Source organism: Schistocerca piceifrons, chromosome 6, assembly GCF_021461385.2.
Source record: "Schistocerca piceifrons isolate TAMUIC-IGC-003096 chromosome 6, iqSchPice1.1, whole genome shotgun sequence".
Classification (NCBI taxonomy): domain Eukaryota; kingdom Metazoa; phylum Arthropoda; class Insecta; order Orthoptera; family Acrididae; genus Schistocerca; species Schistocerca piceifrons.
In genome coordinates this window covers 5,279,279-5,351,367 of record NC_060143.1, presented here as the reverse complement: position 1 = coordinate 5,351,367, position 72,089 = coordinate 5,279,279, and positions in this window count along the sequence as shown.

The window sequence follows — 72,089 nt, the reverse complement described above, 5'->3', positions numbered from 1 at the left end:
ACCACATTTCATCAAGAGTAGTGACTGGAGTATTGTGACGAGCCAGTTGCTCGGCCACCATTGACCAGACGTTTTCAGTTGGTGAGGGAATTGGAGAATGTGCTGACCATGGCAGCACTCGAACATTTTCTGTATCCAGAAAGGCCCGTACAGGACTTGCAACATGCGGTCGTGCATTATCCTGCTGAAATGTAGAGTTTCGCAGGGATCGAATGAAGGGTAGAGCCACGGGTCGTACAACATCTGAACTGTAACGTCCACTGTTCAAAATGCCGTCAATGCGAACAAGAGGTGGCCGAGACGTGTAACCGATGGCACCCCATACCATCACGTCGGGTGATACGACAGTATGGCGATGACGAATACACGTTTCCAATGTGCGTTCATCGCGATGTCGCCAAACACGGATGCGACCATCATGATGCTGTAAACAGAACCTGGATTCATCCGAAAAAGTGACGTTTTGCCATTCGTGCACCCAGGTTCGTCGTTGAGTACACCATCGCAGGCCGGAGTCGCTGAGCGGTTCTAGGCACTTCAGTCAGGAACCACGCGACAGCTACGGTCGCAGGTTCGAATCCTGCTTCGGGCATGGATGTGTGTGACGTCCGTAGGTTAGTTAGGTTTAAGTAGTTCTACGTTCTAGGGGACTGGGACTGATGACCTTAGTGCTCATAGTGCTCAGAGCCATTTGAAGCATTTTTTGTGGTGCAGCGTCAAGGGTAACCGCAGCCATGGTCTGCGAGATGATAGTCCATGCTGCTGCAAACGTCGTCGAACTGTTCGTGCAGATGGTTTTTGTCTTGCAAACGTCCCCATCTGTTGACTGAGGGACCGAGACGTGGGTGCACGATCCGTTACGGCCATGCAGATAAGATGCCTGTCATCTCAACTGCTAGCGATACGAGGCCGTTGGGATGCAGCACGGCGTTCCGTATTACCCTCCCTTAACCCACCGATTCCATATTTTGCTAACAGTTATTGGATCTCGACCAATGCGAGCAGCAATGTCGCGATTCCATAAACCCCAATCGCTATAGGCTACAATCCGACCTTTATCAAAGTCGGAAACGTGATGGTACGCATTTCTCCTCCTTACACGAGGCATCACAACAACGTTTGACCAGGCAACGCCGGTCAACTGCTGTTTTTGTATGAGAAATGGTTTGGAAACTTTCCTCATGTCAGCACGTTGTAGGTGTAGCCACCGGCGGCAACCTTGTGTGAATGCTCTGAAAAGTTTATCCTTTGCATATCACAGCATCTTTTTCCTGTCGGTTGAATTTCACGTCTGTAGCACGTCATCTTCGTGGTGTTGCAATTTTAACGGCCAGTAGTGTATTTCGAATCTTCATAGTGGCGCTATTAGTGCCACGCATTTACGTTGGCGCGAAATTTGAATAAATATCGTCTTTCAGATGTAGAAACACGCTTGCCATCGTACAGCTCCTTGTCGGTGCTGTAATATTTTTCCCATCAGTGTATGTTGTGCCCAGCATAATGAATTTCTTGCTCGCTTGCCACAGCTAAACCAAGTGACTACTCTGATTGCTGAATGGCATATTTTGTGGAATATCGCTACATGCAGTTCCAGTGACGCTAAGACTATTAAAACCCTGTGGCCATTGTTAGACTCAACGTGATGAGATTATGTTGTAATCTCATTGGTTTGGCGCCGTGCCGACGGCGCTACGCCCGGGGTGGATTTTCTGCCACGAGAAGGATTTCCGTCCTCCCCAAACGTCACGAGCTTCTCTACTTGCCTGCCTGGCTCATCTCGAGCCGATGTGCGATAATAGCTCTGTACCTACTGACCCACCTCAAGGCGCTGCTCGCTCAATGTTAACATGTTAACGATGAGGGCATACACTAGTGTCATAACTCTGTAGAATCTTTCAGAATGTGTAAGCATTCAAGGTATTGAGTACGTAGTTTAATAGGTTGCAGGACCTGTAAGACGTCGACAGGAGTATTGATACTCAATAATAAAATAAGTAGCACAGGTGTGTCTTGTATACTGCACACACATGTAGTAACACTACTCGTAAGTGACAAAAGCCGTGGCTTAGCGATATGCACAATGCCGATTACGGCAGTATCGCATACACGACATATAAGACGGCAGTGCATTGGCGGAGCTGTCATCTACACTAAAGTGATTCGTGTGAAAAGGTTTCAGAAGTGATTATGGCCGCCCGACGGAAATTAGCTGACTGAACGCGGAATGATGATTGGAGTTAGACGCATGGGACATTCTACTTCGGAAACCGTCAGATAAATCAGTATTCCGAGATATACAGTGTACCGAGAATACCAAATTTCAGGCATTACCTTTCACCACGGCCAACACAGTGTCCGAAGGACTTCACTTAACGACCCAGAGCTGCAGCGTTTGGGTAGAGTTGTCAGTGCTAACAGACACTGCTTGAAATAACCGCAAAAACCAATGTTGGACGTAGACCGACGGGTCCGTTAGGATGGTGCGGCGAAATCTGACGTTAAAAGGCTATGGCAGCAGACTACCGACGCGAGTGCTTTGATAACTGAACACATCTCCTTTAGCGCACCTCCTGGGCCCGTGATAACATCAGTTGGACGCTAGACGACTCAAAAACGGTGACCTGGGCAAATGAGCCTCATTTCAGGTGGTAAGAACTGATGGTAGGAGTCGAGTGGGACGGAGATGACGCGTCAAAAAGGCACATTGTAAGCTGGTAGTGGCCCCATATTGGTGTGGGCTGTGTTTACATGAGAGGGACTGGGTCCTTTGATCCAACTGAACCAATCGTTGACTGTTGTAGACCATTTGCAGCCATTCACTGACTTTATGTTCCCGGACAACGACGCAGCTTTCCATGGATGGCAATGCACCATCTCACAGGGCAATAATTCTTCGCGATTTGGTTGAGGAACAGTCTGAACAATTCGAGTCAATGATTTGGTCAACCAGATCGCCTGAAATGAATCGCACCCAACATTTATGGAACACTGTGAAGAGGTCGGCTCGTGCACAAAATCCTACAGCAGCAACTCTTTCACAACGACGGACGGCCACATAGCCGGGCTAAGTGAGGTCCAACACGATATTAGGAGGTACTCCATGACTCTTGTCACCTCACCACAGCTCGTGGTCTAATGTCTAGCGTTGCTGCCTCTGGATCACGGCGTCACGGTTTCGATTTACGGCCTGGTCGGGGATTTTCTATTCCCGGGGACTGGGTGTTTGTGTTGACCTCATCATTTCATCATCGTCATTCGTGGCACTGACTGGATTGGATTGTGCAAGAATTGGGACTTTGTACGGGCGCTGATGACCGCGCGATTGAGTGCTCCACAAACCAAACATCATCATCATCTCTTTTGTCGCGTCAGTGTATTTGTATATACTAAAGAATCTGCGATTCTAACCACTTGCTTGCAGAAACCAACAAAATACAAAAGCAAAAGTAAATGAATTATTGATCATTATTGTAGTGTCACCGCTAGACACCACACTTGCTAGGTGGTAGCCTTTAAATCGGCCGTGGTCCGGTAGTGTACGTCGGACCCGCGTGTCGCCACTGTCAGTGATTGCAGACCGAGCGCCGCCACACGGCAGGTCTAGAGAGACGTCCTAGCACTCGCCCCAGTTGTACAGCCGACTTTGCTAGCGATGGTTCACTGACAAATTACGCTCTCATTTGCCGAGACGATAGTTAGCATAGCCTTCAGCTACGTCATTTGCTACGACCTAGCAAGGCGCCATTATCAATTGCTCTTTATCTTGTGATGCATGTACCGTCAGACCGATGTTCACCAATTATGGATTAAAGTTAAGTATTCCAGAAGCTACGTACTATTTTTGTTACTATAAAGACCTTGTCCTGTTCCAGACCTCACGCCATCCTGAGTGAGCTTAAACGCGTGCCCTTCGGCCTCCCGTCCTAGTGGATTGGCTGTCTTGCCAGTCCACAAAAATTATAGCTTAGGCACTCTTGTATAGATTGAGATTTCAGTATGTGCCAATTTAGAAGCCCATTTCTGGCGCCGAGGCAGTTGTTGCTACAGATATCAGACTATACATGTTGCTTGGAAAATTAAACTTCGAGTCCCGACCTTTCCTGTCAAATATAGATTCTTCTGTGGTTCTCTCTAACTCTTTAAGAATGGATACTGGGACAGTATGTCTGGAAAAGAGACGGCTTATTTCCTTATCCCTTATGACATTGCGCCCCATCGCTAATGAACGTTTCGTAGACGCGTCGTTAAGACGTCGGCACTCGGTATCTGCATCGAATGCAGATGTTGAGCGTGGCGAGTTTCTGACGTCATACATTGGGAAAAAGCACGTTGGGGAGGATTTCCGAGTATGGAGAGAAATATCTACCATGTTAGATATTCTGAATGTGCGTTTGAACGTAGACAAATGAGATGGGAGAACACCACCTACGTCACATTACGCCATCTCTCTTCAGTACACAATCGCGGGACGCCACATTGGCTTCCAGTGCAAGCTGTTTCTGAGCATCAGCGAACTGAGAATCTTTCGAAAATCTGTCGTTAATTGGACCATTTGTTGTAATAAAATGATGGTAAATGTCATATTGGTGATTAACGGATTATTATTACTGCGAATTATGATAGTATGCCGCGAGTTAAACTGTTTCTGCCACCCAGGATCCTTGTCAAGTATAGTCTTACACCACCCGTTAGTTGTCTAGGGTACTCAGTCAATAACTTGTTTAGCATAATTTATGTCAGTTTAGGGAAAATAAATGTTGTAGGTGCACAAAATTTGGCCTACATTCTCTATCACTAAATAGTCCCACCAGAGTTACCTTTCAGTGGTACTTTCCTTTTGCCCTTATAACACATTCGTAGGTATTGAAGCATTTATTTATGTATACTACAGGCAGAATAACATGACTATCATATGGACGAGGTAGAAAGTGTGCGTTTTAACCCTACAGCACTAAAATGAGGAAAATGCTACACTGCCGCTAAACGTAGGTAAATATTACTGCATCAAACCAGTCTCAGGACTGAAGACCACAACAACAACAATTTTATTGAAAGGAAGACATAATTTGTAGGATACGCATGAGCTAATTACAATTATTAGATCTCTAATTGTATGTTAAATACCAAGTTAAGTACAAAATATCCTGTTTTATGCCCAATTGCAATCGTATAAATTAAGAGGTTTTACTAATTAATAGAGGTACCGAAGGAATTTTACACCTGTACTTTTCGTAAACACCGATTTTCAAGCCAGGCACAGCCGCCAACTGCTGCTGGAGCGCGCTGTAGTGGTATGAACAAGTCGCATCGTTCCTGAGGATTCAGCAGCACGTTAAACTTGCCATGCTCAATGTTGACGCTCGAAAGTGCGGTCCGCGTGTTGGGGGCTTGAAGCCCTACGCAGCCCACCATTTTACGTGATCAAAGAAACTTGCGATGGTGTGTGTGCTGCCTACGCAGCGAAACAGAAACAACCGAAGATATGTAAACGCATGTAACCCTGGCACATTCGCTTGTAGCCTCCCTTGGAGTTTCAGACGTCCGCACCGGTAACGAAAGACAAATAGTCATCTGACTTGCAGTACATTTGCTCCACTGTCAATATACACTGACGGAAACACTACAACACAAAAAAATTAATGTTGGGTACTTAAATTGCTAGAATACATCTACCTATATAATACAGTTGAGTGATTAAAATTGCAAGTTTACAGGTTAACAGCAGAGCGAGATAAGCCATGGCAAATACGACCTGCCGATGCGTTAATAAGTGGTGCAACTGCCAGAGTGTTGGATATAGCAGGCGAACGTGCGTGAATTGTGTTTTACAGGTATCGGATGTCAGTTTGTGGGACGGAGTGCTATGCCTGATGCACTCGGTCGGGCAATACAAGGACCACTAACTCTCTCTGGCGGTTGACGCTTGAGCTGTTGTCTCCTGATGCCCCATATCTGCTCAGCTGGAGACATAATTGGTGATCGAGCAGGTCAAGGCAACATGCTTACACCTGTAGAGCTTGGTGGACTACAACAGTGGTATTTGGGCGAGCGCTATCCTGTAGGAAAACAGTCCCTGATATGCTGCTTATGAATGGTAGCACAGCCGATGATCGAGTCACCAGAGTGACGTACAAATTTGCAGTCGGGGTGCGTGGGATGACCATGGGAGTGCTCCGGCTGTCACACCAAATCTCATCACAGGGCATAACTCCAGAAGTAGGTTCATTGTGTCTAGCATGCAGACAGCTAGGTCGCAGATCCTCAACTGGCCTCCTTCTGGCCAACACGGCCATCACTGGCACCGAGGCAGAACCAGCTTTGATCACATAAGACAACATGTTTCCGCACTGCACTCCAACGTGCTCTCTCTTGACAACACAAACGATGGTGGTTTAGAGTCAGTGGAATTCACGCTACTGGGTGTCTAGCTCGGAGCTCTCTTTGAAATAACCGTTTTGTAATAGTTGGTTGTGTCGTAGTGGTGACTACTGCTGTCAAACTGCTGCTGCAGATGCAGTTACGATTCGCCAGACCAATATGCAAAAGATGATGGCCTTCCTTTTCGGTAATACCAATGGCCATCCGATGCCCGGTCTTCTTTCAACCTTACATCTTCGTGGCCACCGCTGCCAGCAATCATCTACAGTGGTTACATTCTTGCCAAGTATTTCAGCAATACCGCGGAAGAAACATCCAGTTTCTTATGAAACTTCCCCTTCGTATGTAAAGAATGACATTGCTTGAAAACTCTTGCGTTATTTTATTTTCAAACAGCCAAGAGTGTCGTCGTAACTGCCGTCTGCTTCACGTCTGCTGTGCAGCGAGTTACCTTAATTTAAGTATTAATTGTATTTTTCTTACTTGTCACTTCTTCTTCCGTGTGTATTTGCTTTTAGGAAGCTTTAATTGTCGGGTGCTATTAATAGTGTTCCATAGATTTCGTGTTTGTTTTGAATACAGTCAGAGAGAGTCCCTTTAGTCAGCCATAGTGCCAGTAGTGCTAGTGTTTCTTTGCAATACAGTCCAGAGACAGGTAGTGCTATTTTCATTGTTTTCTACAACAAGTGCCTAGCAACCACAGTATAGTGAATAAACAGCCGCCTGTAGTGAATTAGCAGTCTAGTTAAAGGTTGATTAACTCTCTTCAGTAAATTGATTCCTTAGGATGGATAGGATGTGTGACTGCTGTGTACGGACGCCGGAGGAGCTGGCCACTGTTCGCGAACAGCTGAGCGTGTTGATGGCCGCGGTCAGCCGTCTTCAGGCTGCTGCCTCAGAGTGTAGCGGCAGTGGGGAGTCTGGTGCGTCGAAGGTACACCCCAGGTGTTACATGCTTCACCCACTGTCCCTGCTGTCGAGACATCTTCGCGTGTACTGGGCGCGGTTGGGCCACCCTCTCCCCAAAGGAAATGGCGGGTTCAGCGGCGTTCGCGGCGCACGAGGTGGAGGGTCAATGTGGAGGCTGGCCGTGTGGCATCGCCCGCTCTGCCTGTGAGTGGACGTGTGGCTGCTCCTTCAGCAAGGTCCGAGCAGGCACACGGGGGGAGGGGTTTATTAGTTATTGGGAGCTCCAACGTTAGGCGGGTGATGGAGCCCCTTAGGGAAATAGCGGGAAGGTCGGGGAAGAAGGCCAGTGTTCACTCTGTCTGCTTGCCGGGGGGTCTCATCCGAGATGTGGAGGAGGCCCTACCGGCGGCGATAGAGAGCACTGGATGCACCCGACTGCAAATTGTTGCTCATGTCGGCACCAATGACTCCTGCCGTCTGGGTTCAGAGGTCATCCTCAGTTCGTACAGGCGGTTGGAATTGGTGGAGGCGGAGAGCCTCGCTCGCGGGGTGGAATGTGAGCTAACTATTTGTAGTATCGTTCCCAGAACCGATCGCGGTCCTCTGGTTTGGAGCCGAGTGGAAGGCTTAAAACAGAGGCTCAGACGATTCTGCGGATATCTGGGGTGCACATTTCTCGACCTCCGCTATCGGGTGGAGAAATGTAGGGTCCCCCTGAATAGGTCAGGCGTGCACTACACGCCGGAAGCGGCTACAAGGGTAGCGGAGTACGTGTGGAGTGCACATGGGGGTTTCGCATGGTCCAAATGGCTCTGAGCACTATGGGACTCAACTGCTGAGGTCATTAGTCCCCTAGAACTTAGAACTAGTTAAACCTAACTAACCTAAGGACATCACAAACATCCATGCCCGAGGCAGGATTCGAACCTGCGACCGTAGCGGTCTTGCGGTTCCAGACTGCAGCGCCTTTAACCGCACGGCCACTTCGGCCGGCACATGGGGGTTTTTTAGGTTAGAGAATCCCCTCCCTAGGCCCGACAAGACGCCTCCTGAGACGCAGCAAGGTAGGAGTAGGCAAAATGCAACAGGGAATAACAATATTAATGTGCTAATAGTAAACTGCAGGAGCGTCTGCAGAAAGGTCCCAGAACTGCTCTCATTAATAAACGGTCACAACGCCCATATAGTACTAGGGACAGAAAGTTGGCTGAAACCAGATGCAAATAGTAATGAAATCCTAAACTGAGATTGGAATGTATACCGCAGAGACATGCTGGACAGTGAAGGGGGGGGGGGGGGCGTGTTTATAGCGATAAGAAGTGCAATAGTATCGAAGGAAATTGATGGAAATCCGAAATGTGAAATGATTTGGGTGAAGGTCACGGTTAAAGCAGGCTCAGACATGGTAATTGGATGTCTCTATAGGCCTCCTGGCTCAGCAGCTGTTGTGGCTGAGCACCTGAAGGATAATTTGGAAAATATTTCGAGTAGATTTCCCCACCATGTTATAGTTCTGGGTGGAGATTTTAATTTGCTGGATATAGACTGGGAGACTCAGACGTTGATAACGGGTGGCAGGGACAAAGAATCCAGTGAAATTTTTTTAAGTGCTTTATCTGAAAATACCTTGAGCAGTTAAACAGAGAACCGACTCGTGGCGATAACATATTAGACCTTCTGGTGACAAACCGACCCGAACTATTTGAAAAAGTTTACGCAGAACAGGGAATCAACGATCATAAAGCGGCTACGGCATCGATGATTTCAGCCGTAAATAGGAATATTAAAAAGGGTAGGAAAATTTTTCTGTTTAGAAAAAGTGACAAAAAGCAGATTTCAGAGTACCTGTTGGCTCAACACAAAAGTTTTGTCTCAAGTACAGATAGTGTTGAGGATCAGTGGACAAAGTTCAAAAACGTCGTACATAATGCGTTAGATGAGTATGTGCAAGATCGTAAGAGATGGAAAAGAGCCACCGTGGTACAAAAACCGAGTTAGAAAACTGCTGCGGAAGCAAAGGGAACTTCACAGCAAACATAAACATAGCCAAAGCCTTGCAGACAAACAAAAATTACGCGAAGCGAAATGTACTGTGAGGAGGGCTATGCGAGAGGCGTTCAATGAATTCGAAAGTAAAGTTCTATGTACTGACTTGGCAGAAAATCCTAAGAAATTTTGGTCTTATGTCAAAGCGGTAGGTGAATCAAAACAAAATGTCCAGACACTCTGTGACCAAAATGGTACTGAAACAGAGGATGACAGACTAAAGGCCGAAATACTAAATGTCTTTTTCCAAAGTTGTTTCACAGAGGAAGATTGCACTGTAGTTCCTTCTCTAGATTGTCGCACAGATGACAAAATGGTAGATATCGAAATAGACGACAGAGGGATAGAGAAACAAATAAAATCGCTCAAAAGAGGAAAAGCCTCTGGACCTGATGGGATACCAGTTCAATTTTACACAGAGTACGCGAAGGAACTTGTTTCACTTCTTGCAGCGGTGTACCGTAGGTCTCTAGAAGAGCGTAGCGTTCCAAAGGATTGGAAAAGGGCACAGGTCATCCCCGTTTTCAAGAAGGGACGTCGAGCAGATGTACAGAACTATAGACCTATATCTCTAACGTCGATCAGTTGTAGAATTTTGGAACACATATTGTGTTCGAGTATAATGACTTTTCTGGAGACTAGAAATCTACTCTGTAGGAATCAGCATGGGTTTCGAAAAAGACGGTCATGTGAAACCCAGCTCGCGCTATTCGTCCACGAGACTCAGAGGGCCATAGACACGGGTTCACAGGTAGATGCCGTGTTTCTTGACTTCCGCAAGGCGTTCGATACAGTTCCTTACAGTCGTTTAATGAACAAAGTAAGATCATATGGACTATCAGACCAAATGTGTAATTGGATTGAAGAGTTCCTAGATAACAGGACGCAGCATGTCATTCTCAATGGAGAGAAGTCTTCCGAAGTAAGAGTGATTTCAGGTGTGCCGCAGCGGAGTGTCATAGGACCGTTGCTATTCACAATATACATAAATGACCTTGTGAATGACATCGGAAGTTCACTGAGGCTTTTTGCAGATGATGCTGTGATGTATCGAGAGGTTGTAACAATGGAAAATTGTACTGAAATGCAGGAGGATCTGCAGCGAATTGACGCATGGTGCAGGGAATGGCAATTGAATCTCAATGTAGACAAGTGTAATGTGCTGCGAATACACAGAAAGATAGATCCTTTATCATTTAGCTACAAAATAGCAGGTCAGCAACTGGAAGCAGTTAATACCATAAATTATCTGGGAGTACGCATTATGTGTGATTTAAAATGGAATGATCATATAATGTTGATCGTCGGTAAAGCAGATGCCAGACTGAGATTCATTGGAAGAATCCTAAGGAAATGCAATCCGAAAACAAAGGAAGTAGGTTACAGTACGCTTGTTCACCCACTGCTTGAATACTGCTCATCAGTGTGGGATCCGTACCAGATAGGGTTGATAGAAGATATGGAGAAGATCCAACGGAGAGCAGCGCGCTTCGTTACAGGATCATTTAGTAATCGCGAAAGCGTTACGGCGATGATAGATAAACTCCAGTGGAAGACTCTGCAGGAGAGACGCTCAGTAGCTCGGTACGGGCTTTTGTCAAAGTTTAGAGAACATACCTTCACCGAAGAGTCAAGCAGTATATTGCTCCCTCCTACGTATACCTCGCGAAGAGACCATGAGGATAAAATCAGAGAGATTAGAGCCCACACAGAGGCATACCGACAATCCTTCTTTCCACGAACAATACGAGACTGGAATAGAAGGGAGAACCGATAGAGGTACTCAAGGTACCCTCCGCCACACACCGTAAGGTGGCTTGCGGAGTATGGATGTAGATGTAGATGTAGAAACTAAGCGTATTCAGACAGTTCTCTCTTTACTTATTCTGATCATCGCTAAACTGACACACAATATTTTTAGAGCAACGAAATCTTACTTTTAATAATCCCCACAAAAGAATGGCCCTGACTAACAGTAACTTATACCTTTCAAGAATCACTTACCTCACAAAAATCTTCCTTACTCGAACTACTGCAATACAGCGAGCGCCAATACTGCCAGCTAAATAAAAGATTCTAACTACTGAAGGCACTAACTACTGATAGGCATAATTAGCAAATGAAAGATTTTGATAGAGAACAAACAACACAAACGATATATTTATCTTAATAGTGTTCAAAAGTCATTATATCACTTCATGACATCCAGTCTTAGAAATTTCCTTCTTTTGACCGACACACGTCCAGATCGTCCGCTCATACTAACCTCTCAAAACTCTGGCATCTCTCTCCCCACATCCACCACTGCAGGCGGCTCACCTCCAACTGCACAACGCTACACGCTGTTCACATCCAACTGCCCAACAGTACACAAGCGAATATTCCAACAATGAGTCCAACCAGCCACAGACTGCACACAGCGCAGTCAGCGATTTTCATACAGTGCACCACGTGGCGTTACCAACATAAAAGCCGGCCGCTGGTGGCAGATCGGTTCTGGCGCTACAGTCTGGAACCGCGCGACCGCTACGTCGCTGGTTCGAATCCTGCCTCGGGCATGGATGTGTGTGTTTCCTTAGGTTAGTTAGGTTTAAGTAGTTCTACGTACTAGGGGACTTATGACCTCAGCAGTTGAGTCCCATAGTGCTCAGAGCCATTTGAACCATCTTTGAACCAACATAAAAACCTAAACATCCTACTTACACTTGTTGCGCTATTACTCGACAGCGTTCAAACTTACTGATCATAACTTGTCGTCTTAAAGGCAGTCCACTAACATCAATTAATCATTTTCAATCCAAAAACGGTACTAATGTTCACCACCGTTACAATGTGTGCTTAAAACGTGGAGTGAAGATGTTATATATGAAAAATGGTATTCTCTTTGAATATATTGATATGTTAAAGCACTGCACTGAGTCGGTTATTGAATGTTGTGCAGAGGCAGCTGAATTTAGAGAAACTAAACTTTTAATTATACTAATCAACAGCTCTGTTTGATTTAAGGACGTTTCTGTTCATGCTAGAGAGAGTTATGACTTCAGTTTATAGAAAAATAAAAAATTAGTTCTATGTGATGACTTTCCCATTAGTCTTATAAGTCATTGTACAAGGAAAATAATTTTTGAATTTCGCCAAAATTCTGATCATCGGATGCACACTATATCCTTCCCAACATAAGTACAGGGGAACAGTAGCACAGTTGTAGAAAACATTCTACGCGCTAGTCCTGAACCTCGAAGAAAGCTTAAATGTTTGTAGTTCATTACATATGTCAATTATCGCGACTTCCTGAAAGTGGAAAATCATTTATATCAGAGCTATCTTTCTTCGAAAAAATGATATGTTTCTGACGTGATCATAGCTATAGAATTTGCCCCACACAAAATAAAATATTTCGAGCAGCGTCTGTTGCTTGCGTTGCTTTCAACACTCTATTAACCATAACGCACACAATACGTCGGATATGTAAGGCCTTTTCCCACTTACGATTGTTTTCTGACGCTTAAACAACATTCAAAAGATTCAACAATGCGAAGTAATATACAGTATGCAGCTGCATAATAATTACTAGAACTTACCAAAGCAAATTTGCAGTTGACAAATGTCCTAGTGCCAGACTGTTGTTATGTACAGCGCTCCATTCAGTCCGTTTATAGAAGTTATTTCACGGGGAAAAGGTGACTGTAGCAGCAATCAGTTTTGTGCTAGCCAGTGACGGAGTATAAACGCACCCAATGTGCGCCTCGCCACCATCACCTGGTTGGACGGCGGATGGTGGCTGGCAACATACGGCCAGTGGCGCGCGCAATGTGGCCGGTGTTCACAAACTTCTCTTCTTCTTCAGTAGCGCTACAGCCCTTGGTGAGCCTTGGCTTCTTCAACAATCTTCCTCCACACTTCTCGCTTATTTGCTGCTCTTTTCCACCCCCGGATTCTCGTACTTGTGTTATCCGTTATTACCTCGTCGATCCATCTTCTTCTAGGCCTCCCTTTTCGCCTAACTGAATGGATCATACCTTTCATCATTTTCTTTGGAAGTCTATCCTCTGCCATTCTCTCCAAGTGTCCTAGCCATCGTATTCGCTGTGATTTCACAAATTTTACTATGTCCCTGCCTTGTATTAACTCTTGTAATTCGGCATTGTAGCGTATTGTCCAGCCTTCTTCGTCCCTTATTGGCCCATAGATTTTGCATAGTATTTTCCGCTCAATGGTCCTTAGCGCATTTTTATCATGTTCTGTCAACGTCCATACCTCTGAGCCGTATGTCATTACTGGGCGAACTAGGCAATTATATATTAGCAGCGTAGTTTTTCTTGTAACAAGGCTATTTTTGAAAAGTTGTGTATTTGCAAAGTAAGCTCTGTTTCCTGCTTGTATTCTTTTCCTTATAGCCATTCCAATACTGTTATCATTTGTTATTAGGGCTCCCATTGAAGCATTTTACACTGTTGTTTAGGTTTTTAGGGGTTATTCTGGCCTCAGATTATGACATTACCATATATTTTCTTTTGTTTTCATTTACTATGAGGCCAATTTTTAAGGCTTCTGTTTCCATTGCCCGGTATGTTTCTAGGAGTGTATTGGTATTTCTTCCTACTATAGCAATGTCATCAGCGTATGCACATATCTGGCCAGTTTTCATAAATATGGTGCATCTTTTGTTGATTTTATTTACTACACTATGCAGGGCTATATTGAATAGGACAGTGGAGACACTATCCCCTTGCTTCACACCTTTATTAAAGTCAAAGCTTTCAATTGTTCTGCTAAGGACCTTTACTTTTGCTCTTGTCGCTCTCATTGTCATTCTGATTAGTCTTATTAATTTAGAAGATATACCAACTTCTATCAGTACTCCGTATAGTTCTTGCCGATTAATGCTGTCCAAGGCTTGTTTGAAGTCAATGTGTTGTGGACTGGCAAGACAGCCAATCCACAGTGACGGGTAGCCGAAAGGCACGCGTTTAAGCTCACGCAGGTTGGCGTGAGGTCTGCAACAGGTAAGGGAATTTACAGTAGCAAAGAACGTAAGTAACTACTGGAATACTTAACTTTAATTCATAATTGGTGAACATCGGTCTGAGGGTACATGCATCACAAGATAAATAACAAATGATAACAGCGCCTTGCTAGGTCGTAGCAAATGACGTAGCTGAAGGCTATGGTAACTATCGTCTCGGCAAATGAGAGCGTATTTTCTCAGTGAACCATCGCTAGCAAAGTCGGCTGTACAACTGGGACGAGTGCTAGGAACTCTCTAGACCTGCCGTGTGGCGGCGCTCGGTCTGCAATCACTGACAGTGGCGACACGCGGGTCCGACGTATACTACCGGACCGCGGCCGATTTAAAGGCTACCACCTAGCAAGTGTGGTGTCTGGCGGTGACACCACACAATGAATAGGAAATGCAGATCTATACCATATTCATAGAACTTTTCCATCATTTGTCTTATCACAAATATTTGATCAGTTGCTCCTCTGTGTGGTCGAAAGCAACATTGATATTCCCCTCGATGACAAACTGTTCGCGTTTAGTTTGAAGAACATTCTGAACGATTTGAGTGAACGATGTGGCCACCCAAATCGCTCGACGTGAATCCCATCGAACGTTTATACGACATAATCGGAAGTCAGTTCGTGCATGATATCCTGAACCGGCAACACTTTCGCAATCATGCTGCCTATAAAGACAGCATGGCTCGGTATTTCTGAAGGGGACTTCCTCCGAATTGTTGAGTCTATGTCATTTCGAGTTACTGCAATACACCGGACAAAAGCGGGTCTGATACGGTGTTAGGCCTCCCATGAGTTGTCACCTCAGTGTACACAATCTGGAAATTATTTTAATCAGCGCTAGGCATTCCAAATATGAGTTAAATAACTCTGCATCAGTTCTTGTCTCGTGCCAAACTTTTAAGAGCCGAAAAGCCACGTAATTTTAGGACTACTTTCAGTTGTTCGCTCTTACCTCAAAAACGACACCCGCTACAACAAAATGTTCAAAGGATATAATTGACAGAAGAAAGCTTTTGCGTAGAATGACCTACTTAAAAGTTGAAATTGGTTCAGCCGTGTAGCAACATTCGATCGTCAAAAATAGCCAAAATTTTCCAACTTGGCGGAAAAGTGAATCATGCTCATGCTCCAATGCCTGTAAGTGAAACACAGCTAAACCAAATGAAAATGTCGTTTATAAATGTTATGGAGCATCAAATTAGGTCTAAAAAGAATTCATAAATTTTAGAATTCACTCACTATTTTGTAAAGATGCAAATAAAAAATTCCTGTTACAACAGTTTTTCTGAAGTGAAATTACTTTTGAACGCTATACCATCCACATTCGTCCAGATATTGTAATTTAATGCCCATTGAGTTTGGTATTTACTTGTGTATTTTGATCTACGTATTAATGTTAATTAATTACCATACTGTTCCATAAAATTTCTGGTGTACGTGCAGTGAAATTTACGCTGCTGAGACGTCCAAAATTTTATGGAACAGTGATTGCGCCGCGAAAATATGAAGATGAACGTCACGATATTAGTCTAAGATGATAATAGAAGGGTTAAATGACGACACATAATTATGCTTTCCGCGGAAGATGGTTCCGGAGAAGAAACACTGTCATCCAATTCTTCGTGTTCTTCTGGCATGTGATTGATCTTCGAAAATGTAAACCTCATCGTCGATTTGCGTCCAATCAAAGATGATGTCCTCTTCTGTGATGGAGTTAACGCATGAAGGCCGTTTGAAATCGCTGCATGTAGCCAAGCACTTTACGGACCCTTTCCTGCAGAAACAAGCTGTTTGGCACCCCTTCTTGCTCCTTCGGTGTACTGTGTTGAGAAGCTTCTTGTTTTTTGGACCCATCTGCTTGTTGCTCCAGATCTGAACCTGTAAGTAGACGCTGAGGGGGTGCTGGTTAGCGGCAGCCTTGGTGGGAGGCAGGAATCCAAATCTGAAGTTATTATTGTTCGATGAAGCTTCCTGGAACAGCTGCAGACGAATTTCATTCAATGCTTTGGGGCTGCTAGCCGTGTGTAAACACAAATGAATTTCACTCCTGTCTCAGCGCCATTACCAGAAGTGGCGCTGGCATCCATGAGCTCTGAGGCGACGTGTTGAAGGTTCGCGCTCTTTTGTAACATGTTTTTAAATTTGATTAGGCCCTGTGGAAAGAATGTACAGGTTGTCTCAGAACCACTGAGGGCATAATTAAATAACACTTTGTGGGGGGGCTGGTGGAAATTATTTGTTTTATAAATGTAATGTAGAATGTAGAAATTGTTGCAGTGTTCCCGGCCAATGCACCATATGTGGGGCGGCTGGTGGGAATTAATTGTTATATAAATGTAAAATTGTAATGAAGAAAGGATGCAATTTCCTGCCGTTTAACCATATGTGGGGCGGCGGGTGGAAATTGTGTTGTTTAAAATGTTCCTATTATTCATGCTGTTGTTTTGCCGTTCTCAACACTGGCTCTCTAACTACAATTTTGGCAACCAGAAAGTGATTAGCAAAACGTGAAGCCTGTAATTAGAATTCCTAGTACCCACTTCATCTGAGAAATACACTTATAGATGCAGCTTATAGCTCTGAGGAGTTAGATAGCAATGATACCGACGCGACGCGACTCCCGACACAGATGGTGTGCTATTCAGCGTCTGGAGAGAACTGGGGCCTTCTTCTCTCGCGCAGAGTTCTTATATACACTCCTGGAAATTGAAACAAGAACACCGTGAATTCATTGTCCCAGGAAGGGGAAACTTTATTGACACATTCCTGGGGTCAGATACATCACATGATCACACTGACAGAACCACAGGCACATAGACACAGGCAACAGAGCATGCACAATGTCGGCACTAGTACAGTGTATATGCACCTTTCGCAGCAATGCAGGCTGCTATTCTCCCATGGAGACGATCGTAGAGATGCTGGATGTAGTCCTGTGGAACGGCTTGCCATGCCATTTCCACCTGGCGCCTCAGTTGGACCAGCGTTCGCGCTGGACGTGCAGACCGCGTGAGACGACGCTTCATCCAGTCCCAAACATGCCCAATGGGGGACAGATCCGGAGATCTTGCTGGCCAGGGTAGTTGACTTACACCTTCTAGAGCACGTTGGGTGGCACGGGATACATGCGGACGTGGATTGTCCTGTTGGAACACAAAGTTCCCTTGCCGGTCTAGGAATGCTAGAACGATGGGTTCGATGACGGTTTGGATGTACCGTGCACTATTCAGTGTCCCCTCGACGATCACCAGTGGTGTACGGCCAGTGTAGGAGATCGCTCCCCACACCATGATGCCGGGTGTTGGCCCTGTGTGCCTCGGTCGTATGCAGTCCTGATTGTGGCGCTCACCTGCACGGCGCCAAACACGCATACGACCATCTTTGGCACCAAGGCAGAAGCGACTCTCATCGCTGAAGACGACACGTCTCCATTCGTCCCTCCATTCACGCCTGTCGCGACACCACTGGAGGCGGGCTGCACGATGTTGGGGCGTGAGCGGAAGACGGCCTAACGGTGTGCGGGACCGTAGCCCAGCTTCATGGAGACGGTTGCGAATGGTCCTCGCCGATACCCCAGGAGCAACAGTGTCCCTAATTTGCTGGGAAGTGGCGGTGCGGTCCCCTACGGCACTGCGTAGGATCCTACGGTCTTGGCGTGCATCAGTGCGTCGCTGCGGTCCGGTCCCAGGTCGACGGGCACGTGCACCTTCCGCCGACCACTGGCGACAACATCGATGTACTGTGGAGACCTCACGCCCCACGTGTTGAGCAATTCGGCGGTACGTCCACCCGGCCTCCCGCATGCCCACTATACGCCCTCGCTCAAAGTCCGTCAACTGCACATACGGTTCACGTCCACGCTGTCGCGGCATGCTACCAGTGTTAAAGACTGCGATGGGGCTCCGTATGCCACGGCAAACTGGCTGACACTGACGGCGGCGGTGCACAAATGCTGCGCAGCTAGCGCCATTCGACGGCCAACACCACGGTTCCTGGTGTGTCCGCTGTGCCGTGCGTGTGATCATTGCTTGTACAGCCCTCTCGCAGTGTCCAGAGCAAGTATGGTGGGTCTGACACACCGGTGTCAATGTGTTCTGTTTTCCATTTCCAGGAGTGTATAAAGCCGCGGTGCCGACGGATAAGGGAACGCCTGATCAAATCGGCTCTCCCGACTAGCTGCTGGGCTAGTAATGCACCACATCAAGTTATTGAACAAATCATTGCTTCCTTTGCTGATGGCCGATGAAGCTCTCAATTTAAATGTGCAATCAGCACACAGGTAAGTAATCATAATAAAAGTCTGACGTGGCTAAGTGAAATATTTTGGGCGAGAGAATTAATTTAATTACACTACACGCAGTAGACGAGCTTTGAACTTGCCCTTTGGAGATACGCTATCGCTATAGTTTTATAGTCATTCAGTTGAAAATTCTCACATCTTTATGGTTATAGCGGATCTCCATTCTACTTAAATATAAACATCCTAGCCTTATTTATTAGCCTACTTAATCTATCTTGCTTCCTTAATTTTTAAGACAAAAACCAGAAAATCATGAATTTCCACTAAAATTTTAATTTGTGAGATCCAAAGTACTGGTTCTATTAAATTATTATGAAAAAGGAATCTAAATATAAATTTTTAAGTCTCTAGCTCTTTTCTGTTGCGCCAATGATTTTTACAGAAAAACGTCCAAATTTCAAAAATGGTTAAAGTTATTGAGCTGACATTCAACACGTATTGTTTTAGTATTACTCCTGACATGCTAGAACCGTTTCAGGTTGTTTACTTGATTTTTAAAGTATTGCGCAAAATTTATGACGTCAGAGCTTGTTACAGAAGACTAGGCTGGCACACAATGGAAAGACTGATGTGAATTTACTACGGCGTGAGTAGGCTGCTTCCCTACAACTTTCTTTGGCTTCTTCAGGTAGCTTAGAACTGTCAAATGAATGTGATTTGCTTGGATTTTCCAGGTTTCGTAAGGAAAATATTGGTGACATGTTCTTCCTGCTCACTACTATCAGCTATGTGTTCAATCACAAACCAGTATGCTCCTCGATAATGAAGAAGTGGCACTCCTGTCTCGAAATTTCTATGGCTGTGCCAAGAATCAAGAGGTCTGCATCCTCAATGGCCTACTTCACCTGGTGCCCTTCACCATATAATTCTCTGTCAATGTTCACCTAAAATGTTTGTTACTAATTTCGTTTAGAAAGTAACGTCCTTTTGGCATAGTTGGTGACATTATGGTGACGCAGCGTGGGCTCTTTGGGCCAGTCTCAGCTCCCTCCTCAGAGTACCAATTGAACACTATGGTGCAAGTGCACCCAAAGGCTTTTTGACGTGGTTCTCGTACTTTTCAGCGATGGGGGAAACACTCCATCAGGATTCCACACAACTCGGTGTAAGCGGAACACACCATCATTGATGAAGCCTGTGTTGCTTGTCGTTTTAAGAATGACTACACTGAACAGTTTTAAGAAGACTGATAATCTTCTCTTACGAATTATCATCAGAAAGAGTTAACGGGTATTGGGCTAACTCACTCTTGTGGTGGCTTCACATGGAAAGCAGGTCGATGGAAATCTGTATCAGGACCAACAGGGACTGGCTCACTGCTAATCTACACTGTACAGTACACGGCTTTTACGAGCACAAATCTGTTCTTCCTCAGAATCTCCACTACCTTAAAGGTATCGCATTCGGGAGGACGACGGTTCAATCCCGCGTCCGGCCATCCTGATTTAGGTTTTCCGTGATTTCCCTAAATCACTCCAGGCAAATGCCGGGATGGTTCCTCTGAAAGGGCACGGCCGACTTCCTTCCCCATCCTTCCCTAATCCGATGAGACCGTTGACCACGCTGTCTGGTCTCCTTCCCCAAAAACAACAAACCAACCTTAAAGTTATATCTTTGAGCATTTTCCGTGCTTTTTTTCCCTTTTGTTAGATATACCTTGCATGACTACCATTAACACAGGTAATTAACACAAAACACCATAAACTGCCTACCTGAATAATCATATTAATAAATAGAGGTTAACTGCCTACATAGGTAGGTAGGGTACCCAACTAAGTTTCTATTAAATTTGAGTATCCACACGGAAGTGTATGAATTTAGCAGTATGAATACTCTCGCGCTTTCATTTATGTCTTTTCAAAGGAGTGAGGAAATTTCAAATTGTAGGAGCTCCTTTTGGTGAACCATATCTTTCACCCATGACACTTTACGTCTGGAGAAACAGTTTTGCAAATAAAGGCGCTGGAACATGAGCTTGACTCACTTTTCCGATAAATTGTTAAAAATTACCGACATCCGACGGTCGATTCTGATTACATGGCAGAATCGATTTTGGCATTTTAAGTAGGTCAATCAACGCGAAAATTTATGTTCTGTCAGTTTGTCGTTTCAAAAATTTTTTGCAGTTACATAGTTTCCGTGTTATAAACGAAAAACTGGAAAAGGTCTAAAGTTTTGTTGTTTTTCGACTCTCAGAAGCTTAGCACACGCCACCGAGCGCGGTGGCGCAGTGGTTAGACACTGGACTCGCATTCGGGAGGGCGACGGTTCAATCCCGCGTCCGGCCATCCTGATTTAGGTTTTCCGTGATTTCCCTAAATCACTCCAGGCAAATGCCGGGATGGCTCCTCTGAAAGGGCACGGCCGACTTCCTTCCCAATCCTTCCTTAATCCGATGAGACCGATGACCACGCTGTCTGGTCTCCTTCCCCAAACCAACCAACCTTAGCACACGCCAGACATTGTCGCCAACTCATTTGATTCTTCTTTGCTATGCTATACGTCGATTAAAATTATTTCCAGCATCTGCATATTTATTGGCCAACAAGGCCTTTTCTCAATTTAGTTTTCCTGAGCTACAAGCACTCTTGTGGAACTGTTTTGGAAGATTGTGACATTACCGGGGGGTTGGAAAGTGAAGCATACTTTTTGTAAGGTTCCATCAGACTGACAGTCTTAGCAGACACCAGAAATTCTTATTAAAAAAATGAAAGAAGAAGAGCACTCGAACTCTCGATTTTGCATGTAGGAGGGTTAGAAGTTAAATAGTGGCAACTATTTATTTACAGATCGTACAAAATAGATACGGGTTTCTGTTTTATTGACCTTCAAAGTAGTCACCGGCATTGTGTATAACTAGTTGCCAGCGATGTGGAAGTCGTAGGATACTCTTAGCAGTGCCAGCTGTGTTGACAGTTCGTGTGGCACGGTCTATTGCCCAACGAATTTTTAGCAGTTCTGAAGCGAATGCCGTGAAGTGCTTCCTTCACTTTAGAAATCGGATTGAACTCACGAGAGCTTAAGTCAGGGGAGTGCAGAAGATGGTATAGCACTTAGCAGCCCCATCAGTCAAACAAATCAGTAACAGCTTGCACTGCACTTGTTTGAGCATTGTCCTGCAAAATGATGGTCAGGTCCTGGAGAAAGTTTCATGACTCCTGTCTCATAGCTCGTCGTAGGCTTTGTTCCAAAAGTGAAATCGCCGTCTGGCATTTGCTAATGAAATTATGAAAATGACTATTTTTGAATAATTTTTCCTGTCAAAAAATTTAATGAGATTTTGTATGATGAAAAGAAAAGAGTAGCACATGGACAGCATTTGAGCCAGCATTGCCAAGGTGGTGGCCGTAATACTTAGCACCTGCACTACGCTCGCTGTGTCGAGATAAAACTGGCGTTACGGGTGTAGGAGGTAGGCAGCATCGATTTTCTCTGAAAATGAGGGCTGTCGCCTGAAAGCCGCTAGCCAAATACTCAGGACAGGGACCTCTGCAAGATTTCCAAGTCTCATCAAAATACATGATCAGCAGCTCCATTCTTAGTCATAGTGACTTTTTGTACGATTTAAATCATCGCTTTGTATGACAAATATCAATTCAATTGTGACCAGGACAATACGGATTATCTTGGTTACAGTGAAGCAGAAAATCTTTCGTCATAGAGACGACAATTTGTTACTACAATCCGTAATTGTTGTGTGATGTGTTATCATATTCCTCTTAAAAGAAAAGCAGAACGAAACGTTTAAGCTCTTATTTAAAAATAATGTATGATTCATATTTCTACGGCACTCTGTTGTCCAGTGCACACGAGGACTTAATACATTCGTATGAGTACTTACGGTGCCCAAGGAAAACGTTTGTTCTTAAGGTAGTAAAGGATACCGATAACACAGTACGGTAGTTAAATTTTCTGTTAAGCTCAGAGCACGGGTACACTCACACCGGAAAGACGAAAACATGGATTGATATTTGCATGGTAAGACGATTGAGCGCCCGAAGAAGAGCCTAGGAGGTGCGATACGTGAAAATGTGTTGAATGCGTTACGTTATGACCATCATATTACGTTAAGCTAGAAAATTCAAAAACTGTAGGTAATTATTCAAACAAATTTACACTTCTGAAATCTGATTCACATAATTATGTAATATAACGAATATTATTTAGAAATACAATTCATAAAAATGATTTTGACAAACAATGAAAAGTTTTTAAACTAATGTGCAGCTATACAGGCTTTTTCAAGACACTGTTGTAATTCAGAGACTCTGGGGATAAAAAGCAACAAAGCAAATAATTTCCATAAATTATACATTAACATTATTGATAATCTATTTACGACCTTCGATATGAAGTGCTTTTCTGACATTATTTTTATTTTTTGAGATAAATTTATGTCCGACAGGTAGGCGAATGGTTATCGCGGCCGATATTTTTTCTATCAGTCTTTTCCCACTTGTTTCCAAATTTCCCCTTCTCTCTTTCTTTCAACAGCTTCTCTCCATCCCCACCTCTCTCTCACTCTCTCTTTTTCTCTCTGTATCTTATTCATTTTGCTTTCGTTTTCTGGATCTCACGTAATAAGTAGCCCAGTAACCCATCCATCATTTGAAAATATTTAATATGGAACGGATATGCGTGATCCTCATTATATACAAAAACACATGATTATTCTTACACATATTATGTTTGAATGTTTGGGTACGGTGCTAGGAGTTGTGGTAAAATATACTGAAGTTGCCAGGTAAGTCAGACGGATGGTCGTTATTCCATGACATGTTAGATAGCTGCTTGATATTCCTCGAGTTGGCAGGCTTTTGGAGCAGGGGAAAAACTCTTTTGTAATATATGTCAAGCTAAACGACAAAAACAAGTAATCATTAAGGAAAATGTTTCTTCAGACTTTCAGCTATGATACTTTAACACCAGGGAGGAAACGGGTTTTCCATAGAGAGACATTAGGCATTATGGTACAACGCTATTTTTATTTACCTCACGGAAGTATTTAGTGAAACAATGATAGCAAACTATTAGGATCAAAGAGAAGACTTTTGCAAACACATAGTTACAAACACGCCAACAAAGCACAAATAATTCACAATAAAAGGTATAATTTTTAACAGTGGCATGAACGGAAACGTAAAGTCGCAAATGAACGAAGATCGCGTAAGAGAACTTCTTGGTATTCATCAACACGATAATCCAAAAACATTTTATTAATGTTTAAGGATCCATAAACCCATTTTTCATTTCGCTACCTTTTTATTGCTCATAAAAGGAGACTAGATTTAAATGTCACTTCGATGTCTGGTTAATGAGAGACCGTCTATTGCAAGCGTTTAATATAATTTGCAGTTGACCTGCCGTAATATTGCCTCAGATGTTTGTGTTATTGACTCAGAGGTAGGTACAAAGCGAAGACTTAAGGCGATTTTGCCGTAATGGAGCTGTAAGAGATCCGACGCGTAAACGCTAATAATGCTGTAGGGCATAAAGTTATTACCAGAGATTAAGTCTTTCGCTCCAGTGACTCCAGTTTCGTCAGATTAAGTTGTCCGTAAAGCACTCTTCCTGCCCTGTCATCTTCGATGTTGACTAGACGTCACATTATAATCTCCTTTCTTTCATAATCTCACTGCTACTCTCATTCGATTGCGTATTAAACGCAAACGCTTTGTCAATTCACTCTGCAGTTCTTTGTAAGGCTACTCACTGTGAATCGACCACGTCTGGTGTCAAAGAGCTGGCGAACGTTGGCGGAAATGAAAACAGAAAAAACGCTTCAGCTCTCATCACCTTAAGGAATGTAATTTGTCAGGACCGTTGGTGACCATCACAGAAAGGTGACGTCCGCTAAATTATGAAGACTCTTCCCACAATATGAAGCGTTCCTTGCCACCTGTCTGTGGAGCTTCTGCAACTTGTCGCGAGATTACACTCACAGCCGGCATCAGAATACCTGCAGGGTGACAATTATTGAACTATATGAAAAAGAAACGTAAATTAGTTACCAACTACGGAGTGCAAACATTTTACTAAACATGTAAACATTACAACAGATACTGGGATTTAGGTTATGACATGTTCGATATGCCTGCCATCTTTGGCGCGGACGAATAGTGACATTCTACATCATCCGCTGAAGTGTTGGGACATCGATGGAGTCGATGACCTCCTGAATGGTTGTTTTCAGCTCATCAATGGTTTTGGGTTTATTGCCGTACACCTTAATATAGGCCGACAAAGAGGAGTCGTATGTGTTCAGACCCGGAAAATATGGCGGCCGATGGAGACCCATGAGAGTGGCCGAGCGGTTCTAGGCGCTACAGTCTGGAACCGCACGACCGCCACGGTCGCAGGTTCGAATCCTGCCTCGGGCATGGAAGTGTGTGATGTACTTAGGTTAGTTAGGTTTAAGTAGTTCTAGGGGACTGATGACCACTGCAGTTAAGTCCCATAGTGCTCAGAGCTATTTGAACCATTTTTGGAGACCCATGCCAGTGGTCTCTGTTTTCCCCAAAGTCAGAATGCGGTCTCCAAAGTGCTCCTCCAGGACAGTAGACACTCACCTGCTTCGATGGGGTCGAGCTCCGTCTTGCATGAATCACGTCTTGTAGAAATCAATGTCACTTTGGATTATGGGGATGAAATCATCTTCCAAAACCTTCACGTACCGTTCGGTAGTCATTGTGCCATGACTGAATATCGCACCGATTATACCGTGACTGGACACTGCACACCACACAGTCACCCATGGAGGGCAAAGAGACCTCTCGATTGTGAAATGCACCAATTTTGCTTATTGACCAACTCATCTAAATCAAAGTGGGCTTCATCGCTAAACCAAACCATATTTACATACTAATTCTCATCATGCCCCGCAGTCAACCGCGCGGTTTGAACGTACTGACGCAAACCGTCCAGAAGTTACGACGATTTTACGTCACATAGTTCAATAATTGTTGCCCTACACATACTTAGCGACGTTCGGAGCGCGAGACAAATCACATGACGTGCTGCTCTGTAGATTTCCTCAGAAATGTTGGCGGATCCACATTAATCTCAACACCGCAACATGAATACAATCTGTACGCTATCTGATCAAAAGCATGGTGGCAACTAAATAGCCGGAAAGTTGGTTTTTGATCCGATGACAGTATATGGAAGCTGGTGGATAGTAGATGTACTAACAGTGGCTTCAACGTCGTCCGCCAATACATAGCGTAGTGGCGTAGCTACCAGAGCCCCACCTGTGTCGACTCTTTGAAAGGGAATGCTCACAGCCAAAAAGCCCACAGTAGTGCACAAGTGTGTAGCAAGCGGGTAACCATGCCACGGAGATGCGCTAGGGATATCAGTGGTCCCCTGAAAATTCTCACACCCTTACGAGAGCTTCTCCTCGTCCATGCAGTGCCGACGCTCGCCAGGATCGTCGTATTGTAAGCGCAGCAGTGGCAAATCATAAAGCAACCACAGCACAAGTAAGGTGGCCTGTTAGCGCAGACGTGTCAACACGAACTTTTGCGAACCAGTTAGCAGCAGCTGACCACAGCCACGCACGACTCTAGCCCGCATTCCACTTACGTCACAGCATGGATGAGCACAGCTCGACTGGCGCCGTCAAAGGAACACTTGGAAGATGGACTGGCGAGCGGTGGTCTTCATCAATGAAAGCAGACTGTACTTGCACGCAAGTGAAGGTCGTTTTGCGCATACGAGGTAGACCTGGGGAGCCCTGTCCGTAGAGCGCATTCGCTCAAGAGCCACTGGCCTTGTTGCAGGCCTTACGGTCTGGGGTGCGATAAGCTACAAGTCTCGTTTACCATCGGTGTTTTTGGAGGGGACGCTAACAAGAGTTGGATACGATCTGAAAGTTGTTGGCCCCTTTCTTTGGCGGTTTTTGGAACAGGAAGATGATGTGTTGTTCCAACAGGATAATGCGACCCTAACACTCCCGTGAAACTCAACGTACTCTGCAAGACGTGCAGCAAATCCCAGGCTAGCTGGTGTCCTATAGAGAACGTGTGGGATACGATGGGTCAAGAGCTCACTCGTGCGACTCTTACAGAAATACGTAACAGGTCGAGCAGGCCTGGAGTGACGTATCCCAGGACAGTATTCGCCATCGACTGGATGACAGCGTCAGCTCCTTCATTGCTGCACAACGTACTGATATGGCTCTTCCAGCATGTATCGATACCTTTCACCTCAGAACTGCTTGTGCTACTGAGCTATAAATGTCACCATTTCATGTACTCAATATGCTCTGTTGTAGCCTCAAAGCCTGAGTGATCTGGAAACCTCTAAAATGGTGGAATAGATTTTTCTTTTCCAGCAGTGTATTAATGGAGATTAATACAAGATGTGTCCAATTTCGCTTTTATGATTGCTTGAATGATGCTGAGAACAGTTTTAACTCGGAATCTGAGTTTCTTTAGAGCAATGGCAGTACATCATATCTCGTCAGCCAAAACGAGAGAACAGTAGAGACTTTGGACTCTGGGATCTGGAGAGATGTCGATATTCTAACACACTTCATTAAGTTCAGGTCGGGACGCTGTGCAGTCCAGTCTATTTCACGTACGCTATGAAACCGAATAAATGCGGCACAGATACTGCTTTATGACAGGATGTAGTGTCATTCCAATACAGTTTTCATCTCTGAACTCTTTGTCGACTGGAAGCAGTACACGGTTCCTAAAATATCCTCCTTCAGTTAGATTTTTCTTAATTACAATAAGCGGACCACCTCCTAACCCCAATAACTACCCCCACACCATAACACTACCTCCTGCGTAATTCACTGTCGCCACAAGACGTAATGGCAGATAACAATTTTCAGGTAATCACCATACCCAATCCCCGCCACTGGATTGCCGCAGCGTACGGCGCGATCCATCACTTCAAATCAAAATAATGCCCCTTGCCTAAATATTAGCAAACGGGCTTCAAATTATGGTTTTGTCAATATTAAGATCCTTGAGAGACCCGGCATGACAAACGGGTTCCAAATGATATGCATGCTATATGCGACGCGAGAAGAGGTAGCAGATGTAAGATGAAATACGATGACCTCCAATATCAAAGGAGGTAGCTGTGTACAGTGGTGAATATTGCCAAACCATTATTTTAATAAGTCGTACTTGGGGGAATACTGGGAGAAGCTATCTCCAGAAGGATGCAACGACTGTTGAAAACGAGCTTGGTGAGGAGACCATTTTGGATTTCTAGTGACATAGAAAAACACGTAGAGAAATACCGAGCCTACGATTTATCTTAGAAGATAGGTTAACAAGCAAATCTGCAGCACATGTAGGTTTAGAGAAAGATTTTTGCATGTTCATTTGAAGATATCTGGGGTAAGACGCAGGGTGCGAATGTTTAATACTTCTACTGAAAGCTAATTTCAATTATAACAGTCGAAGGACCTAAAGCGCAGACAGTAGTGCAGAACGATATGAGATGATCCGCAGTCTATTGACGTGTTATGTCATCTGTACAGAACGAAAGAATTAAAGTATACCAAGGAAAAAAATGGCTAACGTATTAACATTCATGGAGAGAGAATGGAAACTTTGAAGTTTTCTGTTGACAGTGGAATTACTCTAAAAGAACGTATGCAACGAACAAGAATAATGGAATTTATGTTACCTAAATGAGGCAATACTGAAGACAATAACGCTGTGAGTAGTAGTTGAGTAAAGCTATTTAGGTAGTTAATCAAAGTGCAAAGCATACGAACTGTAGGACAGGAATTAGGAGACAATGGTTGTGAAAAATAAAAAAAATTAACAAACCATAAAAGTTTTTGTGTTAGGAAGTTATTTCAGAAAGAAACTTCCTGGTAGATACCTTTAATTTGAAGTCAAACGTGGACGACAAACGCTAAAGTCGATAAAAGTACAGAAATTCTTGAGGTACAGTGTCACCATAAAGTAGATGGGTCTGACTGGTAACTAATGATATAGTTCTGAACTCGGGGAAAACGAGCTTCATGGCCCACGTTGACTAAGGAAGGAGGTCCCATTAGTAGGAAACCCACTATGGCATCAAGAAGCGTGCAGCACGTAGGAGGCAAAAGATTGAATAGAGTAAGCTGATTCAAATGAAAGTGCGATGGCGTACTGAAAACTGATGCTTCCGAAATCTTTATACTGTTCTCGACACTGGTTGAGATATTACATGACATTTACGTCACTCGGTCGGATTTACCGCTTCAATGACGCAAGTTCCAACCCTTCGCCGCTAGAGGCCTCCGTACTGTATCATTTAACATGGCAGTCGTTTTATTTTGCCTTCCAGTACATGCCTACAGTCATCTCAATAACAGGTGAAATCAGTCAGTGGAAGCAGCCGAACTTGTTTTTGCCACATTGTGAGTTTTAAAATCCCTAGGTTGTGAATAAAGCATATGATTTTTTCAATGATCAACTGTTCTTAGGGTGGGTGATAATGAATTCAATGTTAAAAATTCCAGAACTATCTTAATGAGCCAACTTCCAAGAATTGATCTTCTTCCAAGTTGGTGTAATGTCTCTCTAAATAGTTCGTGTTCGTAGATGGCTCATTAGTAGCTTTGCAGTTTTCGTATTATACTGTCTAGGGATTGCAAAATCACCAACTCTTTTAACATGAAAAGATATACATGTAAAAAAGCTCTAAACGCTGAGGAAAAGATTTCGTCATTCTATGCAAAAACTGGCAGAATAATTCAGAAGAATGACACCAGTAATTCCTAATGTTCAACAGAACAGAATAACTTCCCAATTGGAGTTCAAATGAATGTCGGAATGTCTGTTTTTATTGGGTCACTTGTTGTTTTCTGTTCCATTGTCGGCAAATACGAGCTCAATATAAAAAATCATCTCACTATAACTCGGAAGTTGCACCCAAATCATCCTCTCTCTTTTCCTGAATTTTCTGAGTCTGTTGGACTAATCGGAAGTTTGTGAATGTCATTAACAATGAATTAAATTTGTGACATCGAAAAGCGTAATGCATTTTGTTTCATTTAAATCGACATTCTTCGGTCCCAGTAGTTTGAAGCTTTCTACATTCCCTAATCTCCACTAATATTTTCATGTCGCCCAACTACTCAGAGTTCAAGGCGAGCTGAGGCGCTTTAACTTTTCACAGTTGTAGCACTGGTGGTTTGCTGCTCACCAACTTTAGGTTTGTCTCGTTCTTCTTCTTTTACAGGATAAAGTTGAGATTTAAAGTTGACTACGATGTCATTAGAGAAACGAGTCCAGTTCAATAGCTTAGTTTAAAATTCTTATAGCAGCTAGGCGAGGGGAGAGGAGCCGTAGGAGGAACGCTTTTCGGTCTCCAGAAAAGAAATACCATTGCCTACACGCGCATTGAACAACACTCCAGTGCTGGGTACTTTTCACTATGAGTAAAGTGTAACTAGTACAACACTTTTAATAGATTTTTCCGTGTACCTCGGTGACGTTCACTATTCACATGAAAAGTATTACGCATAAAACACTAACACACATTGATGATTAGTGTGTTCATTATAGAAATGGAAGCAAAATATGTTGTTAGCCCTTCAACAGTAGTGTTCCACAATAACTACGTACATCCTGATGTGTATCGATTACCTCATTAAGAAACAAATATTTCAATTTTGTGTGTAATTTCGGTTAAAGTCTGCTACGCTCTTAAAACTGAAGCTAACTGATGCTGACATTCTAGCACCAGATATTCGACCATAGAGAATTTATTAGAATATATTAGGATTGAGGGAGCACATTTTAGTTAGTAGCTAACACACGATCTACATTCTTTTTCGAAAGATGATTTTGACATTTTCACCTCCACGTTTTGGCGCACATGTATCTCATATACACAGCACTTATTTCGTTTGTCTCATATCCGCACCACTGTAATAGTGGAATTTGAGAGTCTAAATGCTGAAGAATATTTCCTAGTAATTAGTATTTTCTGCATGAAAGACTCTGATGTTTATTTCGACAGTCAAATTTTCTCCTGCTAACTGTTTTATTGGTGGGTGGTACCTCAACTGCTTGGGAAATACATGTATTACGAGCATTAGATGCATTAACAGGAACCAGAAGATTGTTTTTTTAGAAATTGTTGTGTTCAAGGTAAACGCTGCTTCTCTACAAAGGAGAAAGCTGGGTAGGGTTGTCACATTAAGAATAATTATTTTACTCTACCTTCATGGCACAGAAAGCCTATGAAATACTAGAGTATAAATTAAATTCAGTCAGTAACTATAAAAGAGTTGCGTTATTACGATTCCAATCCACCTTTTCTGCTGAAAACCTGAGCTTGAGCGAAAGTCTGAAAAATTGACGCATTGCCAAGTTGGTGAGACAAAGTAAATGCAGACACAGAGAAAACAAAGAAAAAATAAGACTCCAGTAATGGCTTTGAGACACTTTCAACAGGAAAATATTGTGTAATGAAGAAGATGGTCTTTCACAAAACAATATTTATTTAAATTTAAGACAAATTCTGTTTAATATATTCATAGTTTACCAAACTATGAGAAATGGTGATAGATTTCTTTCGAGCTAAACTTTAAAGTAGAACTAGGGTACAAAGACAAGTATGAATACAATATTCACACATAAACGTTCCCTCAGCGCCGTCGCAAGCAACACATATCTCTTGGGCACAGTACTTGCAATTAGACCACTTACTTCAACCTCTATTGTCCTTAGACAAAGTTTCGTTACAATAAAAGCATTCAGTGTCCTTATTTACTTCAGCGTATTCTACAATAATCTGCTTCTGGCACTTTACTGGATCCTTTCCTCGTGGCATCGTTCAAGCGCGCTAATGGCGAATGTGGATGTATGGAACCTTACCAGCTCTTCACCGGGCAATATTAATGCACTAGAGAGCACAGATGTAATAATCAGGCTACATATGAGGATCATCGAACAGTTGATGACGGTGTAGTGGCTATATAATCACACAATGAACTGAATGCCTATTTTTTATGCTAATATACAGTTTGACAAAAGAAAGAAATGAGCATATAACTATTCTTACCTAAGACATACTTTTCTGTCTAAGACACACTGAGCGTTCCAGGAGTTCGATTCACATATACCACTATGATGAATGGGGTTTCACACCATTTCTTCCAAATGAACACTTATTACTCCTAGAAAGGCACTAGAAAATGGATACAGTTGCTCAAAAGAAATTGTGCGCTGCTGGGAAGTTTCAGTTTCTAAAATGTCTTCATGTAATTTTTTTTTCCAGCACAGGCCACAGTCCATCAATAATATTAAAATTCTGGGATAGTGGAAGCAAATGGAATCCTATCACTTTATCCTCAAAGCAATGAAACCTATATTTTGCAAATTTCTTACCATGTGCGTAGGTGCTTTGTGATGTTACAGGTTTCACTTTCCTTCTGGCGAAAATACTCCTACTGCTGACTGAATATAGTCATTTAAAAAGGACTCTGGTTGTAACAAAATTTACATTCGCACCATATCAATCGTTTGAAGTGCATAGTTCTGGAGTTCTTGACGAAGACCGAAGTACCATTTAAGACATCGCGCTTTCCCAAGGTTGAGAGAGCAGACCAAGCTAGATATGGTACTGATGGGATGGGAGGTGGATATGGTATAGGAAGTTGATCGTGTGAGGAAAACTGGCAACAGAATACATTTTGTTCAACAGGAAATTATTTATGCTTGTTTATGTGTTTCTGGATGCGTTTATGGAGGTTAGATTCGAAGATTTTGTTTAAGCTTCGAGGTGAGGCTGCTGGGTAAGTGAGAGAAGGAGCCACTGGCAGCTTGACGTAAGTATAATTCGCAGAAATACTGCAGCCCCCCGGGTGCCACATCAGCTTCCTCTGATCCCAGTGTAGAAAGTAAAAACGCATACCGCACTCGTAAATTCTACAACGGACCGACGAGATGCACTCTTCAACTACACTTGTTATCGTCAGAACACCTACCATGAAAAGCACTGTCTGGCACTCACTTGATCTCCAGATTATCAGCAAAAATGTTTTCGCCTGTTCGTAGGAAAACGATTAAGTTGCCCTTCTAACAACGTACAATATAATGGAGTCTTCAGAGATCAGAATTCGTAAACTGTGAATTCATTCACTTTAGTGATGCTCATGTGATTCTATTATCACGCAAAATATCCTTAAAGTGACCAAAAACCACAGTCAAAACCTAGCTTAGAACAAGTACAAATAACGATAATTAATCACATTGGAAACGGTTACATTTCACAGATTTAAAACTGCACTTGTAACAAGAATGGTTAAAAAGTGTTTTCCAAAATGAGGCAAATAACTGGGGACTAAGAAACTTCCTGGTGGATTAAAACTGTGTGCCGGACCGAGACTCTAACTCGGGACCTTTGCCTTTCGCGGGCAAGTGCTCTACCAACTGAGCTACCCAAGCAAGACTCACGCCCCGTCCTCACAGCTTTACTTCTGCCAGTACCTCGTCTCCTACCTTCCAAACTTAACAGAAGCTCTACTGCGGACCTTGCAGAACTAGCACTCCTGAAAGAAAGGAGAGCACTTGGTAGAGCTCTTGCCCCTGAAATGCAAAGGTCCCGAGTTTGAGTCTCGGTCCGGCACACAGTTTTAATCTGCCACGAAGTTTCATATCAGCAAACACTCCGCTGCAGATTGAAAGTCTCATTCTGGAAACTGGGGACTACTTTAGTGGAAGACCAAATGGTAATGTACCTAGATCATAAAAAGCTCGGGAATAATCCATAATAATTCTCCCTGCTAAAATCTTTCATTTTCCATAATCCTGCCATTTTCTGAATGTGCGTGAATGGTCATGAGCTGTCTTTTGTGTACGATATGAGAAATGTAGAGCTCATAGTTTTCATATGTGTTCACATGAACATATCATGACAGTTATTATTTGCCGTACACATGAACCTAAGTTACAAAATGTTGAAACAGGCCATTCGTTTAGGTGGAAGTGATCTTACAAACTCACTTTTATTTCTCATTTGATTTATTATCAGGTTCCAAGGGATCAGCTTCATTTGCTGATTATCTTTATAATTAGTTTCGAAATATCATTGTTGAATATTTATTTTGACTGCTGTAATTGCATGTACTTCTTGGAAACTTCAGTAGCGTAACCAGAGTAACCAGAGTATCTGATGCCCGGGGAAAAGGTTTTACGGTCCTCCCTCCCTCCCCTCCGCTCTGCCGAAATCAACACTTTTTTTTTGTTTAATCCTCTTCGTCTGTTTGTTAGTTTGTTGAGAACTACATGACTTTACAATGATGTAAATATACTCCTAAATAAATCTCACACTGATTAGCACATTGGTTCAAATACTCGTCTGGCCATATAGATTCAGTATTTCGTGATTTCCCTAAATCGCTCCATCAAATGCTGCGATGGTTCCTTTGAAAAACATACGGTCGATTTTCTTCCTTATCCTTCCGTTTTCAGAGCTTTTGCTCTGTCTCTAATATCCGCGAGGTCGACGGGACGCTAAACTCTGATCCTCCATCCTTCCTTAAATAAATATATTTCGTTTGATACAAGTGATAAAAGGAGTAACATGTAGTAAAAAGTCGCATCCCTTGCAACATTAACCACATTTCCTCTACTTTGTTCCGTTGCTGATCAATAAAAAGCTGTAACAACTATCAAATATATTCTTTACACTTTCGTTGCGTTGGTTCACTTGCCATATTGTGACCGGCTCTATCTAGTAACCGAAAACTAGAAACTACCGCCTCTACCAAGGAAATGTATATATTCGATTTTACCCTAAAGCCAGTCAAGTCCGAAATCATAGATAATCCTTTTAATACATTTCCATCCTCTACCAAATATAGTGCCCCAAATCCATGTAAATCATCATTATCAACGTCGTCTTCATCTTTCTCTTTGATTACAACTCAAGTTTTTCCCCCTCATCTTATGTCCTCTTCTTTTGTTTGTTCCCTTTTGTTTCATCTATCTCAAAGTTGCCCCTCCCCACCCCCTCCCCCCCCACCAGCAAGGAAACAGTGCACTGGTCGTGTGTACCAACGGTCGTACTCCTCATTGATTTTCAAGATCTTTACAGATTGTAATTGTTTATGAATGATCGTACGGTGATGTACTCTAACGAGAAGTGCATTATGACAATCATGGGACTCAATATCACCTGGTGGCACTGTGGGCAACTCCTCTGGCAGAGACTACATGGAGTTTCCTGCCCTCAGGCTCTAGAGCAGCAGCGAGCCACCATTCAAAGATTCTGTACAGAAACGTTTTTAAAGTGTGAATCTTCAGGTTTTTGCGGCGCAAAGACTGTTCCATTAAGTTTCTGGTGTGCAGCCGCAAGAATTCTCCTTCTTCTTCGAATATTTCGGCTGTATAACGTTCAGCCATCTTCAGAGTGAGCCGCAAGCCTGCCGCTCCAGTGCTCGCTTCGTCCCTTCATACTGGTGCTCGTCCACCGCGCAACTGCGCATGCGGCCACAGATGAAAATGCGCCAGAGACGTTGGTCGGCGGCAGAGACGCGCACACGGATTTGCATTTATTTGCAAATAGCTGCCACCATCCTGCCCAGACGATGAGTGTTCTCCGAACTTTGACTAATAGAGCGCATATTATTCCTGACGAAAGCAGTCTGCAAGATGAACTGTCCCACTTACAAAGAGTGTTGGAAGACAATGGGTACTCCCCACAGCAAATACAGAATGTACTGAAAATGAAACCGAAAGAGGCCACAAAGAAAGCAGGAGAAGACGAGGAAACGTTTAAATCGATGGTCTTCCTGCCATATGTGGGTAGCCTCTCATCAAAAATAGGACAGTTTCTCACCAGACACAAAGTAAAAGTGATTTTTCGTCCTCCTCCCAAGATAGCTGCACTCGTGGGCTCCGTCAAAGATGATTTGCTGCTCCTAAGATCTGGAGTTCACAAAATTCCATGTGAATGTGTCCTTTCTTACATTGGACAAACAGTTCGTACTGTACAAGAAAGTTGTACAGAACGCTGGAGGTACACACGACTTGTACAACGTAACAAGTCGGCAGTGGCAGAGCACTGTATTGACACTGGTCACAGTATGTTGTATGACAACGTCGAAATTTTGGCAACTACATCATCTATTTGGGACTCGATAGTGAAGGAGGCCATTGAGATTCGCTTGGCGGCGAATTTAATTATTAGAGATAGTGGTTTCAGCCTTGATAAATCATGGAATCCGGCACTTGCTGTAATAAACTCACAAAGACGTCGTCATAGTGCAGCTCACAATGATATTTCGACATGCCAACACAGATCGACTGCGGAGTCATAGATGTAACTCGCGCATTGTCCACGTCTCTGCCGCAGACCGACGTCTCTGGCGCATTTGCATCTGTGGCCGCATTCGCAGTTGCGCGGTGCTCGAGTACAAAGGGACGAAGCGAGCAGTGGAGAGGCAGTCTTGCGGCCCACTCTGAAGATGGCTGAACGTTATGCAGCCTAAATATTAGAAGAAGAAGGAGAATTCTTGTGGCTGCACACCAGAAACTTAATGGAACATCGAGGGTGTGGCCAAACTAGGGGGTATTACAGAGACCCTTAGTTGTTTCATGCACGCACGAACTCGCCAACCCCCTCCCCCTCCCGCCCCTCTGCCGGTGGTCACGCACCAGGAGGGCGCGAAAGAAGAGGACTGGGAAAGCAAAAACACTCTTTGAACAGTGGCTAGTGGCTCCACCCTGTATTACCGCAGCAAAACTTGCGATAGCACTACACTGAGAGTTGAATAGTCTGGAGCGGAGGAGGGGGGGGGGGGGGGAGTCAACAGTGTCGGACGTTGACAAGAACCTCGTCCTGTTGCTTATCGTACTGCGAACTCTCGTTTACAACCGTCAAATGAGTGGGAATTAACGTCCCAAGAAAGGAGTGATTTCATTGAGCCTTTAATGCCATCTGCTTAGAGATTTTCGTGTCGATCTTGGGTGGCGGTGTGTCTGAAATGTTTTCTCGGTCACTCATAAGAACCCCACGTGATTCCAACGCTAGGCCTCGTGGTTCTGACGTCCGTGACAGAGGAGTCAAACGAAGCGCTGAATTGTGAGCGAGAGGTTGGGCAACGACCACCCCTTCGTGTGCGTCGTCCACGATGGCGGTGGACTGAATTGCGGTGACGTTTGGTGCCAATGGTACATTTTTAACCGACCTTAGGCTCCATGTTAACTTCTGAGCACCTCACTGACTCGAGCGTCTCCGAGCTCGAGGGTGGCGTAGCAGGACGTCACGCTTTTCTACATGTTCAGAGAAGGGCTGCAGGCACCTTCGAATCGCATTTGAAAATAATACGTTGCAATGGGATATAATTATGAGGTTTCGAAGCAGTGAACTTTTAATTCTGTTGCACAGTACATAATACAAAGGATGGAAAAAAGTATTAGTTGCTAAAAATCAGCCTCAGTTCTACGAAAGACGAGCCACCTGTATTGCACTGTATCGGTATGTGGAAGGATACCGTCTGACATTATAACTCATTCCGAGTTCAATATGCGAAATGGTTGCAAAATACTATACTTGGACTGAAATAAACAACACATCGCCTATTAGACATCATGAAGAGTAATTGTAAAGATCTACTCAAAATATTTAACAGTGCCGGATACCGACACACATCATGCCGTCAAAGCAGGCGAGCAAGTGGGGAGGGGCAGCGAACATTATGTAGAACCGATAAGAGCAGGTAGCAGAACAGCAAGTGCGCGTTCGACCTAACAAGGCCTCGGGGTTAGGCGCTCGCGCACGTTCACCATTGGATGAAATACCTAGCGGCACTAAAAGTATACAATCATCTTTCGGTAGTGCCACACAGATATATAGCTCAATAAATCGAACAGAGCATGGTACAGATAGACGCGTCTTTAGAAAACGAAAAAATATTGCGGAAAAAAATGAAAGTGCAAGTTAAACGGGCAGTTTTCAAATTTATATTCTGGTCAATCAGTATGCCTTGATTAAATTACGATACACTATGCACATTCTTATGTTTCAAAAGTGATAGGGAGATTTGGTTACACATGTAAATACTTTACATTAGTTCCTCATTTACTCTAAAAAAGTTCTCTTCATGTGTTTACTAAAGCTGAAGCCAGACAGAAAAGAAATAATAAAATACAGGATATTCGTTATAGATACTGTCAGTTACTGTACGCCAAATCTTGCGATCACAAATATTTACATTTCACCGAAATCTATGATTTTTGCACCTGTAATGTTTAGTTTCGTTGACCTTAAGTGAGAGTTCAAGACAATGAATCCCTAAACTCCCACCGCTTTTCTGTTGTCTCGTCTCTGCTACCACCCCAGGAGGCTGGATTGTATAAATACGCACATTCAAAAATCAACTGAGCTCGTATTTCACAGCTATTAAGGTGTTATAAAGATGGAAATGCATTTTGTAGCACTCAAATGCTATTTAGGTCGTATTTCGGAGCTCAGTGTCGTGCTACACATATGGAAAGGAGTTTTACAGTGTAAGATGAACTAAAATGATTTCCCTTTGAGACAGTGTGTTGTCGATAACATACTCAGACATAATATAAAAAGTTACTTAAACGGGTACAACAAATTGATGTTCGCTGTTATTCTCCTGTGAAGATGGTTATTATAATTGGAACTGGTAGAGAATAAATATACAATTGTACAGCTGTTGGCGCAAATATGCCTTTTTCAAAAAGCTGGTTAGAATAGTGTGCACTGACAGATTAGTATAAGAAGTCAAAAAGATCAAAGTTGTGAGACAAGTTCAATGTAACCACTACTGTTTCCCAAGGACAGAAAATTAACTCAATACGATTCAATGATGATGCAACAGTAGCCTATAATGAACAGGAATTGGATACTGGGCAAAATGTAATGGAATATGTGCTAGCTATAGGTTAAGCTACGCACATAAATGCGAAAAAAGTATGGACATTCTACAGGACAAAATGTTACAGCCGAGAAAGAGAATCTATGAGAGATATATGCATGTAGATACCTTTGAAGAAGAACACATAAACATGAACGTACACGCAAGGCACGGAAGCTTGGAAGAGACCAAAAGAAATGTAAGTAGGCTGTTTAGGTTTTTATGTTGGTAACGCCACGTAGCGCTCTATATGAAGATCACTGACTATGCTGTGTGTAGGCTGTGGTTGGTTTGCATTGTTGGAGTGTATGCTATTGTAGTGTTGGGCAGTTGGCTGTTAACAGCGCGTAGCGTTGCGCAGTTGGAGGTGAGCCGCCAACAGTGGTGGATGAGGGGAGAGAGATGACGGAGTTTTGAGAGCGGATGATCTGGACGTGTATCCATCAGAGACAATAAATTTGTAAGACTGGATGTCATGAACTGATATATATATATATATATATATATTATAACTTTTGAACACTATTAAGGTAAATACATTGTTTGTTCTCTATCAAAATCTTTCATTTGCTAACTATGCCTATCAGTAGTTAGAATCTTTTATTTAGCTGGCAGTAGTGGCACTCGCTGTATTGCAGTAGTTCGAGTAACGAAGATTTTTGTGAGGTAAGTGATTCATGAAAGGTATAGGTTATTGTTAGTCAGGGCCATTTTTTGTAGGGATTACTAAAAGTCAGATTGCGTTGCGCTAAAAAATATTGTGTGTCAATTTAAGCACAGTCTTTTGTAATTTTTCTAAGGGGACATTTCAGAAATAGTGACTAATGGCTAAGACACCAGATCACAATTCTTTTCTCCCGTTAAAGGACTTCCCAAGATACGAAGATGATTCGGCTACTGTGAACTGACTAGTCTGTTTTGTATTGAAATCTGATTTTATTATTTATATGTTAACATTAGCAGGTGGTAGGGGTATTCATTTAATGATATTTTCTTATTAGTACTGCAAAAATCACCGCCCTTCTTAGTGACTGGGAAACACGGAAGACACAGCATTAAAAATAGCAGTCTCTCTGTGCTTATATCGCCATTCTTGTATCATAACACACCAAACGCTTGGAGCGTTAGCATCACAGCAGCAGTCAAAAACGGTTGCAGTATTTTACCCTTTAGAGTTTCGTTACTGTTTGTCGTAGATTGTATTTCATTCATCAGCTGTACACAAATGCAAAGTTCTACAAATAAATGAATGGGTGTAGAACAAAGTCATGTAAGTATTTTAAAATCAATTAAATTCTGATATCGCCTTCGAGCTGTAGTACTTTCTCTGAGGGGATTAAGGAAAGACCAGAGATTCCATTAATATTAGCAGCTTTAAATATTAACACAACGATAGATACACGCCTTCTTCAGCCGTTACGACTGCGATATCTTCGAATAGTTTTCTTAGCTTCCTATCTGCTGTTCAGTATACTGGGATGCTTTATTGCCAGAGTTATCCGTACTGGGGCCAGCTATATCAGGAGCCGTAAGGCTGTATATGGAAATTAATGCTGATGAACTCAAATCGTAATTAGTATTCACGGTGGATGAACCGTATCGACTCTCGAGCTGAGGCATTTGCAAGTCTGCACAAACGTTAGCTCGCTTCCAGATAGAATCTTTTCTCTGAAGCAGAATGTTCGCTGACTTGGAACATCTTGGCACATAATATTGGCAGAAATGAAGCTATGACTATCAGAATTCTAGATCTGCTGTTTCTGAGTAAATAACGTGAGTGACATTACTTGAGCAATGTAACACTTCTTTCTCCAAAGACTGCGGCAAGCAGACGAAGATGTGGCACTAATCTGATATATTGAGTAAAAGTGTTTAAACACTGCACTTCATTGCTGGATGCTTAGATTTGTTAAGTGAGTTTCCGTATGTGGTACAGAGTGCTAACTAAATTTAAACTCATTCGACACAAAAATCAGTCATTACTTCTGAGATAAATATTTTTGTAGCCGTTGACGAGCATAGATAAAATTTCAAAAGTAAGACATAGCCTGAGACGAACGTGCAGTACTGACATTGTCAAGTTCCTTGTAGATTTCTTTCTTATTATAATTTAGAAGTATTTAAGTTTTTACTGAAACTGTACATTATCTCTTTTTTTCCTTTTTCTACATTCCAGTCAGCGCTGTGTTACACACCAATCAGCACTAGTCATGTTATCGGCAGGGTGTCAAATCAAGGACTTCTGTAGAATGCCTGGGCAACGAAGCGATGCCAAAAACTTTTTGGGTAGATGTTTACTGTTATTTTAACTTAATACTTTTCCTAGGAAATGTATAAACTGCCTCGGTATTTTATGAATGCAAAATGACACGCACAAAATATATAATTACTACGTAATACCGTGCTCAAACTAGAAATTTACATAACTGATGAAGTGACAGTAAAACATGCGAATTATCACCGTTACTCATCTCTGAAATTTGGCTTATTTTGAAGTAGACGTGCTGTAAAAATTTGTTAAATGTTACTAGTAAGTAATAAGCGGCTGAAAAAATTGTATTTAAAAATTATCACGATGAACAATAAGTGAATCTAGAATGACTATTTTTACACACTTCGAAGTTGTACTTCTTCTATTCCTTATTTACTGGAACAAGTAGAAGTGAAACGATGTTTTGAACTGCAAATATCTTTTCTTTTTACAAAGAAACATCTGAATCCTGGAATTTATTTTTAAATATGCGTTTCACAAATCCTTGTCCAGTCCCAGTTGACTGCTGAGTTTCAGCTGTCCTGAGAGGTACTTATTTGCCCACATGTATATCTTCGGGCTTTAGGATGGAGTCCTTGCGTGCTGTGAACTGTGACTGAATTCAACTGCTTTGTAAATCGTTATTTGGTACCCAATTTATGAGAACCATCGTTTGTCACATCGACCCTGTTGCAAGCGTCATCACGCCTTGTCGGATCATAATCAGTGCTCCTACACGTAAATTCACGTAGCACGAGGCAACAAAACGGTTGCATCACCCTCTTCAGCCATCACAACTACTAGTCAGAGTGCTCGTGTGGATTCCGTAGTGCAGCCTCTTCTGCACAGGCTGTTCTTTTATTGAGGAGCAGGACAGGTTCCCCTTATTATTTTTCCTGCGGCGTATAAAGGAAGGCGCCGTGCGGTTTCCTCATCAACACTCACAAAACTTATCAAAAGCATAGTTCTAGGTGCAGGTGCAAAATTAAGTCCCTTTTTTAATACAGACAGCGCCGCATCGTCCAAATACACTCCTGGAAATGGAAAAAAGAACACATTGACACTGGTGTGTCAGACCCACCATACTTGCTCCGGACACTGCGAGAGGGCTGTGCAAGCAATGATCACACGCACGGCACAGCGGACACACCAGGAACCGCGGTGTTGGCCGTCGAATGGCGCTAGCTGCGCAGCATTTGTGCACCGCCGCCGTCAGTGTCAGCCAGTTTGCCGTGGCATACGGAGCTCCACCGCAGTCTTTAACACTGGTAGCATGCCGCGACAGCGTGTACGTGAACCGTATGTGCATTTGACGGACTTTGAGCGAGGGCGTATAGTGGGCATGCGGGAGGCCGGGTGGACGTACCGCCGAATTGCTCAACACGTGGGGCGTGAGGTCTCCACAGTAAATCGATGTTGTCGCCAGTGGTCGGCGGAAGGTGCACGTGCCCGTCGACCTGGGACCGGACCGCAGCGACGCACGGATGCACGCCAAGACCGTAGGATCCTACGCAGTGCCGTAGGGGACCGCACCGCCACTTCCCAGCAAATTAGGGACACTGTTGCTCCTGGGGTATCGGCGAGGACCATTCGCAACCGTCTCCATGAAGCTGGGCTACGGTCCCGCACACCGTTAGGCCGTCTTCCGCTCACGCCCCAACATCGTGCAGCCCGCCTCCAGTGGTGTCGCGACAGGCGTGAATGGAGGGACGAATGGAGACGTGTCGTCTTCAGCGATGAGAGTCGCTTCTGCCTTGGTGCCAATGATGGTCGTATGCGTGTTTGGCGCCGTGCAGGTGAGCGCCACAATTAGGACTGCATACGACCGAGGCACACAGGGCCAACACCCGGCATCATGGTGTGGGGAGCGATCTCCTACACTGGCCGTACACCACTGGTGATCGTCGAGGGGACACTGAGTAGTGCACGGTACATCCAAACCGTCATCGGACCCATCTTTCTACCATTCCTAGACCGGCAAGGGAACTTGCTGTACCAACAGGACAATGCACGTCCGCATGTATACCGTGCCACCCAACGTGCTCTAGAAGGTGTAAGTCAACTACCCTGGCCAGCAAGATCTCCGGATCTGTCCAGCATTGAGCATGTTTGGGACTGGATGAAGCGTCGTCTCACGCGGTCTGCACGTCCAGCACGAACGCTGGTCCAACTGAGGCGCCAGGTGGAAATGGCATGGCAAGCCGTTCCACAGGACTACATCCAGCATCTCTAAGATCGTCTCCATGGGAGAATAGCAGCCTGCATTGCTGCGAAAGGTGGATATACACTGTACTAGTGCCGACATTGTGCATGCTCTGTTGCCTGTGTCTATGTGCCTGTGGTTCTGTCAGTGTGATCATGTGATGTATCTGACCCCAGGAATGTGTCAATAAAGTTTCCCCTTCCTGGGACAATGAATTCACGGTGTTCTTATTTCGATTTCCAGGAGTGTACTTCTCACTGAAATGATAAACGAAACGTCATGCAGTTGGCGACGACTGCTGTGGCAACGGACGATCAGATTTTGAGATCTGCGTTCATATGGATGCAATCGAACTTGGCTGAAGTCACTCCATACACCCAATCCCATGACCCATGACAAAGATGTGTTGCAACCTTCGAATACTACTGCCACAGTTATTAAATGGAACCCACTCCTCGTTTTGTACAGCAAATCCTCCCTTTGACAACAGCATGATTAGCCTACTCAGTAATCTTCTTCCGTACAGCGGCAGTCTTAATAGCCTGTGTCACTCTGGCAAATATTGGTAGCCGTGGTCCTGACATCTCATAAAGAAGTTCAAAGAACTCGAAAGTTGTACTCTCTGACCACTTAGCTTGTGGAAACTTTGCACATCTGAGACCATCTCCTCCCCGTAAATACGTCTGATGTGAATTTTTAAATTTTCCCACCAAATCAAATGTTCAAACAATTTAACAGTTCCCCAGAAAACGGACACATCAAGCTGCTGTCAAAATGTCCAGTAATATCATTCCATACCTTAATTTTTTTATTTCTCATACCTGTTTACTCAATCGTCAGTTTTGTGTACTACTTAATTATGAAACATTCAAGTTCGTTAACCTTTGATTAATGGGAGATTTACTATCTTTGGCTCGAAAAAAGCATGTTCTTTGGGAATTTTTTTCTCGGGATGTGTTATAGATAGCAACTTACGTTCAATCTGCCATTCCGTGTCATGAAGTAGTCCTTCCTCTTCCTCATAGAGGACGTTCTGCTCGATCTGGGCCATCCTGCGCTGTTCCAAAGCCGCTCGCACGGCCGGTGACAAGCGGTTTTTGGCCGCTTGCATCCGGTGGTCATCCGAATGCTTGGCGAACTGCGTCGAGTAGAGTCCCAGAGTGACGTCCATCATTGTCATGGTCTTCAGAATACTGCTCCACAGTCTTCGCACCAGAATGCAAATTCTTTGGTGCTAATTTCCAGACACACGCGTTCAAACTTTCATATGAATTTTGTGTGTTTCCTCCCAAGCATCGCTATAATAACTTGTCCTCCGAAAAAAAAAAAAAAAACTGGTGCGTGAAAAAGGCCGAATTCAGGCAGGTCCATTTTTTTGTTCAACCGCGAATATCAAACATTTCCGTTCCGTATTCGGAAAAACCGTTTCAGGGGTGGATTCTAAACGCTTTTATGGATCCAAAAATGCAATGTAAAAAATCGAATTTTTGAACCAAAATATAGTAAATCCCCCTTAATATTTGCAGATTTCAGTGTTAACTGAAATCTGAAAATGCTATCGCCTCTGGAAATTTCTGTTATTTCCACTTCATCTAGAACTGGACGAAATTATTTCATGAACGTAACCGTATACATTCCACCAGCTAATTTAATTACTTAAATTTCCTAGCACTGAAATAAATGGCTACTGGCGTGTATGCTGTATTGGTATTTAAGTCCTATTCATCAGTTTCAAATGCTGCGTGTACCTGTTCACGAATTTCATACTCGGGAGCGATGAGTCCATTTCTCTGTGCATATTTGCGTAAATCAGTTTCGCTGTAACTATTCTACGCTCCGCTAGTAATTATAGATAAAGTTTTCTATATATCTTTTGTGTTAGCGGTGTCTTGGCATTACACTTAGAGCTGAAAAAGCCGCCGTTGGCGGGGATTCCATTTTGCCAATTTCCTACTGGGAACGGAAACAAAATATGAATTGTGTCTGTAGTGTGATATCAAAAAACTCTAATCCCATATATTCCTGAAAACAGTTTCGAAATTATGAACTAATCGTACAAATCAATTTGCATAATGAACAAACGCTGATTTAAATTCTTCGAATTACAGTCTCCTTTGGGAGAATCGTAGCACAGAACCTATGGAATTCCTAAATATATCTTTGTTCGCGATAGACACATGTAGGTGAAGTAAAGGTGAAAAACGTCGCATACTGCGTTTACTTGCATATCGTAATGCCATATGGTTTAGTATCTTGGTGTAACTCACCAAGCGAAGACACATTTTCTAAATTATAAAAACGAATGAGCATCAGTCTGTTCAAGGAACAGAGTATAATATCTTCTAGCAGTAGACTTATCTCATGGTTGTGTATGTACTAAATAATATATCTCTCATCCAAAAGTATAGTGCAGGGATGAGAATTAATAAGGATTGGTCCATAAATTTTGACCGTTGTTCGGGAAAGAACCCGCTGCCAGCGAGGTAAATTTAGTCACTACTACAAAAGAGATTAAGAGGAGCCTTAAAGATTTAGTGTACTCTAGGGCCTTCTTCTCTACGGAAAAAATTTTGTAGAGAAACAGGGAGAAACATAAAAAAATCCACACGTATTGAATACCGCACAGCATCAAAGAAATGTGCTATATCGACCTTCGAACAAAGTAATGATTCCAAAGAGATAGCTTGTCGCGTGTGATGAGCGACACATGCGTATTTGGACGAAAGGTCAGTGAGTTTGTTTTTCGTAAATATTTAACTAAGTGTGAAATGTTATTTCACTCATTTTTTCCATTTTTCTCCTCGACTAAATACTGAGACAGTTGTAGGTCACTAATGATTTTCTCAGGACGTCGGGAGAGTTAGGTGAAAACCAGGACTCTCCTGGCAAAACTGAGACGTCTGGTCAGCCTATGGTTAGCGTTAACAAACACTCCTTTTGTGTATAAATATAATGGGTTTTGTTTTTGTGTCATACTAGCGAAACCAGGCAGACTTTGTCCTACCTGTATTTATTTGCCACTGCATATACAAAAGGGTGTCCTGTACTATCTAGAATTTAGAGGGTGTTCGGAAATTCCCATTACAAACGTCTAGGATTTTTAGATGGAGAGAGTACATAATATTTTGAACATGACTCCATGTCCAGAAACGTAGGGCTTCCGTGCTACAGCCGTTCGAAAACGTGTTAGCTAGGTGGTATACATGGTGAGGGCTGGTTTCGTCGGATCGGCTGATGTCATTTGACGTCCGTCCTACCTCTCTGACCTGGTTAGAGCCTCGTTGACGTGTCTGTGAGTGTCAGAGCGACATGGTTGAGTACACGTTCGCAGAAGACACCGACATGATCCTTATGAATGGCAAAGCTCGCGGTAATGTAAGATTAGTTTTCCATAACGTCCGACTCCATCGCCTTCATTTTCGCATACAATTACGCTCCGGCTTCGAGGAAGGATACCGTTACCTCAGCAGGAGTGAGTGTGTCGTTCCAAGGACACGCTGCCCACCCGAACTGGAAATGGCCAAACCGCATCACGTTGGAGAGAACAAATCTACGAGTACACGAGCAATTTCTCTGGCTATTAAAGAGTGGAGTTGTGAAGCAAGTGATGTTCTAGGTCACGCATAATCAATTACCTATAAAAGGAGTCGCGTTATCAACATATTTTCAAGTGGTTGTAGCACGCAAACGCTACGCTTTCGGACCTGGCTTCCAGTTCAAAATATTATCTACTCACTCCCTCTACAAATCCTACAAGTTCGTAACTGGATTTTCCGAACACCCTGCATAATTTCTTGTCGAAAAATGTGGAAAAATGATTCATACTGAACAAATTCCATTATTTTTATTACTATAAACAGACGATAAATTATATTCTCATTTTTATTAATAAACTACGTGAATGGACAACATACTTAACAGGTTTTGAAGTATACGCTCCAACGAGTACATATTGATGCTCTTTTAACACGGAAAATTGTAAAACGTTTTAGCTAATCTCGCTTTGTAGTGAAGCCCTCATGCTCAGTGTAAGTCGCTCCAGTGTGTGTCCTTCCAGCTGTCTCCTTTTTCTCCCGTTGGCACTTCCTCCGGTCAATCTCTCCAGCTGTCACTGTCTTCGTCCGTTTGTCTAACTCTTCCTTACCACTGTCTGCTCCTCTGTCACAGTCACTCTCTCTCTCTCTCTCTCTCTCTCTCTCTCTGTCCTACTGCCATTGTCTTTGTCCCAGTCTTCTCATTCTCTCACATTACCACTGTCTCTTACGTTTTCACTTACAGTCTGCTGTCTTTCTCGTCAACCACCACTGTTTCCTCTCCACATATGTCCTTATGGACATTTCGCTCAAGGTTTAGATGAATAGATCGGGAAAATTTTACACGTGGATATAGGGAATATGGGAAAATACGAAAATTTTCTCGCATTAAAAATCGTGGAAGTTGGGGGAAGGGGCGGTCCATACCCTGCCAAAGGCCATCTATTCTCTCCACTCATCTCCGTTTATCATTTCCACTGTCTCCTCTATCATTTGCTCCCACTACTGATGTCTCCATCCATCTCTCTTTCACTTTTACTGCCCCTATCTCTCACTTGGGTCCCAATAGCATTGTCTTCATCGGTCTCGCTTTTTCTTAACTGCCACATTCTTTCTTCCACCATAACTGTCTTTTTTTCTCTCCTACTGGCACTGTCTCCTCCCCCTTCGTCACTGTTTCTCTGCTACCGTCTTTCGGCACAAAAAAGCATGAATATGTTCATGTGCCGAAAGTTTTGGTGAGGAAGGAGAAATGAGGATTGAAGGAGCTGAGTCATCAGTTCTATATTTTTCAGTTGGTCCCCTTCTTTTCCCTGTTACAGCAGCGCGTGTTTTTTTTTATGTATAACGAATTCTGTTGGCCACTTAAGTTCTGACAGTTCGTAGACTTAGACACTTTTACTTATGTTGGCATGTACACTATGTGATCAAAAGTATCAGGACACCTAGCTGAAAATGACTTACGTCGGTAATACTGGAATTCAATATGGTGTTGCCCACCATTCGCCTTGATGACAGCTCCCACTATCGCAGGCATACGTTCAGTAAATGGTTCAAATGGCTCTGAGCACTATGGGACTCAACTGCTGAGGTCATTAGTCCCCTAGAACTTAGAACTAGTTAAACCTAACAAACCTAAGGACATTACACACATCCATGCCCGAGGCAGGATTCGAACCTGCGACCGTAGCGGTCTTGCGGTTCCAGACTGCAGCGCCTTTAACCGCACGGCCACTTCGGCCGGCTACGTTCAGTAAGGTGCAGGAATGTTTCTTGGCGAATGGCAGCCCATTCTTCACGGAGTGCTGAACCGTAGAGAGGTATCGATGTCGGCCGAGCCGGCCGCGGTGGTCTCGCGGTTCTAGGCGCTCAGTCCGGAACCGTGCGACTGGTATGGTCGCAGGTTCGAATCCTGCCTCGGGCATGGATGTGTGTGATGTCCTTAGGTTAGTTACGTTTAAGTAGTTCTAAGTTCTAGGGGACTGATGACCACAGATGTTAAGCCCCATAGTGCTCAGAGCCATTTGAACCATGTCGGCCGATGAGGCCTGGCACGAAGTCGGGGTTCCAAAACATCCCAAAGGTGCTCTGTAGGATTCAGGTCAGGACTCGGTACAGGCCAGTGTAGTTTTGCGATGTTGTTGTCGTGTAACCACTCTGCCACAGGCTGTGCATTATGAACAGATGTTCGATCGTGTTAAAATATGCATACGCAATCTCCGAATTGATCTTCAAAAGTGGGAAGCAATGAGGTACTAAAAACATCGATCGATGCCTGTGCTGCGATAGTGCCACGCAAAACAAAAGGGGTACAAGCCCCCTCCATGAAAAACACGACCACACCCTAACACCACCGCCTCCGAATTTTGCTGTTGGCACTACACACACTGGCAGATTACTTTCACCGGACATTCGCCTTACCTACACCCTGCCATCGGATCACCACATATAGTACAGTCATTCCTCAGTCTACACAACGTTTTCCTACTGTTGAATCGTCCAACGTTTACGCTCGAGGTGTGGAGGCGACGTCTGGTATTAACCGGCGTGATGGGTGGCTTATGAGCAGCCGCTCGGCCATGAAATCCAAATTTGTTCACCTCCCGCCTGTCGTAGTACTTGCAGTGGATCCTGATGCAGTTTGGAATTCATGTGTGATGGTCTGGATAGATGTCTGCCTATTACACATAACGAACCTCTTTCACTGCCGGCGGTCTCTGTCAGTGAACTGACGAGGTCGGCCTGTACTCTTTTGTGCTGTACATGTCCCGTCGCTTTTCCACTTCACTATGATATCGGAAACAGTGGACCTAGGGACGTTTAGGAGTGCGGGAATCTCGCGTACAGTCGTATGACACAAGTTACACCCAATCACCTGACCACGTTCGAAGTCCGTGAGATCCGCGGAGCGCCCCATTCTGCTCTCTCACGATGTCTAATGATTATTGAGATTGCTGATATGGAGTACCTGGCATCAGATGGCAGCAGAATGCACTTAACATGAAAAACGCATGTTTTTGGGGGGTGTCCCGAAACTTTTGATCGCATAGTGTATAAACAACAAATAAGTACGTAGAATATAAGATCTCCTATTCAAAGCAAGTTCATTTTGTACTAGTTTAGATCGATAACATTTTAAGGCTTCTCCCAGAACACCCAAAAAATGCGGTGTTTGATTTGCAAGTGTACACACTTCCGTAAGGTAAAATAATTTTACGTAAGGTGCTTTCGTCACAAGTGCCTCCACAAGATAATTACTAGGTCTCGACAGCCTGTATAGACGTAAAGTGCCCATTCTAGAGAGAGAGCGCGTCAGAAAATATTACTGGCGAAAAATGGCGACAGAAAACATAGTTTGGTGACCTGAGAATCCTTGTGATGGTCCCAGATCCACTGTTTTGCGTTCACTACGTCAGTTAGATCTGAACTTACATCTCCGACCAGATATTACATGCATATTGTACGTGCAGAAGTACGGTACATTCGGGCCTCGGGATCTCGGTAACAGATGGCAAATAACGAAAAAAATGTCAAGTTGCCCCGAGAACCTCATCTTAAGAACATATGAAAAAATTTCAACTGTTTGCTGCGAATGTAAATTATAAAACTGGCTAATCCCCTCATCTGGTACTTTTCGTCCGTAAAAATTCGTGGTTTTTCGGGTGTATCCTGATTAAAATATAAGCCATTTTCTACGGTAACTGCGTTAAACGGTCCAAAAACATCTAAAACCGGATTTTGGCGATTTCCTGCATAACTAAAGTGAATTGGAACCTTTGGTCCTTGGTGATGGATAATTATATCAAAATTATTTCAAAGTTTCTACTGAACATCATCTACATAACATGTGGTACAAATTTTAACGATTTGACATGAACATAAATTATAAAAGTGGCCGTTCCCACAACTGGTACTTCTGGTATTCATTAGTTATAGGTTATCTAGGTTTTCTCAGGAACTGCTCATCAATAAAATGAGCTTTTATAAGCCGCCTAAGGCCTAGTCCGCTTCACACCTAATGCGAAAGAACCACCCAATATATTTGGACTGGAGGAAGTGTGAAACATTTACACTTTGGCCCTATAAGATAGCATAGCCATTGTGTGTTCTTTCTTCCGACACGTATACAGACGGCTGCTGAGCCAAGGCTATTCAAAACACTGGATGCCTTGTTTCTGTGATACCAGGAGCGCGAGATATGACCGCCTGAAAGAATCGCATTTCCGTGCGCTACCCTCTACGACATATGGGTACCGTGCAGCGTCGTACAAGGAACGATTCGCACAGATTCCCGTCGCTTGTCTCTCTCCTTAGGTGTTTCACTAACTCTACAGGCTGACAGTATTGATTCTTTCGGGTGGCATTCCAAATAATTTCCAGTACTTAATATTTGGTGACAGATGAGGCGTCCAAAGATAGTTTAGTTGTTTGTACGACACATTTCTCTCGCCAGTAAATAAAAGCATGGAATACCATTCACCTATAAAAACTAAGAACAGTCAATATATCGATATTCACTACTTAACAAAATGACAAGTATTCCAATTGAGCCGGCCGCTGGTGGCCGAGCGGTTCTGGCGCTTCAGTCTGGAACCGCGCGACCGCTACGGTCGCAGGTTCGAATCCTGCCTCGGACATGGATGTGTGTGTTGTCCTTAGGTTAGTTAGGTTTAAGTAGTTTTAAGTTCTAGGGGACTTATGACCTCAGCAGTTGAGTCCCATAGTGCTCAGAGCCATTTGAACCATTCCAATTGAACCTCAATATTTCCCGTGCTCAAGTATCTTCGTATACCAATTTTCGTGGCGATTGGTTGAACGGTGTATAAGTTGATGTGCTGCAGCGTCGTCTTTTCCACGAAAAAATACATGTATGTCCCAACTTTCATAGTGACCGCTCAAACGGTGTCGAAGTCAATTAAGGGGCTCCGGAACGCCCTATACTTGCAATGTTAAAATAACGCTTATAAATTACATCTTTCCTCACAAAGTATTTGAGGTAGGAAGTTGAACTTTTTACAGATTATTTATTGGAATATGGGCTACAACTTAACACAGGGATTTTACAAAATTTTAGTTCAGTTATTAAAGATGATTTTTTTTCAATTGTAATGAAAATTCACAACATTTTTTTTTGCAATTTTTTATTTATATATTAAAAAATATACAGTTTTTTGGAAAAAGGCTGTGTTAAATTATGCAGAAGGTACTGTGTAACATTTACTGAAAGTTTGAAACAAATATGTTTGGAAGATCCTTAGAAAACATGTAAATAGTATGAGAAAATAAAAGTTTTGGGAATCGAGTGACAAAGATTGGATTAACTTTTTAGTGCATTCCAGGTCCATAGGATGGATTATCTTCATCCTCTGCAAACTTCTCCTCCAGCTTCCTCTTGTTCCTCCTCCTGTTTACTCTTGCTTGTATTTCTAGACTCTTTACAGCCCTGTCTGCAGCCCGAAGGTGTTCCTTGTCTACAGCAAGCATCGCTCGTACCATGTTGGAACCTATCTTCATTCCCATATTTCTAAATACCTTGCACCTTACAATGTTGCCATTATTGAAAGTCGCAACAGCATCATACACCCCAAAGTGAAGTGTTTCTATTCCAACAAATACAGTCTTGGGGATTCTCGACCATATAACACTATTTACACTTTCATTGGGGTTTTGAGTTTTTCCGTGAATACACTTTTTCAACAGTTCAGGTGCTGCTAAGTCTCTGAAAATAGGTTTTATCACCTCCATTATTGCATGAGGCAGACTATGCTTATAAGTGTACACTTCACCAGTTAGCAATCCTTTGTTATATTTACACCAACTGTCTTCTTCTTTGGGACCACTCACTTGGTTATCGTCTTTATTGTTTACAGTAATAACACATACCTTTGGCTTTCCAACATTTCTCCTTTTCTTAAAAGCCTTCAGAGGATTTCTAATAACTTTACTTTTACTCATTATTATACTTCAACAAGACAGAGACTCAAGAAACAGAATTAATTACGAATATTTTCAAGATAACGACAGAGTAAATAAACATGAAACAATCGACAATCACACCAGCGATATATATTGAACCATCACAGGTTAGCCACAACACATACTTTATCTCACATCACTAAAATGTACCTGATGAACACGGATGTTAATAATAACACCATTTGACAGCAGTTTAACAGCACCACAGTGGGTCACTCCCATGTAGAACACATTTCAAAAAATTTTTAAAAATAGTTGTAGTGTTCGGAATTGAATAAATTATATATATATATATATATATATATATATATATATATATATATATTAAAAGGTAATAGTCTGCAGATTCAGAAAACGCAAAAAAGTAAAAATTGAACTTTTCATGATTTTGAGCCTTTCCGGAGCCCCTTAATCTGAAACACATATACCGACGTACGTTTTTATATATAAGATCCTAGAACCTCGAAGATATACTCAGTCTGTTTCCACGGCACAGTGTATCTAGCCTAATATAGAGCTGCACTCAAAGCAATAGCAGGTTTCTGCCTAATTACGGAGACAGCAGAAGCTAGCGGATCAAGTCCTATTACGGCGGAATTGCTGACAACGTAGTTCTAATAGTATTACTCGGACCGGGTCATGACTCAGCGGTAATACCACAATTAGTACACACGTCAGTGGCGATGAATGCCACTGCGATTAATGCAGTTGTATGCAACACCACTGATATTGCATGCAACACAGCTGATACTGTCTGCGCAGATGCTGTCTGATCCCTGTATCAGTTATGTGTCCAGTAGCTGCGAGCTGCTGTCAGTTAGCACCTCGAAATTGTATGCTCGCGAAGAATGATTTGCGTTTGTTCACTGTTCCTAAAATCTGATAATGCAATGGCGAACACGCGTACGCGTTCTGATAGAATGGTGTCAGAGCTCACGTGAACTGATATACCCCATAGTGGTCTTCGCTGCTGCACATGTCGAGTTAAGCAGGAGCAGATACGATCTGTTCATTACGATCGCCCAGCAGTTACAGCCAACTACTGTCAGAGCTCAGCGATGAAACTGGCAGAAGTGGTGAAGAGATGCAGGGTTTGTTGCGTGAAACGTGTCCAGATGATATTGGGTTGTGGAGAGTACGAAGAAGAATGAGGTTAAATACTTCACGTTTAATAATGGGAGTTCTGTGACTGGAGAGAGTGAGGTGTCAAAACACTAACAGAACGTGTACATCTGGCAGAAAAGATCATTATGTAGGAAAATAGAGTAAGTGATGAGCCGCCATTGCATAATTTATTTCGGTTTTTGCTATGTTTTTCAGGAATATTTGATTATGACAGTAATGTATTATACAGTGCGTTTATTTTAAAGTGAGAGAAGAAAATACCCCGAAAACGACGCATCGCACGAAAAAAAGTATTGTAAGTGAAAAGTTAATGTTGGCAAAGGGAACATGTGTCCGTGCTACAGCTGGCCACCTTTTAATCACCCATTCTGCGAGGGCGGGGTCGGCTTTGTATTTTCAAAATCCCCATTATTATTGCATTTTCAGGTTATACGCCAAAAAATATGTAAGTCTTTCTCAAACCATTGTTTTCCATTCCTGGCAGATCGTGCTATAATTGACAAAGTGTGCATTTGATCGTACATTTGATTTACGATGGAAATTAGTACCTTTGTGCTCTAATGGTTCACATTTATATTCGAAACTAACTCCACTATTGAAAATCTGACTGTAGAGTATAGAATGGTTAGCTGTTTCAGTGTCTGGTTAGAAACTAGGTGGACGTAATAGTTTCCTCTTCCCAGCGGGATCTTAATTTCGGTGAGTCCTCCTGCCTCTCACCATCGGCTTGCTTGATTCCCGTGAGTCCCCTTGCCTGTGGCAGTTACGATGCTTGATTTCGGTGAGTAGCAATGGTAGATGCGCCTGTCACTAACATTTCATGGAAATTTTGCCTTATTACAATAGTTGTAGTTTGTGTTCCGCCGCCAGCCACGTAACAGCCAGCACGAGAGTCACGACGGTTGGATGGAAACACACACCGAAATCAGTCACCATGATGGCGGGGTTCGAGGGCACCTGGTTTTGAATGTATGGTGTGCATCCCGACATATGGGGAGTATACCGAATACCAAGGACATACGGAAAAGGCTATGTCGGAATGGCTGGGCGATCAATCAACGCCGTGTTCACAGAACACAAGCGACATTGCAGAGTGGGTCAGGAGAAATATGCCGTGGCAGAGCACGCACTCTGTGAGAGCGACCACGTAGTAAAATTCACCGACACGGAAGTTCTGCCTATACAGAAGGACTGTCACACCCACTTGTTCGTAGAGGCTACAGAAATACAAAAACCCCTACAATAGCTTCAACAATAATGGTGGAAGTCTCAAAGTAAACGAATCCTGGCATCCCGTGCTGCAGCGCACGTCTGTCGCAGGTAGGAGGAGAACCGCACCGGAAATAACCGTGAAGCAGACCTCGGACGTCGGCGCGCTAGGTACATATAGTCTACGGCCGCGGTCTCGGCTCCAGTCCACCACCAGCAATGGACGGTGAAACTTTGACATTGCGAGCCACTCGTGATGGCGAAACCTCAGAAAAGTCATCAGGCGAACATCGGCCGAAGAACCACGGACAGAAGCCAATAGGCAGTTTGTCAACAAATGGCCACGAAAGCCTTAACATTTTTGAAACTACGTTATCATACAAGTAGCGTATTTGCCAGAAATGTCAATCTGGCAATATTATTTGTACTGTAGAACCACATTTGCAACACTAAAGTAACGTTTGAACGTCAATATCAAGCGTTAGAACACAAAGATTTACATTCACATCCTAAATGTAGAATAAATTCGTTGGTTATTAATTGCAAAAACAGGCACACTCCATACTTGTCGAGTACAGTGCCACCTACCACGAACTGTACGTAATGGTCTCAGTAAACCGTGCGAAGGTTTTGGAATTGTATCCGAATATGCAATAAAAATACGAAGATGTCGCTTGAAAATACAAAGTTGACTCCGCCCACACTAGAGGGGTGGTTAGAAGGTGGCCAGCTCTAGCACAAACTATTCCATTCACTAGTCTTAACTTCCCCCATAGAACATTTTTTTTCGTACGGTTCGTCATTTTCGAGATTTTTCGTGGTCTCAGGTTAAAACACACAAAATTTGTAGTGTGCTCCAGTATCACTTTCAAATTATTATTACTCGATCGAAGTGCAAAGTGCAACGCGGTACTGAATACCTAAATTGTGAACAACATTTCTTTAGGGGTAGTATAAAGTAACAGTAAAAAGTCTAGAGCAATACTCTTTCATATCTTCCTCTCCCTCTCCCTCTCTCTCTTTCTCTCTCTCTCTCTCTCTCTCTTTCTCTCTCTAACACACACGCACACACACACACACACACACACATAGAGAGAGAGAAGGGGGGTGGCTTTTATAAAACTGGGTTATATCAAGATGTTGACGGAAATCATACATGTGACTGCTTCATCACTTAAATAAAAATGGATCGGGCAGCCACACTGCTACATACTGAAACCTAGTGATGTGTTCTGGGTGGAGTCTGGACAGTTTGCAAACCACTTAAACACACGCATCCTTGCCATGTAAAGCTTAGGTCAGATTCCGTCTTAAGTATACTACTGCCTTCTGTTCAGATCCTAACGGATATTCGATTAAAATAGAAATACTGGCTGGAGTAGAATGAATTAGGGGACAACTCCTGTACGAAACAATCCACTATCATCTTGTCCCTCCTCTGCAACAGGAAGTATGATTCGGGGTGTTGTCTTCTCTGAAAAGTAGCACAGATGATGATATATGGCATCTGTCACGAGAAGTGACAATGCTGGTGGACGCGCAAGGTTTTCAGAGCACACCGTTCATCGTATATCGTAGAACATGGAGCTCCGCACCAGACCACCCGTACGTGTTCACATGTGGACCCAACGTTATCGTCAATTAAGATTGCAGGGAGCACGGGACCGTCGGGATTCGATCGTCGATCAGTGGAAACGTGCCAGCTCTTCGGGTGAATCACATTCTTGCTTCACTAGTTCGATGGTCGGCTCAATAAACGCTGCCATCAAGGTGACAGCTGCTCGAAACGTGCAGCTCGCTACTGCTGCAGGCTGGTTCTCAGCGGTATTGAGCCACGGGAGACATTCTCCTGCGCTTGCATGGGACCTGTGGTAGTAACCGAAGACACGATGCCAGCTGCGAACCACCTGCATCCCTTCATGCGAGTTGTCTTCCCCGACGGCGATGTCGTCTTTCAGCAGTATATTTGTCCGCGTCTCGGAGCCAGAAAGGGGATGCAGTGGTTTGAGGAGAATTATAGTGAGCTCACGTTGATGTCTTGCCAACCAAATTCGGCTGATATAAATCCTGTTGAAGCTATATGGGTCGCTACCCCGCGCCATCACCGGGTGCGCATATCAGCGGCCCTTTATTTATGTGAATTAATTACCTGTGCGTAGACATCTGAAGTCACATACCTCCAAAAACGTACCAGAAAATGTACAATCCCTGATAAGCACAATATGTGAAATAATTACCTGTGCGTAGACACCTGGAGTCACATACCTCCAAAAACCTACCAGAAAATGTACGATCCCTTATAAGCACAATATGTGAATTAATAACCTGTGCGTAGACATCTGAAGTCACATACCTCCAAAAACCTACCAGAAAATGTAGGATCCCTGGTAAGCACAATCAGTGAAGTATTTCGTTCTAAAGATGGATAAACGTGCTATTAAGGAGGTGGTCATGACGTTTTGTATAGTAAATGTGAAACTGCACGAAGAGAAAGGTCGAGGACATTAAGTTAATGTTATGTTTGGAAAATAAGTGTAATTACGTGTGATCAGTATATTGTAACAATCCAAAGAAGCCATATTCTAGAAATTCCTAGATAATGAACCAAGTTTCTGATATTAAACACTCAGCTTCAGCAAAAGCAGAATACCTTGAATGTCTTGATATATGACGGTCATATATTTGGGTCATGTGCTTTAGTATGTTTTGCCGAAATGATTAGCTTTTGAATCATGTCTGTCGGCTGGTTTAAGGTCAACATGGATATCGCTGCGCAACACTTCCTACCCGTAAAATGGGCCTGGGGCTCTCGTTGTAGCTATAAACCGATGTGTGACTTTAGCAGACTTACATAACGCCTTGCAGACGTATGCGCGAACCGATCCGTCAAGTCAGAGGGTCTGAAAGGGGGCGCATTATTTTCATGAGAGAATACGAAGCATCCATCCGGGAGACTGGTGCTAATATGGGACGAAGGGTTTCGGTCACACCACCAAGACCACTCCAGGAGAAAATCGATACCTCATCCGACTGGCACTGCGAGATAGATCTGTATCCTCGTCGGTTCTAGAGGAACAGTATTAAGCATCGTACACTATAAGGGATGACAGTCTATCGTCGTTTGTTACGGCGTGTCGTCCACATCTCCGCCTAAGTTTGACGAATGTGCAGAAACATGCTAGACAGCAGTGGTGTATGGAACGGCGTCACTAGGGAACGGGAATGGCATCAGATGGTGTTTTTGGACGAATCCATTTCCTTTTTGTTTGAAAATGATGCCCGCATATTGGTCCGCCGCAGACGGGGGGAGCGGTATAATAGTGACCGCATTAGCATAAGACATATAGCGCCAATTCGAGGCGTTATGGTGTGCAGTGGTATGGGGTACAACTACAAATCACAGCTGGTACATGTCCAGGGCACTGTGACCAGTGTGACCTATGCGAATGACACACTGCGACCTGTAGTCTTATCCTTTCTGCACAACACCCCAGACACCATTTTTCAGCGAGAAAATGCGCGAACACGGGCCTTCTTGGCGTCACACGATGTCAGTATTTAGCTTTGGTGCGCCAGATCGCCAGACTTGTTGCCAACTGAAAATGTGTGGGATGTGATGAAACAATGGGTGCAGCACTGCTACCCAATGCCCACCACCACAGATGTATTTTGAAACCACGTGAATGCAGCATGGATGGCTATATCACAGCGTGGCATTCGCACCTTACACACGTCGATGCAGTCACGCATGGAACAAGTTCTCGGGGCACATGCCTACTATGCAACAGGGCATATGCTCACCGAAGTGACTGAAATGCTAATCATTTCTGAAAAACACACTAACGTACATGTGAATATGACCGTCCAACCTTTGGTCATTTTGGGTGCTCTGGTGTTCTTTTTTTTTCTTCTTCTGAACACGGGTGTACTTTTGTTCTGGAAGCGGAGAGCAACAGACGTATTTTCTTCTAAAGGTCTTTTCGGAATATATGTGTAATACGAGGGTTGTTTTTTAAGTAAGGGCCGTTGCCGCGTATAGTCCCGTAGTTCGCGCGGACGCCGCAACAAGCCACCGCGCCACTTGCCGGCATCCTTCCCGTTCACACTGAAGCAAGCTGCAGGTCTGTACGCATCGCTGTGCTACTTTATAATGTTTACGACTATTGAATCGCCCGCCGCGTGTGAGATACGGTGATACGTTTTTTGACCGCGAGAAGCCTATCAGCTGCAGAAATTCATCGTTAGTTAACAGAAGTTATGGCTTGAATGCAATGAGTGAAGGTAAAGTGCGTCAATGGGTTAGAGAGTTTAAAAATGGCCGTCAAAACGTCCATGACGAAGAACGTTCAGGCCGGCCCTCTGTGATCACTGATGATTTGGTGGCTGCAGTCGAAAGAAAGATTCGTGAGGACAGAAGATTCACAATTTCCACTCTTTCTTCGGAATTTCCACAAGTTTCAAGATCGGTTTTGTACAAAACTGTGTCTGAAAACCTAAACTTTAAGAAACTGTGTTCTCGTTGGGTACTCAGACTCCTCACAGAGGACCACAAAGGGAAGAGATTTGCCACTTCATTGGACTTTTTGATTCGTTACGAGGAAGAAGGGGATGACATGTTGAGTCAAATTGTCACTGAAGATGAAACATGGGTATCCCATATCACTCCCGAAAGCAAGCGACAATCGATGGAATGGCGACACACAACCTCACCCGTCAAGGTCAAAGCCAAACAGACGCTGTCAAAGCGCAAGATTATGGCAACTGTGTTCTGGGACCGGCGCGGTGTTTTGCCAGTGGACTTTATGCCACGAGGAACGACAATCAACTCAGATGCCTACTGTGCAACTCTAAAGAAGTTCCGCAGAGCAGTTAAAAACAAAAGGCGCGGCGTGCTGACAAAAGGAGTTTTGCTCCTGCACGATAACGCTAGGCTTCACACCTCTCAAAAGACTCGGGATTTGATTGATTCTTTTTGCTGGGAAGTTTTGGACCATGCACCATACAGCCCCGACCTTGCTCCTAGCTAATTTGACCTTTTCCGGTACCTGAAACACCATCTTGGCGGGCAGCGCTTCAATGACGACGATGAAGTGAAAGCAGCCGTGAACTCTTGGCTGTCGGAGCAGGCGGCCTAGTTCTTTAAAGAGGGAATTAAAAACTTAGTTGTACAGTATGACAAGTGCTTAAATAAACAAGGCAACTATGTAGAAATATAGGTAAAAGTGTGAAGAATCAGAAAATGAAAGTTTTTTTACAAAAGTATTTGTATCTTTTTTTTAAAATAAAAACGGCCCTTACTTAAAAAATAATCCTCGTATGTAGGTGTATGTTCCTTCATTCCATCTCTATCAATGTGAAGCAATTAAGAAAACAATAATATAAGAATCTGGTAGGGAGATTCTTTCGGCCATCTTGTTTTCGTTTGTCGTAATGGTGCACAGGCAGACATTTAATTAAACTTGGAAACATTAATTATTTACGGGCTTCACTCGACAAGATAAAGGTAGGAAATAGTTTATACCAGTTTTGTGTAATATCTGGAGGTCATTACATGAAAGTGAAACTTAATAAAGTCCTAATTTAAGCGAGAATAAATTTTAGAGCTCTAGTCCGTATCAGTAATAATATCTCTGCTCAACAACAGTGAGATAATAGCTTTCATTAAAAAATTTCAGTGAGCAATTCAGTATTTCACCGTCTTAAGTTCGGTCAGAACAGTATATTACCACTACGAACGTTTCCACAATACAGTTACGCAGGTGGCATTATCGCCTCCCTCCGTATCATTGTTTCGTACCAACAATATTGGAACGGTCTTTTTGACAAACTGCGAGTGTGATGTATGCTGGGAGCTTATTTGGAAAGACAACTTCCGCAAAGAACAAATTTAATCTGTTTTTACCCAAGTAGCGCAGTTTGTTGCTACCAGCATAAAAAAACTATCCGTTGATGCGAACGTGCAAAAACCCATACAGAAAATCGTCTGCACAGTTAAGGAAGAAAGGGACGGTATAAGTGTCGGTTGAGGATGGATGGCGCGAACAGCCCGATCGAGGTGGCCCCACTTTTCTCAGTGGGGTTTAAATCCGAGAAGTTTGTTGTCCAGGGCAGTAACGTAAAGTCGTCCTGGTGCTTTTCGTCCCTCGCACGTACAGTGCAAGCTGGCTGACAAGTTTCACAGTCCTGTTGGACGATGCCATATTGCTGAGGAAAAACAAACTGCATGAGAGGGTGGACATGATTGCCAATGATAGAGACGTACCATTGTTGATCCACTGTCCTTTCCAGAAAGACGAGACCACCCAGAGAGTCCCACGAAAGCATTTCCGAAACCATAACGCTTTCTCGTGGTTCCAAGGCGTTTGCTTTCAGATATTTCGAGCCGTACGCACCAATGGCGATCTGTCCGTGGAGTGCGAAAAGTGATTCATCTGGAAAGGCCTACTGTCACCACTCAGTGGACGTCCAGTTCTAGTACTGGCGAGCGAATTCCAGTCTTCGTCACCGATGAACAACACTCGAAATAGGCGCGTGGTGCATAGGCCCGTACGCAGCAACGTTTGCTGAAACGTTAATGAGGAGACCCTGTAGGTATCCCCACGATTCATCTGGGCGGTCTATTCGCCCGTACACATGTCCGCAGACGTCGTCCTCCCCTTTTATCTTTCTCCCATGGTGCACCACAGTTTCCTCGCTGCCGGTTTTCGATAGCGCCGTTTGCCATACACGGTGTACTTCAACCAAGGCGGCACGCGAACAGTTTACAAACTTACCCGTTTCGGAAATGCTTTCACCACTGGCTCGAAAGTCAATGATCACGCTCTTTTCGGTATTGCATCGCTCCTTTTCTACATTACGACAACGGCTGCATGGTTTATCGCATCTCCCCTGACTTGCTTTGTCATTCACTAGTTTCTCCAGATTTTTTTTTTTTTTGTCTTCGGACAACGAATTTTTGAGGCTCATTACGGCATTGTTGTATTTATTATCCTACAGTTCTGGCTTTTTTCTGCTCTCTCTAGCTACACTCGGATGTCTAAACACGTCTCCTACAGCTGTGAGACTTCGGGCGACTACTGTTGACCGTAACTGATTTAGTGAAGAGAGCAGCTGAGGCGAGTCTGCGAAAAATGTAGCACCCAAAGCTACGAACTAAACTTGCAGCCATAACACATCACAGTCCGGTTTGGCTGCAGTGATCTTCAAAACTATTCAACATCTTTCGAATATTTACAGTTGTAAAAATTCGCATACGTCTGCCAGACAGATGCCTCAAGATTTGAGGCTCCAGTATCTGTCTCTCGCGCAGGCAAAACCCGCGGTGTGCGGTTGTGGGTGTCGGTGGTTTACTTCGTTTGCGGGCCTGCTTAGACGTTGCCTGTCGTCAGCTCGTCACGTGTTCCGCTGTTATTAGCGGCTCGCGCGCGGCGTGTTTTCCGAGGCCGCGAGCGGCGAAAACACACATGTTGTCACCGTCCATCTGCCTCCGAATCAGCCTAAGGATCCGGCGTCCGGCGACCAAAGGAAACGCGTACTTCTTAGAAACACACCCGTAAGAATTAAACACTGTATGGAAACTGTGTAAATATTTATGATGATAACATATTTTTTCTGATCGAAAATATATTTGTAACCTAATTGTATCCCAGGCTCTATGTTCCTTCTACCTTCCCAGGAAAATGTTTCTGATGATTTCGGATATCATACTGTTCAATAAAATTTCTATTAGTCGCCACGTAATGCTCAATTAGATGCCGCGTTCCATGGGTTTAACAGGTCAGCAGTTTTAATTGATGTCCGTTCCTCTTTATCTTGCAGTTATTATATTCGGGTTGCTTTTGCTATAATTTATTAATAGGTCTGATGTTGCCTCTAGAAGTACATTTTTAGCAGTACCTACGTGTCACTTTACTCGTACACCCACTCTTGACGCAACGATTCCTCCATTGGCAAGCTCATGTCGACGTGACAGATACGCTGTGTGAAGAAGAAGTAGACGATTTTACGGGGAGGTAATGCTCTACCTTCTCCGATTTAGGATACTTGGGAAGGAATAGGATACCACAAAGACACCACAAAGAGCCACCTCATCGAAAGTGTCCGCAGCAGAGCTGAAACAGTCGGCAAGGCGAAGGAAGAAACTTGCACAGGATAGAGTAGCATGGAGAGCTGCATCAAACCAGTCTCAGGACTGAAAAAAAATGGTTCAAATGGGTCTGAGCACTATGGGACTGAACATCTTAGGTCATAAGTCCCCTAGAACTTAGAACTACTTAGACCTAACTAACCTAAGGACATCACACACACGCATGCCCGAGGCAGGATTCGAACCTGCGACCGTAGCAGTCCCGCGGTTCCGGACTGCAGCGCCAGAACCGCTAGACCACCGCGGCCGGCCCCTCAGGACTGAAGACCACAACAACAACAACAACAATGCAACACATATTTTTCTAGGTCAGTTTCGGTTGAAAAATATGCGGACTTTGTCCCGTGACGTCGAGAAATATTCCCACTTCAGCACCGTTTCATAAAATTCCGATTGGTTGCGGTGCTGTACGTAGCCTTCAAAAGGGCGTCTGTAACGGAGGTGCGTTCCAAGCAAAGAACCGTCATTGAGTTTCTTTTGTCTGAAAACTAGAACATCTAAGAATGCAGAATGACTTCGGAGACCTGGCAGTGAACAAAAGCACGGAGAGTCGTTGGGAGTGGCGACTGTCATCATCGCAATAACGTCGCACAGACTTGTCCTATCTCCCGTGTTCCGCCCGGCAGTACACAGCCCTGACACCTGCTGTGTTGGAACGTGCGGACACTCTCATTAGAGGTGACACACGGATCACAGTCCAGCGCATCGCTGCGCTACTGGACGCCTCTGTTTGTAGTGCTGACTCACTCGTCCACCAGCTGGGGTGTACAAAAGTGTCTGCCCACTGAATTCTTCGCCGCATAACACAGCACGATAAAGAGCAACGAAGGACAATCCGTGCAGAATTGCTTGCGCTTTTCGAGGATATTTATTGATTCAGCAAGACGTTGGCTCCGACGTCGGCGAGTAGAGTGGTACCACGTAGGCACACAGGGCGTCACAGTACTGTGGTGTAAGGCTGTCGCACTGAACAGAGATTATCTTCAAAAATAAGGTTTTGGAGCAAAAAAGAGTGGTGAATAATATGGTGTATTGAAATTCTGAACAAAACCAACGTGCTCTCAGAAGAAAAGTTGTTGAGTCACTCATTGAATAACTTTCGTATACAGTATCTGATTAAAAGAATCCGGACGCTCTCATGTAATACAAAACTTATTGATTTCAAACGTTGACTAATCAATGGATATCAGCTAACAAAACCTATCAGGGACATTCCACCCTTTCGAAAGCTGCCTGTATCGACCCTCGGTGTTGTTACTGTGATGTGGTAACGAGAGAAGTAGCGACCACCGCCGATAGAGAACCGGGCAGATCGACGGACAGGTACCGTCAAGCATTGCAGAGGTTGGTTGTAAAAGTACCGTAAAATCAGCGCTAGGAGTAACTCGTGAGTTCCGAAGTGTACCATCACTACAGCTAGCACAACGACTGTTAAAAAGAACGTGGTATAGAGATCAAGTATCTCCTCATAAGCCACGCATTACCTTAGAGAGAGCTAAGCGACGCGTCAGTTGGCGTAAAGAGTGACGGCACCGAAAATTGGATGATTCTAAACGAATGATTTGGAGAGATGAATCACGCTATTACCTGCTAGTATCCGATGGAAGGGTTTTAGATTGTGGCGAATTCCTGGAGAATCTGTCCTGCCATAGCTGAGGAAGCTGTGTTACAGAATCGTTGTGTCCCTCGCGGGCAGGGTGTGGGTCCTTAATGCACTTAATAAAACACCAAATGCGGGCGGAGATGAAGAAATTGTACAAATAGTGTACAATGTATAGTAGAGGAGCAGTTTGGAGACGATGACTGCATGAGCATGACCAACCCCTCTCAAAAAGAAGCATCGTTGAGGCAATGGATTGCAGGAATAACATCCCCGAAGTGGACTAGCGTGCCCAGAGTCATGATGTGTACCCTACGGGACAACTTTCGGATGAGTTAGATCGTTGACTTCACTCCAGACACCAGCGCCTAATACCTCTACCTTCTCCGGTTTAGGCTAATGGGAAGGAATAGGACACCACAAAGACACCACAAAGGGACACCTCGTCGAAAGTGTCCCCAGCAGAGCTGAAACAGTCGGAAAGGCGAAGGATGGAAACTTCTTATATTAATATTTGTTAACACGTGTCCAGAACCTTTCGATAAAATAGTGTATGACTTCGGCGAATCAAAGTCCTGCAAAGGATTTACATGTTTCTACGGAGAGTTTTGACCTAATGCAAATGAAAGTAATGAGTTTATTCACAAAAATGCAATGTGTTTTTCAAATTATGAACTAATTATTTCTGACGAAAGAACCTCTTTCCTAACAACGTCATTTTATAATTTAGTAAGTGGAGAAAATTTGAGTTGATTCGAACACCACCAAGCCAATACGTCGGTTTCCGAGTCCAAATAATTGTACTACTTGTCCACTCAAGAATGTCCAGTTAAGATCTGATGAAGGAACTGTGCACATTAACTACGTCTTCCCAACATAATAATTGTTTAATGAAATTTGACATAATATGTCTGCATCTCAAATCAACAGCTCACTTCATGGATTTTTCATTTCGTTTGTAGCGGTTGACATTAGGATTCTTGTCTCGTCAGGTATAACGTTGATGAAGTCTCAATAAGACATTAATATTTACAATTCTTAAACATTTTCATATGTTAGTTCCATGGTTATGGATCATTTGCATTATAAACATTAACGATGTGGAACGATTCGTTTCACATACACATCGCTAATTAATTTATAAATACGGGTGCTTCAGGAATATTTACAAGTTTTTTATGTACAGATGTGAATTAATAATTCCTACCCATCACGTTTTACACATTGTAATAACAGAAATTGTTCTGTAGCATAGGAGGAATTGTCGAGGAGAAATTTTTCAGTCAGATTTCCAATTTTATTTTGCTGTCTGAAACGTTTCATACCACTGGGGAAGTGATAAAAAAAATTGGTATCAACATCGTGGTAAATCTGTCCAATCTCCTTTACAAAACATTCGACAATACAGTTTAGTTCCAGGGTAGGTGGATTTTCTTCATTAATTCACGAGAAATGTTCTGTAGCATTTCAGTTCTCTGTAAATCAGTTAATCACATTATCAGTTTCTCTCTCTCTCTCTCTCTCTCTCTCTCTCTCTCTCTCTCTCTCACACACACACACACACACACACACACACACACACATACACATACCGGTAAAAAAAGTTTCACAATCCGTGTAGAGAGGCTTATATTTACGGTTGTGAAGACCATCACCTCATTCAAGGGAAGTTCTTATTTCATTTTAAATAGGCCCGTAAGTGACTGATCGGCTCTTATTATGTCTAGTGCAACAAAGATGCGTTTGTAGACATCCTGGAGTTCCCTACAATCACTGTGACACAGTGATATGAACTCGACAGAAGTGTACATTAAATGTATTCGATAATAAAGTAGTACTACCCCATGCTACCGTTGTCTAATCATCATACTCTTCTGCTCCAGAGTTTTTTCATCACTTCTTGAAACACTATATTTTTACATCGATGATGAATAAGGGGAGTGCGTACCACGACGTAACTACTACCATATTTGGTAACGCGACTCTGTAAGCACTACACGTGTATATATCAAATAATACCTCATACCTCACTAATGACATATACATCTGTCGCACACAACTGGGTAATACTTTTATTCTTTTCTGTAGCGACTTGTAGTCATTAGATTCGTTAACCTTCAAACATCAGCTGCACACAGTGGGCAGTAGAACAGAAAATCTCCGTAATTTAAAGTCATATCAACTTGATTTTAGTCGTTCTGTGGATACTTCCCTTGTCGTTGTTATGGATAATTCACAGGTTCAAAAAACAGTAAGAGCTTAGGATACAACAACAACATTACTTGTCTTTTATACTAATTGTTCAACTGCAATGTCATCGAATGCCTTTCTTAGTTTTGTATCAGTTAATCACCATGTCGGAATATCTGACCTGACAGTCAGATATTTCCGCACTGTGCAAAGAACGTAATGTGCACCAAAGCTGACGGACTCCAGTCGGAATAGTGCTCACTGTGAGTGAACCATACTGTCTTTCTGACTATAACATCTATATACCTGTTTCACATATCAGTTAGTTATGCTGAAATAAGCTTGTAAGCACATATTACCAGTGAAGAAGAAAAACCTGTTGCAAGAGTGAGACGAACGCAGTTACGAAGACAGCGGTCAATACAAGCTCTGGAACGTGAAGTGTACTTGACACCGTGCCGCAGGGTAGACAAGTGCAGTGGTCTAATGTCATAAATGTTACTGCGCAAATGGAAGCATCACTCCAGTATATCCTTGAATTGCAGCAGTTTTGACGACAACGGTGTATCTGTAAAGAACTATTGTAAAATGTAACATGCGTAAACGCATTCTCTGTTTCGTACACACCACTTTAATTTTATTTCACAATGTTTTTTCAGCTTAGAGTTGTAACGACCTGCCTTTGGCAGATGTTAATGAAATCTCAAATTTTATCTGAATATCTAATGGCCAAGTAGAATTCACAGTTCAGTACGAAAATACAAATTAGAATCATTTTTCCACTGTCCTTTGAAGGAGCAGTTTTCAGTGAAAAATGTTACATAGATGGGCCCTATTGAAATGGAAGGGCGTTACAGAAAATCCAGACCACCTCCAGATATTTCAAGACCTATGTAAAATTTATGTCCAATACAGGCTTTTAATATTTTGATACATTTTTATTAGGTCACTTTGCCTGTTTGTTTCTTTGATACAAATTTTGAAATTAATATTAAACTAACTTCCCGATGAGGTAAAGACTTGAATCTTTCAAAATAGCTCAGATGGCTCGCTTTCTTGTGTGGTGTGGTCCGGCGAAAGGTACTTCATTCTTCTCTCTGTTTGCCTGTTCAGTATAAATTTTGCAACAGATTTTAAACCAACTTCTCCAGGTAGACAACAACGATGTAATGAAAAGAGTAAATATTGGAAATGGCAGAGGGCTGGTCACGTCGCTTGAAAAAAGATGGCAGGTGGTCAAAACAACTGTTAGGTTGGAGCCCAGTATGCCAAAAAGAGATCAAGGGAAAACTACTGGACAGATGGGACAGGAACATAAAATGACAGCCGGACTGAACTACCAAAGGGAATCTGAAGATCAACAGAAATGGAAGAACCAGCAGGGATCCTATATTGCACGCCCACTCAAAGAGCCACGTAACCAAGTGGTCTAATTGGCTGATGATGATGATGATGATGATGAATTATTTAAATAAAAACCTTATTAGTACAACGCGTTTATAACAGCTTGAAAAGTAAAAATTTATTTCTCCTAGCTCCATACAGATTCATAACCCGATGCAGACAGTCCTAGAAGTCCGAGCTTGCGAGTTTTGAATAGCTGTTACAATGGTTGTAACATTTTAAACGAAAAGTTTTTGTCGTGAACAGCAGATAATAGTAAGAAGCGTAGAGATCAACTGTCATCGATAAAACTGACAGAACAGTTCATATCACTTCAGTCCAACTTATTTGAACTATTGGTGCATAAATTATCTATTGAAACCGCCGCATTGTTCGCATTTTAAATTTTCGGAGTACTGTCGTAGCTATTAAAAAAAAATCATAAATTTTCGGGACTATATTTATGGGTTACGAATCTGTACGGGATTAGGAGAACTGTTTTACACTTTTTAGCCAGTATTAGAAACACGCTATATTAAAAGAAAATTTTAATAATTATTTACAATTGTGAAGGAAATTAACATGAAACACACTGACAAAGTTTGATTTAAAATATTTAGAACTTAGAACTAGGGATAATGCAGTTGGTATGCGAGATGAAAAGTCTCTTTTAGAACAGGTTGTATGACAGGTTCGTAACTGTAAACTCCATTTTGAAGAGACAGTGAATGACCTGAAACAAAATGCTCGTGTTATGATTGAGTGTGTAAAGTGAGCTTGTTTTCTATGATAATTTTTGCAGTTCATGTCGGACTACTTGCCCAGAGGAAATAAAATGGCGATAGTAACTTCAGTATCGTCGTTGGACAGCGATATCGAGCTTCGGCCGGCCATAGTTGTTGTGTTTCACGGTCGCACCGCGAGCGCCGTGGACCTTGCTTCAGCTGGAAAGGCCCTTTGGTGACGCTGGCCAGCCCAGTTGCGTTGGTGTATTGGGAGCTTTCCGACCGTCCATGTTGCTATTCATAAAAAATCGGTAGGGCTTCTCGCGACTTACTCAGAATGCAAATCGTGGCACTCCCACGCCTGGGTCGTGAGTTACGAATGAAACCTTTCAAATTACATGAACAAACTGGCTGAAACGGAATTCCTGTTGAGTAAAATTAAACATAGCAGACAACTCCAAAACTTACATGAACTCAAGCGACCAGTAAAAATTAAAAGAATGTGGAAAACGGGGAAAACAAAAAAGTGCGCGATTTGAGTGAAATTATTAATGCAACTAAAAATAGGTGTTTTTTTCAATTAACGAGAAAAAACATGGAAGAGAATATACTTCGATAAAAACTGGAAATATGCGTAGGATATTTGAGGCGTAGGTGCTTAAGCATTTCTCTCTCTGTCTCTCTCCCGTGTTTAAAGCCTGAAATGTTTCATGTCTCGATGAGAAAGACAAACCCACAATGACGACGAACGTAATCTAAATTTTAGATAAAATATAAAAGATGATGAATTTCTTGGTAATTATACAACAGCGTATTAATCTTCTTTACCGTCTGAACTATTTTGTTTCGCACGGAGATACCAAGCCAATGAAGCGGCTCACGACGTCGTTGTCCAGTGGCAAATGACCAATGAACATAAAAATAATTCACACGTAAAATTGAACGTAAAACGGAAGGAAATGGTCGATAAATTGATCTCACTGTATTTCCGCTTAGCGATGATGAACAAATAACGAAAGATCACGTAATGTTTCCGGTCATTATACCACCGACTACCCGCCCTCAGTCTTTTCTGTAAAGAAAATGAAAAATGCAGGTGTACATAACAATTATGTTTATCAACATGGGACTGAAACAGGTCAAGCATCGTGAAATAAATGCAATATGTTGCAGTTGAGCCTAGTATCAGCACAACGAAACTTACAAGCTTACAGAACAAGATGAGGCCGAGAGAAGGTGCAAAAGTAAAATGAAGTACAGTTTCTTCTGCGTCAAAGGAAAAAACTTACCAGTTCTCTTCACTTCTATAAGAATGGCGTGGCGGCAAGAGTCTCTGGCCACAAAACTTCACTTCGACTTGATATTAAGAATTATTTTATAGGTGAAGCGGAAAACAATTTACATGGGATCACAATAATTACAAAATTATATAGGTATTGTTTTTATAATTTCCAGTATGATATTTTAATATCTTTCATGGGTCATATAGGGAACGTTATAGTGTGTGTATAGAAGAATAATTTGAAACTCTATAAAGAATAAAAGACCGATAAATATCGCTCCCCGTGGTCAGCGTACCAAGAATAGAATAATGTTAAAGACATACGCTGCAGCGCATTAATACCAAGTTATAAAATTATACGGATTCACTTTACGAAAACTTGTCCACTCAGGGACCATATACTCAGCTTTCCCCGCTTGACACAACTATTTAGTTTTCTGCCACGCAGAACTAAAATTCGCACTGTTGACACAGCGTAGAATCTACTCTGTGCGGTTACGCAAGTACTCTCTTACGTGGGTCTGATGCAGGGAAATCAAACGATTCAACCAAGGTCGCCCTCGTCCTACCTGTATCACAGAATAAATTATGGTATACAAATCAACCAAACCGGCCAAAGTTAAACCCTAGCTCCCACTATACTTCGCCTCTCCATCCCTCCCACTGCTCCTACACCAGCCTACCAACCTGAAGTTCTCCCTACACGCCTTCGATCCGTCTCTATCGATCACACTTAACACCCGACGCCCCGCGATCTGAGATTGACCTGAAATATGTCGCCGCGTCATTCACAGGAAATGGCCTCTGCTCGCACCGCGTGGTAAATGCTGTGCTGACCTGTGCTCGCATTCTTCAAATGTCCGAGCCGGCAAGCGAGCTGCTGGATACCGACTGCAAGTGTTACAGCCGACATAATTTCCGAAAAATAGAATATCGAAGCTCTAGAGGCAAAGAAAAGAAAGAGTCCAAAACTGCTGCTGTATTTATTAGCGACGAAGATGTGACCTCTGAAATTCTTCATTGAACTCTTTTTCCGCCTGTATCTGCTTCAAGTTACACACATTCCATTGTTTGTGGCTTGCTGTCCGTATCGCAATGGTAGCACCAGTAGTGGTATGGGTACGCAACAATGCGTGACCACGGTTCTTCCAGCTAGTCCACAAGGAACGTTTACTGACAGTATCCAGAAGCGTTACAACCGATGTCAGATGCTTGTTATAGCCAATGGTGATTATTTTGGTGTCTTAATGGGTTTCCGCGATCGTTCATTAAATAAAAATGTCATTTCAGTCTTTGATCGCCATTTTTTTTATTTTCAATGACCGGTTTCAGGCTAGCTGCCCATCTTCAGATCTGTTACACAAAGTTAAAAATATAATTAACAAGAGAGATACAGTTAGTGATAGAAATATCTTAGTTTACAAAAAGAAATTCTGGAACGTATTAAATGCCAACATACCATATATTGCAGTTACAGAGTAACTTGTAAGTAGAGAAATATCGGTTCGCTGTCATAACTAAAGTAAATTTTAATCTGTTAAAACCTGATATTGCAGTTTTTAGATTTGGCCGTCAGAAAGGAGGGAGGCAGGCACGTTTTCGGCGTCTATAGAAAAGACACTTGCTCCGACAGCATCATAGTAGGGAAGTCGCACCACCCGGCACAGCATAAAAGAGCATACTTTCATATAATGTGCAACAGAGCCCTGAGATGGCCACTAAAGGAAGATGAGTTGCAGAATGAACTAGGTATTATTAAACAAGTAGCAGCAGCTAATGGACACAGGGCACAAGATGTTGTATGTATGTTTAACAACAAATCCGCGGGTATCAGTAAAGATTCTAGGAAAATTAAAGTTAAGAAGAAGTTTGTCACCCTGACATACAAAGGGCGTGTGTCGGAAGGAATTGCTAAATGCTTTCCAAAAAACATCGCTGTGGCTTTCCAGAATG